Here is a 69,902-nt window from a genome sequence, read left to right on the forward strand (position 1 = left end):
GGCAAAACCTGGATTTTCCTGAGTTGCGGCAGGTGCTCTCGACTTACGACGGGGACCTCAGGGACCCGCTCTGGTGGCCTCAGGACTGGCCAGTCCCCATGCGAGTTGCTCGGGGCCTCTCGAGATTCCTCTCCTTGGATGCCAGGGCCTAAGACCTTGTGTGGAGTCGGGCCGGAACCTGAGATTCCTCTCCAGTGCTGACATGGATCTTGGGGTACTTCTGGAGTCTCCCAGGGAGTAAGTCCTCGTCTCGAATGGGGGCATGGTGCGTGTCACGCTTCCCATCGCGTGGATCAAGGGATCTGTGGCTTTCCTCGAGGCTTTCCCACAGGGTGTCCACGTGCCACCGTGAGTCGATCCTCGGCGTGAAAGTCGAGGCAGTGCAGGAAAACAGTTCCTCTGAATGGACTGAGACATCTGGGGACTCTGGAATGGTGGCACGACCCTGGAGTTCCTCTCGCCTTTCCTGTGAGGGAAAGGATCCCTCATCTCGAGCTACGAGGCGAAACGGGGCTCCTCTGGATGTGGGCGGGACCTCGTGCTTCCTCTGAGTGGAGACGGGTATGTCGGGAACTTCTTGAGTTGCAGCAAGGGTGTGAAGGACCTTTGGAAGTTCCAGAGGTTAGATGTGATTAGCCTCGAGAAGCCTCAGCGAAATGGGCCTCATCTCGCCTGGAGGGCAAAACCTCCTGGATTTTCTCGAGTTGCGGCAGGTGCTCTCGACTTACGACGGGGACCTCAGGGACCGCTCTGGTGGCCTCAGGAGTTGCTCGGGGGCCTCTCGGGATTCCTCTCCCTTCGATGCCGGGGCCTAAGACCTTGTGTGGAGTCGGGGCCGGAACCTGAGGATTCCTCTCCAGTGCTGACATGGATCTTGGGGTACTTCTGGAGTCTCCCAGGGAGTAAGTCCTCGTCTCGAATGGGGCATGCATGCGCTTTCCTCCAGAGCGGTAGCAGTGTCACGCTTCCCGTCGCGTGGATCAAGGGATCTGTGGCTTTCCTCGAGGCTTTCCCACGAGGCTTTCCCACAGGGCTGTCCCACGTGCCACCGTGGTGGAGTCGATCCTCGGCGTGAAAGTCGAGGCAGTGCAGGAAAACAGGTTCCTCTGGAATGGACTGAGACATCTGGGGACTCTTGGAATGGTGGCACGACCTGGAGTTCCTCTCGCCTTTCCTGTGGAGCGCCTCCTCTTGAGATGCGACGGGAATGCCAGAATTCTTTCCCGACCAAGCAGGAAAGGATCCCTCATCTCGAGCTACGAGGCGGAAACGGGGCTCCTCTGGATGTGGGCGGGACCTCGTGCTTCCTCGAGTGGAGACGAGTATGTCAGGAATCTTCTTGTGTTGCTGCAAGGGTGTGAAGGACTTTTGGAAGTTCCAGAGGTTAGGTGTGATTAGCCTCGATAAGCCTCAGCGAAATGGGCCTCATCTCGCCTGGAGGGAAAAAACTCCTGGATTTTCACGAGTTGCGGCAGGTGCTCTCGTCTTACGACGGGGACCTCAGGACCCGCTCTGGTGGCCTCAGGAAAGGTCGACCTTGTGTGGAGTCGGGGCCGGAACCTGAGGATTCCTCTCCAGTGCTGACATGGATCTTGGGGTACTTCTGAGTCTCCCAGGGAGTAAGTCCTCGTCTCGAATGGGGGCATGCACGTGCTTTCCTCCAGAGCGGTAGCAGTGTCACGCTTCCGCGTGGATCAAGGGATCTGTGGCTTTCCTCGAGGCTTTCCCACGAGGCTTTCCCACTGCAGGAAAACAGTTTCCTCTGGAATGGACTGAGACATCTGGGGACTCTTGGAATGGTGGCACGACCTGGAGTTCCTCTCGCCTTTCCTGTGGAGCGCCTCCTCTTGAGATGCGACGGGAATGCCCAGAATTCTTTCCCGACAAGCAGCGAAAGGATCCCTCATCTCGAGCTACGAGGCGAAACGGGGCTCCTCTGGATGTGGGCGGGACCTCGTGCTTCCTCTCGAGTGGAGACGGGTATGTCGGGAACTTCTTGAGTTGCAGCAAGGGTGTGAAGGACCTTTTGGAAGTTCCAGAGGTTAGGTGTGATTAGCCTGAGAAGCCTCAGCGGAAGGGCCTCATCTCGCCTGAAGGGCAAAACCTCCTGGATTTTCTCGAGTTGCGGCAGGTGCTCTCAACTTACGACGGGGACCTCAGGACCCGCTCTGGTGGCCTCAGGTTCCTCTCCCTTCGATGCCGGGGCCTAAGACCTTGTGTGGAAGCAGGTCCGGAACGTGAGGTTTCCTCTCCAGTGCTGACATGGATCTTGGGGTACTTCTGGAGTCTCCCAGGGAGTAAGTCCTCGTCTCGAATGGGGGCATGCACGTGCGCTTCCTCCAGAGCGGTAGCAGCAGTCTCAGGCTTCCCATCGCCTGGATCAAGGGATCTGTGGCTTTCCATCAAGGCTTTCCCTCAGGGCTGTCCCATGTGCCTCCGTGGCGGAAGTTGATCCTCGCCGTGAAAGTCGAGGCAGTGCAGGAAAGAGTTTCCTCTGGAATGGCCTGAGTCATCTGGGGACTCTGGGAATGGTGGCGACCCTGGAGTTCCTCTCGCCTTTCCTGTGAAGAGCGCCTCCTCTTGAGATGCGACGGAATGCCGGGAATTCTTTCGAGACCAAGCAGGAAAGGATCCCTCATCTCGAGCTAGGAGGCGGAAACGGGCTCCTCTGGATGTGGGCGGGACCCTCGTGCTTCCTCTGAGTGGAGACGGGTATGTCGGGAACTTCTTGAGTTGCAGCAAGGGTGTGAAGGACCTTTGGAAGTTCCAGAGGATAGGTGTGATTAGCCTCGAGAGCCGCAGGGAAATGGGCCTCATCTCGCCTGAAGGGCAAAACCTCCTGGATTTTCTCGAGATGGGGCAGGTGCTCTCGACTTTCAATGGGGACCTCAGGGCCCCGCTCTGGTGGCCTCAGGACTGGCCATTCCCCATTCTAGTTGCTCCGGGGCATCTCGGGATTCCTCTCCCTTCTATGCCGGGGCCTAAGACTTTGTGTGGAGTCGGGGCCGGAACTTGAGGATTCCTCTCCAGTGCTGACATGGATCTTGGGGTACTTCTGGAGTCTCCCCAGGGGAATAAGTCCTCGTCTCGAATGGGGCATGCACGTGCGCTTTCCTCCACAGCGGTAGCAGAAATGTCACGCTTCCCATCGCGTGGATCAAGGGATCTGTGGCTTTCCTGAGGCTTTCCGAGGCTTTCCCACGAGGCTTTCCACAGGGCTGTCCCACGTGCCAACGTGGTGGGTGTCGATCCTCGCGTGAAAGTCGAGGCACTGCAGGCAAAACAGGTTCTCTGGAATGGACTGAGACATCTGGGGACTCTGGGAATGGTGGCACGACCCTGGAGTTCCTCTCGCCTTTCCTTTGAGGCGTGAGGCTCAGAATTCTTTCCCGACAAGCAGCGAAAGGATCCCACATCTCGAGCTACGAGGCGGAAACGGGGCTCCTCTGGATGTGGGCAGGACCTCGTGCTTCCTCTCGAGTGGAGACGGGTATGTCGGGAACTTCTTGAGTTGCAGGAAGGGTGTGAAGGACCTTTTGGAAGTTCCAGATGTTAGGTGTGATTAGCCTCGAGAAGCCTCAGCGGAAATGAGGCTCATCTCGCCTGGAGGGCAAAACCTCCTGGAGTTTCTCGAGTTGCGTCAGGTGCTCTCGAGTTAAGACGGGGACTTCAGGAAACCGCTCTGGTGGCCTCAGGACTGGCCAGTCCCCATTCGAGTTGCTCGGGGGCCTCTTGGTATTCTTCTCCCTTCGATGCCGGGGCCTAAGACCTTGTGTGGAGTCGGGCCCGGAACATGAGGATTCCTCTCCAGTGCTGACATGGATCTTGGGGTACTTCTGGAGTCTCCCCTGGGCAGTAAGTCCTCTTCTAAAGAGGGGGCATGCGCATGCTCTTTCCTCCAGAGCGGTTGCAGCAATGTCACGCTTCCCGTTGTGTCGATCAAGGGATCTGCGGCTTTCCCTTTAGGCTTTCCCACGAGGCTTTCCCACAGGGCTGTCCCACGTGCCACCGTGGTGGGACTCAATCCTTGGCATGAAAGTCGAGGCAGTGCAGGGAAAACAGGATCCTCTGGAATGGACTGAGACATCTGGGGACTCTTTTAATGGTGGCACGAACCTGGAGTTCCTCTCGCTTATCCTGTGCAGAGTGCCTCCTCTTGAGATGCGACGGGAATGCCCAGAATTCTTTCCCGACAAAGCAGGGAAAGGATCCCTCAACTCGAGCTACGAGGAGAAGCGGCTCCTCTGGATGTGGGCGGGACCCTCGTGCTTCCTCTCAGTGGAGACGGTCGGGAACTTCTTGAGTTCCAGCAAGGGTGTGAAGGACCTTTTGGAAGTTCCAGAGGTTAGATGTGATTAGCCTCAGAAGCCTCAGTGAAATGGGCCTCATCTCGCTTGGATGGCAAAACCTCATAGATTTTCTCGATTTGCGGCAGGTCTTCTCGACTTATGACGGGGACCTCAGGGACCCGCTCTGGTGGCCTCAGGTAAGGCCAGTCCCCATGCGAGTTGCTCGGGGCCTCTCGGAATTCCTCTGCTTTCGATGCAGTGCCTAAGACCTTGTGTGGAGTCGGGCCGGAACCTGAGGATTCCTCTCCAGTGCTGACATGGATCTTGCGGTACTTCTGGAGTCTCCCAGGGAGTAAGTCCTCGTCTCGAAGGGGGCATGCACGTGCGCTTTCCTCCATAGCGGTAGCAGCAGTGTCACGCTTCCTGACGCGTGGATCAAGGGATCTGTGGCTTTCCATTGAGGCTTTCCACGAGGCTTTCCCACTGCTATCCCAAATGCCACCATGGTGGTGTCGATCCTTGGCGTGAAAGTCGAGGCAGTGCAGGAAAACTGTTTCCTCTGGAATGGACTGAGTCATCTGGGGACTCTTGGAATGGTGGCACGATGCTGGAGTTCCTCTCGCCTTTCCTGCGCGAGCTACGAGGCGGAAACGGGGCTCCTCTGGATGTGGGCGGGAACCTCGTGCTTCCACTCGAGTGGAGACGGGTATGTCGGGAACTTCTTGAGTTGCAGCAAGGGTGTGAAGGACTCTTTGCAAGTTCCAGAGGTTAGGTGTGATTAGAAACCTCAGAAATTGGCCTCATCTCGCCTGGAGGGCAAAACCTCCTGGATTTTCCTGAGTTGCGGCAGGTGCTCTCGACTTACGACGGGGACCTCAGGGATCCGCTCTGGTGCCCTCAGGACTGGCCAGTCCCCATGCGAGTTGCTCGCGGGCCTCTCGAGATTCCTCTCCCTTGGATGCCAGGGCCTAAGACCTTGTGTGGAGTCGGGCCCGAACCTGAGGATTCATCTCCAGTGCTGACATGGAACTTGGGGTACTTCTGGAGTCTCCCAGGGAGTAAGTCCTCGTCTCGAATGGGGGCATGGAAGTGCGCTTTCCTGCCTAGCTGTAGCAGTGTCACGCTTCCCATCGCGTGGATCAAGGGATCTGTGGCTTTCCCTCGAGGCTTTCCCACAGGGCTTTCCCACGTGCCACCGTTGTGGGAGTCGATCCTCGGCGTGAAAGTCGAGGCAGTGCAGGGAAAACATGTTCCTCTGGAATGGACTAAGGCATCTGGGGGACTCTTGGAATGGTGGCACGACCCTGGAGTTCCTCTCGCCTTTCCTGTGGAGCGCCTCCTCTTGAGATGCGACGGAACGCCAGGAATTCTTTCCTGACCAAGCAGGGAAAGGATCTCTCATCTCGAGCTACGAAGCGAAACGGGGCTCCTCTGGATGTGGGCGGGACCTCGTGCTTCCTCTGGAGTGGAGACGGTAAGTCGGGAACTTCTTGAGTTGCAGCAAGGGTGTGAAGGACCTTTGGAAGTTCCAGAGGTTAGATGTGATTAGCCTCGAGACGCCTCAGTAGAAATGGGCCTCATCTCGCCTGGAGGGGCAAACCTCCTGGATTTTCTCGAGTTGGGCAGGTGCTCTCGACTTACGGGGACCTCAGGGACCCGCTCTGGTGGCCTCAGGACTGGCCAGTCGCCATTCCAGTTGCTCGGGGGCCTCTCGGGATTCCTCTTCCGTCGATGCCGGGGCCTAAGTCCTTGTGTGGAGTCGGGCCGGAACCTGAGGATTCCTCTCCAGTGCTGACATGGATCTTGGGGTACTTCTGGAGTCTCCCCAGGGAGTAAGTCCTCTCGAATGGGGGCATGCATGCGCTTTCCTCCAGAGCGGTAGCGGCAGTGTCACGCTTCCCGTCGCGTGGATCAAGGGATCTGTGGCTTTCCTCGAGGCTTTCCCACGAGGCTTTCCCACAGGGCTGTCCCACGTGCCACCGTGGTGGCAGTCGATCCTCGGCGTGAAAGTCGAGGCAGTGCAGGAAAACAGGTTCCTCTGGAATGGACCGAGACATCTGCGGGACTCTGGGAATGGTGGCACAATCCTGGAGTTCCTCTCGCCTTTCCTGTGGAGAGCGCCTCTTCTTGAGATGCGACGGGAACTCGCAGAATTCTTTCCCGACCAAGGAACGAAAGGAACCCACAACTGGAGCTACGATGCGGACACGGGGCTCCTCTGGATGTGGGCGGGACCCTCGTGCTTCCTCTCGAGTGGAGACGGGTATGTCGGGGAACTTCTTGAGTTGCAGCAAGGGTGGGAAGGACCTTTTAGAATTTCCAGAGTTTAGGTGTGATTAGCCTTGAGAAGCCTCAGCGGAAATGGGCCTCATCTCGCCTGGAGGGCAAAACCTCCTGGATTTTCTCGAGTTGCGGCAGGTGCTCTCGACTTACGACGGGAACTCAGGGTCCCGCTCTGGTGGCCTCAGGAAGGCTAGTCCCTTGCGAGTTGATCGGGGGCCTCTCGGGATTCCACTCTTCGATGCCTGGTCCTAAGACCTTGTGTGGAGTCGGGGCCGGAACCTGAGGATTCCTCTCCAGTGCTGACATGGATCTTGGGGTACTTCTGGAGTCTCCCAGGGAGTAAGTCCTCGTCTCGAATGGGGGCATGCACGTGCCTTTTCCTCCCGAGCGGTAGCAGCAATGTCACGCTTCCCGTTGCGTGGTTCAAGGGATCTGTGGCTTTCCCTCGAGGCTTTCCCACGAGGCTTTCCCACAGGGCTGTCCCACGTGCCCCCGTGGTGGGAGTCGATCCTCGGCCTGAAAGTCGAGGCACTGCGGAAAACAGGTTCCTCTGGAATGGACTGACACATCTGGGGGACTCTTGGAATGGTGGCACGACGTTGGAGTTCCTCTCGCCTTTCCTGTGGAGAGCGGCTCCTCTTGAGAAGCGACGGGAATGCCAAGAATTCTTTCCCGACCAAGCCGCGAAAGGATCACTCATCTCCTACGAGGCGGAAACAGGGCTTCTCTGAATGTGGCCGGGACCCTCGGGCTTCCTCTAGATTGGAGACGGGTATGTCAGGGAACTTCTTGAGTTGCAGCAAGGGTGTGAAAGACCTTTTGGAAGTTCCAGAGATTAGATGTGATTAGCCTGGAGAAGCCTCAGCGGAAATGGGCCTCATCTCGCATGAAGGGCAAAACCTCATGGATTTTCTCGAGATGCGGCAGGTGCTCTCAACTTACGACGGGGACTTCTGGGACCCGCTCTGGTGGCCTCAGGAAAGTCCACTCCCCATGCGAGTTGCTCGGGGGCCTCTCCGGGTTCCTCTCCCTTTCGATGCCGGGGCCTAAGACCTTGTGTGGAAGCAGGTCCGGAACGTGAGGTTTCCTCTCCAGTGCTGACATGGATCTTGGGGTACTTCTGGAGTCTCCGCAGGGGAGTAAATCCTCGTCTCGAATGGGGGCATGCACGTGCGCTTCCCTCCAGAGCGGTAGCAGCAGTCTCAGGCTTCCCATCGCCTGGATCAAGGGATCTGTGGCTTTCCTCGAGGCTTTCCCTCAGGGCTGTCCCATGTGCCTCCGTGGCGGAAGTTGATCCTCGCCGTGAAAGTCGAGGCAGTGCAGGGAAAAGAGTTTCCTCTGGAATGGCCTGAGTCATCTGGGGGACTCTGGGAATGGTGGCGTGACCCTGGAGTTCCTCTCGCCTTTCCTGTGAAGAGCGCCTCCTCTTGAGATGCGACGGGAATGCCGGGAATTCTTTCGAGACCAAGCAGGAAAGGATCCCTCATCTCGAGCTAGGAGGCGGAAACGGGGCTCCTCTGGATGTGGGCGGGACCTCCTGCTTCCTTTAGAGTGGAGACGGGTATGTCGGGAACTTCTTGAGTTGCAGCATGGGTGTGAAGGACCTTTGGAAATTCCAGAGGATAGGTGTGATTAGCCTCGAGAGCCGCAGTGAAATGGGCCTCATCACGCCGGGGACCTCAGCGACCCGCTCTGGTGGCCTCAGGACTGGCCATTCCCCATTCGAGTTGCACTGGGGCCTCTCGGGATTCCTCTCCCTTGGATGCCGGGGCCTAAGACCTTGTGTGGAGTCGGGCCCGGAACATGAGGATTCCTCTCCAGTGCTTACATGGATCTTGGTCTAATTCTGGAGTCTCCCAAGGGGAGTAAGTCCTCGTCTCGAATGGGTGCATGCACGTGCGCTTTCCTCCAGAGCGGTAGCAGTAGTGTCACGCTTCCCGTCACGTGGATCAAGGGATCTGTGGCTTTCCTGGAGGCTTTCCCACAGGGCTGTCCCACGTGCCAACGTGGTGGGTGTCGATCCTCCGCGTGAAAGTCGAGGCACTGCAGGCAAAACAGGTTCTTCTGGAATGGACTGAGATATCTGGTGTTCTCTGGGAATGGTGGCACGACCCTGGAGTTCCTCTCGCCTTTCCTTTGGAGGGCGACGGGAACTCCCAGAATTCTTTCCCGACAAAGCAGCGAAAGGATCCCTCATCTCGAGCTACGAGGCGGAAACGGGGCTCCTCTGGATGTGGGCAGGACCCTCGTGCTTCCTCTCGAGTGGAGACGGGTATGTCCAGGAACTTCTTGAGCTGCAGCAAGGGTGTGAAGGACCTTTTGGAAGTTCCAGAGGTTAGGCGTGATTAGCCTCGAGAAGCGTCAGCGGAAATGAGGCTCATCTCGCCTGGAGGGCAAAACCTCCTGGAGTTTCTCGAGTTGCGTCAGGTGCTCTCGAGTTAAGACGGGGACTTCAGGAAACCGCTCTGGTGGCCTCAGGACTGGCCAGTCCACATTCGAGTTGCTCGGGGGCCTCTTGGTATTCTTCTCCCTTCGATGCCGGGGCCTAAGACCTTGTGTGGAGTCGGGCCCGGAACATGAGGATTCCTCTCCAGTGCTGACATGGATCTTGGGGTACTTCTGGAGTCTCCCCTGGGCAGTAAGTCCTCTTCTAAAGAGGGGGCATGCGCATGCTCTTTCCTCCAGAGCGGTTGCAGCAATGTCACGCTTCCCGTTGTGTCGATCAAGGGATCTGCGTCTTTCCCTTTAGGCTTTCCCACGAGGCTTTCCCACAGGGCTGTCCCACGTGCCACCGTGGTGGGACTCAATCCTTGGCGTGAAAGTCGAGGCAGTGCAGGGAAAACAGGTTCCTCTGGAATGGACTGAGACATCTGGGGACTCTTTTAATGGTGGCACGAACCTGGAGTTCCTCTCGCCTCCTCTTGAGATGCGACGGAATGCCCAGAATTCTTTCCCGACAAAGCAGGAAAGGATCCCTCAACTCGAGCTACGAGGAGGAAACGCGGCTCCGCTGGATGTGGACGGGACCCTCGTGCTTCTCTCAGTGGAGACGGTGTCGGGAACTTCTTGAGTTCCAGCAATGGTGTGAAGGACCTTTTGGAAGTTCCAGAGGCTAGATGTGATTATCCTCCAGAAGCCTCAGTGGAAATGGGCCTCATCTCGCTTGGATGGCAAAACCTCATAGATTTTCTCGATTTGCGGCAGGTCTTCTCGACTTATGACCGGGATCTCAGGGACCCGCTCTTGTGGCCTCAAGTAAGGCCAGTCCCCATGCGAGTAGATCGGTGGCCTCTCGGAATTCCTCTGCTTTCGATGCAGTGCCTAAGACCTTGTGTGGAGTCGGGGCCGGAACCTGAGGATTCCTCTCCAGTGCTGACATGGATCTTGCGGTACTTCTGGAGTCTCCCCAGGGAGTAAGTCCTCGTCTCAAAGGGGGCAAGCACGTGCGCTATCCTCCAGAGCGGTAGCAGCAGTGTCACGCTTCCCATCACCTGGATCAAGGGATCTGTGGCTTTCCATTGAGGCTTTCCCACGAGGCTTTCCCACACTGCTATCCCAAATGCCACCATGGTGGGTGTCGATCCTTGGCGTGAAAGTCGAGCCAGTGCAGGGAAAACTGTTTCCTCTGGAATGGACTGAGTCATCTGGGGTACTATTGGAATGGTGGCACGATGCTGGAGTTCCTCTCGCCTTTCCTATGGAGATCGCCTCCTCTTGAGATGCGACGGGAACGCCAGGAATTCTTTCGCGACAAAGCAGCGAAAGGATCCCTTATCTCGAGCTACGAGGCGGAAACGGGGCTCCTCTGGATGTGGGCGGGAACCTCGTGCTTCCACTCGAGTGGACACGGGTATGTCGGGAACTTCTTGAGTTGCAGCAAGGGTGTGAAGGACTCTTTGCAAGTTCCAGAGGTTAGGTGTGATGAGCTTCGAGAAACCTCAGAGGAAATTGGCCTCATCTCGCCTGGAGGGCAAAACCTCCTGGATTTTCCTGAGTTGCGGCAGGTGCTCTCGACTTACGACGGGGACCTCAGGGATCCGCTCTGGTGCCCTCAGGACTGGCCAGTCCCCATGCGAGTTGCTCGCGGGCCTCTCGAGATTCCTCTCCCTTGGATGCCAGGGCCTAAGACCTTGTGTGGAGTCGGGCCCGGAACCTGAGGATTCATCTCCAGTGCTGACATGGAACTTGGGGTACTTCTGGAGTCTCCCCAGGGGAGTAAGTCCTCGTCTCGAATGGGGGCATGGAAGTGCGCTTTCCTGCCTAGCTGTAGCAGCAGTGTCACGCTTCCCATCGCGTGGATCAAGGGATCTGTGGCTTTCCTCGAGGCTTTCCCACAGGGGTGTCCCACGTGCCACCGTGGAGAGAGTCGATCCTCGGCGTGAAAGTCGAGGCAGTGCAGGGAAATCATGTTCCTCCTGAATGGACTGAGACTTCTGGGGGACTCTGGAAAAGGTGGCACGACCCTGGAGTTCCTCTCGCCTTTCCTGTGGAGAGCGCCTCTTCTTGAGATGCGACGGCAACGCCAGGAATTCTTTCCTGACCAAGCAGGGAAAGGATCTCTCATCTCGAGCTACGAAGCCGAAACGGTGCTCCTCTGGATGTGGGCGGGACTCTCGTGCTTCCTCTGGAGTGGAGACGGTAAGTCGGGGAACTTCTTGAGTTGCAGCAAGGGTGTGAAGGAACCTTTGGAAGTTCCAGAGGTTAGATGTGATTAGCCTCGAGACGCCTCAGTAGAAATGGGCCTCATCTATCCTGGAGGGGAGAACCTCTTGGATTTTCTCCAGTAGGGGCAGGTGCTCTCGTCTTACGACGGTGACCTAAGGGACCCGCTCTGGTGGCCTCAGGACTGGCCAGTCGCCATTCCAGTTGCTCGGGGGCCTCTCGGGATTCCTCTTCCGTCGATGCCGGGGCCTAAGTCCTTGTGTGGAGTCGGAGCCGGAACCTGAGGATTCCTCTCCAGTGCTGACATGGATCTTGGGGTACTTCTGGAGTCTCCCCAGGGGAGTAAGTCCTCCTCTCGAATTTGGGCATGCATGTGCGCTTTCCTCCAGAGTGATAGCGGCAGTGTCACGCTTCCCGTCGCGTGGATCAAGGAATCTGTGGCTTTCCCTCGAGGCTTTCCCACGAGGCTTTCCCACAGGGCTGTCCCACGTGCCACCGTGGTGGCAGTCAATCCTCGGCGTGAAAGTCGAGGCAGTGCAGGAAAACAGGTTCCTCTGGAATGGACTGAGACATCTGGGGACTCTTGGAATGGTGGCACGACGCTGGAGTTCCTCTCGCCTTTCCTGTGGAGAGCGCCTCCTCTTGAGATGCGACGGAAACGCCGGGAATTCTTTCCCGACCAAGCAGCGAAAGGATCCCTCATCTCAAGCTACGAGGCGGACACGGGGCTCCTCTGGACGTGGACGGGACCCTCGTGCTTCATCTCGAGTGGAGACGGGTATGTCGGGGAACTTCTTGAGTTGCAGCAAGGGTGTGAAGGACCTTTTAGAAGTTCCAGAGTTTAGGTGTGATTAGCCTCGAGAAGCCTCAGAGGTAATGGGCCTCATCTCGCCTGGAGGGCAAAACCTCCAGGATTTTCTCGAGTTGCGGCAGGTGCTCTCGACTTACGACGGGGAACTCAGGGTCCCGCTCTGGTGGCCTCAGGAAAGGCTAGTCCCCTTGCGAGTTGATCGGGGGCCTCTCGGGATTCCACTCTCTTCGATGCCTGGTCCTAAGACCTTGTGTGGAGTCGGGGCCGGAACATGAGGATTCCTCTCCAGTGCTGACATGGATCTTGGGGTACTTCTGAAGTCTACCCAGGGGAGTAAGTCCTCGTCTCGAATGGGGGCATGCACGTGCCCTTTCCTTCAGAGCGGTAGCAGCAGTGTCACGCTTCCCGTCGCGGGAATCAAGGGATCTGTGGCTTTCCCTCCAGGCTTGCCCATGAGGTTTTCCCACAGGACTGTCCCACTTGCCACCGTGGTGGGAGTCGATCCTCGGCCTGAAAGTCGAGGCATTCCATGGAAAACAGTTTCCTCTGGAATGGACTGAGACATCTGGGGGACTCTTGGAATGGTGGCACGACGCTGGAGTTCCTCTCACCTTTCCTGTGGAGAGCGCCTCCTGTTGAGATGCGACGGGAATGCCCAGAATTCTTTCCCGACCAAGCAGCGAAAGAATCCCTCATCTCCATCTTCGAGGCGGAAACGGGGCTCCTCTGGATGTGGGCGGGACCCTCGTGCTTCCTCTATAGTGGAGACGGGTATAACAGGGAACTTCTTGAGTTGCAGCAAGGGTGTGAAAGACCTTTTGGAAGTTCCAGAGGTTAGGTGTGATTAGCCTGGAGAAGCCTCAGCGGAAAAGGGCCTCATCTCGCATGAAGGGCAAAACCTCATGGATTTTCTCGAGATGCGGCAGGTGCTCTCAACTTACGACGGGGACTTCTGGGACCCGCTCTGGTGGCCTCAGGAAAGTCCACTCCCCATGCGAGTTGCTCGGGGGCCTCTCCGGGTTCCTCTCCCTTTCGATGCCGGGGCCTAAGACCTTGTGTGGAAGCAGGTCCGGAACGTGAGGTTTCCTCTCCAGTGCTGACATGGATCTTGGGGTACTTCTGGAGTCTCCGCAGGGCAGTAAATCCTCGTCTCGAATGGGGGCATGCACGTGCGCTTCCCTCCAGAGCGGTAGCAGCAGTCTCAGGCTTCCCATCGCCTGGATCAAGGGATCTGTGGCTTTCACTCGAGGCTTTCCCACGAGGCTTTCCCACGAGGCTTTCCACGAGGCTTTCCCTCAGGGCTGTCCCATGTGCCTCCGTGGCGGAAGTTGATCCTCGCCGTGAAAGTCGAGGCAGTGCAGGAAAAGAGTTTCCTCTGGAATGGCCTGAGTCATCTGGGGGACTCTGGGAATGGTGGCGTGACCCTGGAGTTCCTCTCGCCTTTCCTGTGAAGAGCGCCTCCTCTTGAGATGCGACGGGAATGCCGGGAATTCTTTCGAGACCAAGCAGGGAAAGGATCCCTCATCTCGAGCTAGGAGGCGGAAACGGGGCTCCTCTGAATGTGGGCGGGACCCTCCTGCTTCCTTTAGAGTGGAGACGGGTATGTCGGGGAACTTCTTGAGTTGCAGCATGGGTGTGAAGGACCTTTTGGAAATTCCAGAGGATAGGTGTGATTAGCCTCGAGAGCCGCAGTGGAAATGGGCCTCATCACGCCTGAAGGGCAAAACCTCGTGGAATTTCTCGAGTGGCGGCAGGTGCTCTCAGCTTACCACGGGGACCTCAGCGACCCGCTCTGGTGGCCTCAGGACTGGCCATTCCCCATTCGAGTTGCACTGGGGCCTCTCGGGATTCCTCTCCCTTGGATGCCGGGGCCTAAGACCTTGTGTGGAGTCGGGCCCGGAACATGAGGATTCCTCTCCAGTGCTTACATGGATCTTGGTCTAATTCTGGAGTCTCCCAAGGGGAGTAAGTCCTCGTCTCGAATGGGTGCATGCACGTGCGCTTTCCTCCAGAGCGGTAGCAGTAGTGTCACGCTTCCCGTCACGTGGATCAAGGGATCTGTGGCTTTCCCTGGAGGCTTTCCCAGGAGGCTTTCCCACGAGGCTTTCGCACAGGGCTGTCCCACGTGCCAACGTGGTGGGTGTCGATCCTCCGCGTGAAAGTCGAGGCACTGCAGGCAAAACAGGTTCTTCTGGAATGGACTGAGATATCTGGTGTTCTCTGGGAATGGTGGCACGACCCTGGAGTTCCTCTCGCCTTTCCTTTGGAGGGCGACGGGAACTCCCAGAATTCTTTCCCGACAAAGCAGCGAAAGGATCCCTCATCTCGAGCTACGAGGCGGAAACGGGGCTCCTCTGGATGTGGGCAGGACCCTCGTGCTTCCTCTCGAGTGGAGACGGGTATGTCCAGGAACTTCTTGAGCTGCAGCAAGGGTGTGAAGGACCTTTTGGAAGTTCCAGAGGTTAGGCGTGATTAGCCTCGAGAAGCGTCAGCGGAAATGAGGCTCATCTCGCCTGGAGGGCAAAACCTCCTGGAGTTTCTCGAGTTGCGTCAGGTGCTCTCGAGTTAAGACGGGGACTTCAGGAAACCGCTCTGGTGGCCTCAGGACTGGCCAGTCCCCATTCGAGTTGCTCGGGGGCCTCTTGGTATTCTTCTCCCTTCGATGCCGGGGCCTAAGACCTTGTGTGGAGTCGGGCCCGGAACATGAGGATTCCTCTCCAGTGCTGACATGGATCTTGGGGTACTTCTGGAGTCTCCCCTGGGCAGTAAGTCCTCTTCTAAAGAGGGGGCATGCGCATGCTCTTTCCTCCAGAGCGGTTGCAGCAATGTCACGCTTCCCGTTGTGTCGATCAAGGGATCTGGGTCTTTCCCTTTAGGCTTTCCCACGAGGCTTTCCCACAGGGCTGTCCCACGTGCCACCGTGGTGGGACTCAATCCTTGGCGTGAAAGTCGAGGCAGTGCAGGAAAACAGGTTCCTCTGGAATGGACTGAGACATCTGGGGACTCTTTTAATGGTGGCACGAACCTGGAGTTCCTCTCGCTTATCCTGTGCAGAGTGCCTCCTCTTGAGATGCGACGGGAATGCCCAGAATTCTTTCCCGACAAAGCAGGAAAGGATCCCTCAACTCGAGCTACGAGGAGGAAACGCGGCTCCGCTGGATGTGGACGCGGCCATTGTGTTTTCTCTCAAGTGGAGACCTCAAGGTCGTGGAATTTCTTGAGTTCCAGCAAGGGTGTGAAGGACCTTTTGGAAGTTCCAGAGGCTAGATGTGATTATCCTCCAGAAGCCTCAGTGGAAATGGGCCTCATCTCGCCTGGAGGGCAAAACCTCCTGGATTTTCTCGAGTTGCGGCAGGTGCTCTCGACTTATGACGGGGACCTCAGGGACCCGCTCTGGTGGCCTCAAGTAAGGCCAGTCCCCATGCGAGTAGATCGGTGGCCTCTCGGAATTCCTCTGCTTTCGATGCAGTGCCTAAGACCTTGTGTGGAGTCGGGGCCGGAACCTGAGGATTCCTCTCCAGTGCTGACATGGATCTTGCGGTACTTCTGGAGTCTCCCCAGGGGAGTAAGTCCTCGTCTCAAAGGGGGCAAGCACGTGCGCTATCCTCCAGTGCGGTATCAGCAGTGTCACGCTTCCTGACGCGTGGATCAAGGGATCTGTGGCTTTCCATTGAGGCTTTCCCACGAGGCTTTCCCACACTGCTATCCCAAATGCCACCATGGTGGGTGTCGATCCTTGGCGTGAAAGTCGAGCCAGTGCAGGGAAAACTGTTTCCTCTGGAATGGACTGAGTCATCTGGGGTACTATTGGAATGGTGGCACGATGCTGGAGTTCCTCTCGCCTTTCCTATGGAGATCGCCTCCTCTTGAGATGCGACGGGAACGCCAGGAATTCTTTCGCGACAAAGCAGCGAAAGGATCCCTTATCTCGAGCTACGAGGCGGAAACGGGGCTCCTCTGGATGTGGGCGGGAACCTCGTGCTTCCACTCGAGTGGACACGGGTATGTCGGGCAACTTCTTGAGTTGCAGCAAGGGTGTGAAGGACTCTTTGCAAGTTCCAGAGGTTAGGTGTGATGAGCTTCGAGAAACCTCAGAGGAAATTGGCCTCATCTCGCCTGGAGGGCAAAACCTCCTGGATTTTCCTGAGTTGCGGCAGGTGCTCTCGACTTACGACGGGGACCTCAGGGATCCGCTCTGGTGCCCTCAGGACTGGCCAGTCCCCATGCGAGTTGCTCGCGGGCCTCTCGAGATTCCTCTCCCTTGGATGCCAGGGCCTAAGACCTTGTGTGGAGTCGGGCCCGGAACCTGAGGATTCATCTCCAGTGCTGACATGGAACTTGGGGTACTTCTGGAGTCTCCCCAGGGAGTAAGTCCTCGTCTCGAATGGGGGCATGGAAGTGCGCTTTCCTGCCTAGCTGTAGCAGCAGTGTCACGCTTCCCATCGCGTGGATCAAGGGATCTGTGGCTTTCCTCGAGGCTTTCCCACAGGGGTGTCCCACGTGCCACCGTGGAGAGAGTCGATCCTCGGCGTGAAAGTCGAGGCAGTGCAGGAAATCATGTTCCTCCTGAATGGACTGAGACTTCTGGGGGACTCTGGAAAAGGTGGCACGACCCTGGAGTTCCTCTCGCCTTTCCTGTGGAGAGCGCCTCTTCTTGAGATGCGACGGCAACGCCAGGAATTCTTTCCTGACCAAGCAGGGAAAGGATCTCTCATCTCGAGCTACGAAGCCGAAACGGTGCTCCTCTGGATGTGGGCGGGACTCTCGTGCTTCCTCTGGAGTGGAGACGGTAAGTCGGGTAACTTCTTGAGTTGCAGCAAGGGTGTGAAGGAACCTTTGGAAGTTCCAGAGGTTAGATGCGATTAGCCTCGAGACGCCTCAGTAGAAATGGGCCTCATCTATCCTGGAGGGGAGAACCTCTTGGATTTTCTCCAGTAGGGGCAGGTGCTCTCGTCTTACGACGGTGACCTAAGGGACCCGCTCTGGTGGCCTCAGGACTGGCCAGTCGCCATTCCAGTTGCTCGGGGGCCTCTCGGGATTCCTCTTCCGTCGATGCCGGGGCCTAAGTCCTTGTGTGGAGTCGGAGCCGGAACCTGAGGATTCCTCTCCAGTGCTGACATGGATCTTGGGGTACTTCTGGAGTCTCCCCAGGGGAGTAAGTCCTCCTCTCGAATTTGGGCATGCATGTGCGCTTTCCTCCAGAGTGATAGCGGCAGTGTCACGCTTCCCGTCGCGTGGATCAAGGAATCTGTGGCTTTCCCTCGAGGCTTTCCCACGAGGCTTTCCCACAGGGCTGTCCCACGTGCCACCGTGGTGGCAGTCAATCCTCGGCGTGAAAGTCGAGGCAGTGCAGGGAAAACAGGTTCCTCTGGAATGGACGGAGACATCTGGGGGACTCTTGGAATGGTGGCACGACGCTGGAGTTCCTCTCGCCTTTCCTGTGGAGAGCGCCTCCTCTTGAGATGCGACGGAAACGCCGGGAATTCTTTCCCGACCAAGCAGCGAAAGGATCCCTCATCTCCATCTACGAGGCGGAAACGGGGCTCCTCTGGACGTGGGCGGGACCCTCGTGCTTCATCTCGAGTGGAGACGGGTATGTCGGGGAACTTCTTGAGTTGCAGCAAGGGTGTGAAGGACCTTTTAGAAGTTCCAGAGGTTAGGTGTGATTAGCCTCGAGAAGCCTCAGAGGTAATGGGCCTCATCTCGCCTGGAGGGCAAAACCTCCAGGATTTTCTCGAGTTGCGGCAGGTGCTCTCGACTTACGACGGGGAACTCAGGGTCCCGCTCTGGTGGCCTCAGGAAAGGCTAGTCCCCTTGCGAGTTGATCGGGGGCCTCTCGGGATTCCACTCTCTTCGATGCCTGGTCCTAAGACCTTGTGTGGAGTCGGGGCCGGAACATGAGGATTCCTCTCCAGTGCTGACATGGATCTTGGGGTACTTCTGAAGTCTACCCAGGGGAGTAAGTCCTCGTCTCGAATGGGGGCATGCACGTGCCCTTTCCTTCAGAGCGGTAGCAGCAGTGTCACGCTTCCCGTCGCGGGAATCAAGGGATCTGTGGCTTTCCCTCCAGGCTTGCCCATGAGGTTTTCCCACAGGACTGTCCCACTTGCCACCGTGGTGGGAGTCGATCCTCGGCCTGAAAGTCGAGGCATTCCATGGAAAACAGTTTCCTCTGGAATGGACTGAGACATCTGGGGACTCTTGGAATGGTGGCACGACGCTGGAGTTCCTCTCACCTTTCCTGTGGAGAGCGCCTCCTGTTGAGATGCGACGGGAATGCCCAGAATTCTTTCCCGACCAAGCAGCGAAAGAATCCCTCATCTCCATCTTCGAGGCGGAAACGGGGCTCCTCTGGATGTGGGCGGGACCCTCGTGCTTCCTCTATAGTGGAGACGGGTATAACAGGGAACTTCTTGAGTTGCAGCAAGGGTGTGAAAGACCTTTTGGAAGTTCCAGAGGTTAGGTGTGATTAGCCTGGAGAAGCCTCAGCGGAAAAGGGCCTCATCTCGCATGAAGGGCAAAACCTCATGGATTTTCTCGAGATGCGGCAGGTGCTCTCAACTTACGACGGGGACTTCTGGGACCCGCTCTGGTGGCCTCAGGAAAGTCCACTCCCCATGCGAGTTGCTCGGGGGCCTCTCCGGGTTCCTCTCCCTTTCGATGCCGGGGCCTAAGACCTTGTGTGGAAGCAGGTCCGGAACGTGAGGTTTCCTCTCCAGTGCTGACATGGATCTTGGGGTACTTCTGGAGTCTCCGCAGGGGAGTAAATCCTCGTCTCGAATGGGGGCATGCACGTGCGCTTCCCTCCAGAGCGGTAGCAGCAGTCTCAGGCTTCCCATCGCCTGGATCAAGGGATCTGTGGCTTTCCCACGAGGCTTTCCCACGAGGCTTTCCACGAGGCTTTCCCTCAGGGCTGTCCCATGTGCCTCCGTGGCGGAAGTTGATCCTCGCCGTGAAAGTCGAGGCAGTGCAGGGAAAAGAGTTTCCTCTGGAATGGCCTGAGTCATCTGGGGGACTCTGGGAATGGTGGCGTGACCCTGGAGTTCCTCTCGCCTTTCCTGTGAAGAGCGCCTCCTCTTGAGATGCGACGGGAATGCCGGGAATTCTTTCGAGACCAAGCAGGGAAAGGATCCCTCATCTCGAGCTAGGAGGCGGAAACGGGGCTCCTCTGAATGTGGGCGGGACCCTCCTGCTTCCTTTAGAGTGGAGACGGGTATGTCGGGGAACTTCTTGAGTTGCAGCATGGGTGTGAAGGACCTTTTGGAAATTCCAGAGGATAGGTGTGATTAGCCTCGAGAGCCGCAGTGGAAATGGGCCTCATCACGCCTGAAGGGCAAAACCTCGTGGATTTTCTCGAGTGGCGGCAGGTGCTCTCAGCTTACCACGGGGACCTCAGCGACCCGCTCTGGTGGCCTCAGGACTGGCCATTCCCCATTCGAGTTGCACTGGGGCCTCTCGGGATTCCTCTCCCTTGGATGCCGGGGCCTAAGACCTTGTGTGGAGTCGGGCCCGGAACATGAGGATTCCTCTCCAGTGCTTACATGGATCTTGGTCTAATTCTGGAGTCTCCCAAGGGGAGTAAGTCCTCGTCTCGAATGGGTGCATGCACGTGCGCTTTCCTCCAGAGCGGTAGCAGTAGTGTCACGCTTCCCGTCACGTGGATCAAGGGATCTGTGGCTTTCCCTGGAGGCTTTCCCACGAGGCTTTCCCACAGGGCTGTCCCACGTGCCAACGTGGTGGGTGTCGATCCTCCGCGTGAAAGTCGAGGCACTGCAGGCAAAACACGTTCTTCTGGAATGGACTGAGATATCTGGTGTTCTCTGGGAATGGTGGCACGACCCTGGAGTTCCTCTCGCCTTTCCTTTGGAGGGCGACGGGAACTCCCAGAATTCTTTCCCGACAAAGCAGCGAAAGGATCCCTCATCTCGAGCTACGAGGCGGAAACGGGGCTCCTCTGGATGTGGGCAGGACCCTCGTGCTTCCTCTCGAGTGGAGACGGGTATGTCCAGGAACTTCTTGAGTTGCAGCAAGGGTGTGAAGGACCTTTTGGAAGTTCCAGAGGTTAGGTGTGATTAGCCTCGAGAAGCGTCAGCGGAAATGAGGCTCATCTCGCCTGGAGGGCAAAACCTCCTGGAGTTTCTCGAGTTGCGTCAGGTGCTCTCGAGCTAAGACGGGGACTTCAGGAAACCGCTCTGGTGGCCTCAGGAAAGTCCACTCCCCATGCGAGTTGCTCGGGGGCCTCTCGGGATTCCTCTACCTTCGATGCCGGGGCCTAGGACCTTGTGTGGAGTCGGGGCCGGAACATGAGGATTCCTCTCCAGTGCTGACATGGATCTTGGGGTACTTCTGGAGTCTCCCCAGGGAGTAAGTCCTCGTCTCGAATGGGGGCATGCACGTGCGCTTCCTCCAGAGCGGTAGCAGCAGTGTCACGCTTCCCGTCGCCTGGATCAAGGGATCTGTGGCTTTCCTCAGGCTTTCCCACGAGGCTTTCCCACAGGGCTGTCCCACGTGCCACCGTGGTGGGAGTTGATCCTCGCGTGAAAGTCGAGGCAGTGCAGGAAAACAGGTTCCTCTGGAATGGACTGAGACATCTGGGGACTCTGGGAATGGTGGCACGACCCTGGAGTTCCTCTCGCCTTTCCTGTGCAGAGCGCCTCCTCTTGAGATGCGACGGGAATGCCGGGAATTCTTTCGAGACCAAGCAGGGAAAGGATCCCTCAACTCGAGCTACGAGGAGGAAACGCGGCTCCGCTGGATGTGGACGCGGCCATTGTGTTTTCTCTCAAGTGGAGACCTCAAGGTCGTGGAATTTCTTGAGTTCCAGCAATGGTGTGAAGGACCTTTTGGAAGTTCCAGAGGCTAGGTGTGATTATCCTCCAGAAGCCTCAGTGGAAATGGGCCTCATCTCGCTTGGATGGCAAAACCTCATAGATTTTCTCGATTTGCGGCAGGTCTTCTCGACTTATGACCGGGATCTCAGGGACCCGCTCTTGTGGCCTCAAGTAAGGCCAGTCCCCATGCGAGTAGATCGGTGGCCTCTCGGAATTCCTCTGCTTTCGATGCAGTGCCTAAGACCTTGTGTGGAGTCGGGGCCGGAACCTGAGGATTCCTCTCCAGTGCTGACATGGATCTTGCGGTACTTCTGGAGTCTCCCCAGGGGAGTAAGTCCTCGTCTCAAAGGGGGCAAGCACGTGCGCTATCCTCCAGTGCGGTATCAGCAGTGTCACGCTTCCTGACGCGTGGATCAAGGGATCTGTGGCTTTCCATTGAGGCTTTCCCACGAGGCTTTCCCACACTGCTATCCCAAATGCCACCATGGTGGGTGTCGATCCTTGGCGTGAAAGTCGAGCCAGTGCAGGGAAAACTGTTTCCTCTGGAATGGACTGAGTCATCTGGGGTACTATTGGAATGGTGGCACGACCTGGAGTTCCTCTCGCCTTTCCTATGGAGATCGCCTCCTCTTGAGATGCGACGGGAACGCCAGGAATTCTTTCGCGACAAAGCAGCGAAAGGATCCCTTATCTCGAGCTACGAGGCGGAAACGGGGCTCCTCTGGATGTGGGCGGGAACCTCGTGCTTCCACTCGAGTGGACACGGGTATGTCGGGCAACTTCTTGAGTTGCAGCAAGGGTGTGAAGGACTCTTTGCAAGTTCCAGAGGTTAGGTGTGATGAGCTTCGAGAAACCTCAGAGGAAATTGGCCTCATCTCGCCTGGAGGGCAAAACCTCCTGGATTTTCCTGAGTTGCGGCAGGTGCTCTCGACTTACGACGGGGACCTCAGGGATCCGCTCTGGTGCCCTCAGGACTGGCCAGTCCCCATGCGAGTTGCTCGCGGGCCTCTCGAGATTCCTCTCCCTTGGATGCCAGGGCCTAAGACCTTGTGTGGAGTCGGGCCCGGAACCTGAGGATTCATCTCCAGTGCTGACATGGAACTTGGGGTACTTCTGGAGTCTCCCCAGGGGAGTAAGTCCTCGTCTCGAATGGGGGCATGCAGTTGCGCTTTCCTCCAGAGCTGTAGCAGCAGTGTCACGCTTCCCATCGCGTGGATCAAGGGATCTGTGGCTTTCCTCGAGGCTTTCCCACAGGGGTGTCCCACGTGCCACCGTGGAGAGAGTCGATCCTCGGCGTGAAAGTCGAGGCAGTGCAGGGAAATCATGTTCCTCCTGAATGGACTGAGACTTCTGGGGGACTCTGGAAAAGGTGGCACGACCCTGGAGTTCCTCTCGCCTTTCCTGTGGAGAGCGCCTCTTCTTGAGATGCGACGGCAACGCCAGGAATTCTTTCCTGACCAAGCAGGGAAAGGATCTCTCATCTCGAGCTACGAAGCCGAAACGGTGCTCCTCTGGATGTGGGCGGGACTCTCGTGCTTCCTCTGGAGTGGAGACGGTAAGTCGGGGAACTTCTTGAGTTGCAGCAAGGGTGTGAAGGAACCTTTGGAAGTTCCAGAGGTTAGATGCGATTAGCCTCGAGAAGCCTCAGCGGAAATGGGCCTCATCTCGCCTGGAGGGGAGAACCTCTTGGATTTTCTCCAGTAGGGGCAGGTGCTCTCGTCTTATGACGGTGACCTAAGGGACCCGCTCTGGTGGCCTCAGGACTGGCCAGTCGCCATTCCAGTTGCTCGGGGGCCTCTCGGGATTCCCCTCTCTTCGATGCCTGGTCCTAAGACCTTGTGTGGAGTCGGGGCCGGAACATGAGGATTCCTCTCCAGTGCTGACATGGATCTTGGGGTACTTCTGAAGTCTACCCAGGGGAGTAAGTCCTCGTCTCGAATGGGGGCATGCACGTGCCCTTTCCTTCAGAGCGGTAGCAGCAGTGTCACGCTTCCCGTCGCGGGAATCAAGGGATCTGTGGCTTTCCCTCCAGGCTTTCCCAGGAGGCTTTCCCACAGGGCTGTCCCACTTGCCACCGTGGTGGGAGTCGATCCTCGGCCTGAAAGTCGAGGCAGTGCATGGAAAACAGGTTCCTCTGGAATGGACTGAGACATCTGGGGACTCTTGGAATGGTGGCACGACGCTGGAGTTCCTCTCGCCTTTCCTGTGGAGAGCGCCTCCTGTTGAGATGCGACGGGAATGCCCAGAATTCTTTCCCGACCAAGCAGCGAAAGAATCCCTCATCTCCATCTTCGAGGCGGAAACGGGGCTCCTCTGGATGTGGGCGGGACCCTCGTGCTTCCTCTATAGTGGAGACGGGTATGTCAGGGAACTTCTTGAGTTGCAGCAAGGGTGTGAAAGACCTTTTGGAAGTTCCAGAGGTTAGGTGTGATTAGCCTGGAGAAGCCTCAGCGGAAATGGGCCTCATCTCGCATGAAGGGCAAAACCTCATGGATTTTCTCGAGATGCGGCAGGTGCTCTCAACTTACGACGGGGACTTCTGGGACCCGCTCTGGTGGCCTCAGGAAAGTCCACTCCCCATGCGAGTTGCTCGGGGGCCTCTCCGGGTTCCTCTCCCTTTCGATGCCGGGGCCTAAGACCTTGTGTGGAAGCAGGTCCGGAACGTGAGGTTTCCTCTCCAGTGCTGACATGGATCTTGGGGTACTTCTGGAGTCTCCGCAGGGGAGTAAATCCTCGTCTCGAATGGGGGCATGCACGTGCGCTTCCCTCCAGAGCGGTAGCAGCAGTCTCAGGCTTCCCATCGCCTGGATCAAGGGATCTGTGGCTTTCACTCGAGGCTTTCCCACGAGGCTTTCCCACGAGGCTTTCCCTCAGGGCTGTCCCATGTGCCTCCGTGGCGGAAGTTGATCCTCGCCGTGAAAGTCGAGGCAGTGCAGGGAAAAGAGTTTCCTCTGGAATGGCCTGAGTCATCTGGGGGACTCTGGGAATGGTGGCGTGACCCTGGAGTTCCTCTCGCCTTTCCTGTGAAGAGCGCCTCCTCTTGAGATGCGACGGGAATGCCGGGAATTCTTTCGAGACCAAGCAGGGAAAGGATCCCTCATCTCGAGCTAGGAGGCGGAAACGGGGCTCCTCTGAATGTGGGCGGGACCCTCCTGCTTCCTTTAGAGTGGAGACGGGTATGTCGGGGAACTTCTTGAGTTGCAGCATGGGTGTGAAGGACCTTTTGGAAATTCCAGAGGATAGGTGTGATTAGCCTCGAGAGCCGCAGTGGAAATGGGCCTCATCACGCCTGAAGGGCAAAACCTCGTGGATTTTCTCGAGTGGCGGCAGGTGCTCTCAGCTTACCACGGGGACCTCAGCGACCCGCTCTGGTGGCCTCAGGACTGGCCAGTCCCCATGCGAGTTGCTCTGGGGCTCTCGGGATTCCTCTCCCTTGGATGCCGGGGCCTAAGACCTTGTGTGGAGTCGGGGCCGGAACCTGAGGATTCCTCTCCAGTGCTGACATGGATCTTGGGGTATTCTGGAGTCTCCCAAGGGGAGTAAGTCCTCGTCTCGAATGGGTGCATGCACGTGCGCTTTCCTCCAGAGCGGTAGCAGTAGTGTCACGCTTCCCGTCACGTGGATCAAGGGATCTGTGGCTTTCCCTGGAGGCTTTCCCAGGAGGCTTTCCCACGAGGCTTTCGCACAGGGCTGTCCCACGTGCCAACGTGGTGGGTGTCGATCCTCCGCGTGAAAGTCGAGGCACTGCAGGCAAAACAGGTTCTTCTGGAATGGACTGAGATATCTGGTGTTCTCTGGGAATGGTGGCACGACCCTGGAGTTCCTCTCGCCTTTCCTTTGGAGGGCGACGGGAACTCCCAGAATTCTTTCCCGACAAAGCAGCGAAAGGATCCCTCATCTCGAGCTACGAGGCGGAAACGGGGCTCCTCTGGATGTGGGCAGGACCCTCGTGCTTCCTCTCGAGTGGAGACGGGTATGTCCAGGAACTTCTTGAGCTGCAGCAAGGGTGTGAAGGACCTTTTGGAAGTTCCAGAGGTTAGGTGTGATTAGCCTCGAGAAGCGTCAGGTGCTCTCGAGCTAAGACGGGGACTTCAGGAAACCGCTCTGGTGGCCTCAGGAAAGTCCACTCCCCATGCGAGTTGCTCGGGGGCCTCTCCGGGTTCCTCTCCCTTTCGATGCCGGGGCCTAAGACCTTGTGTGGAAGCAGGTCCGGAACGTGAGGTTTCCTCTCCAGTGCTGACATGGATCTTGGGGTACTTCTGGAGTCTCCCGCAGGGAGTAAATCCTCGTCTCGAATGGGGGCATGCACGTGCGCTTCCTCCAGAGCGGTAGCAGCAGTCTCAGGCTTCCCATCGCCTGGATCAAGGGATCTGTGGCTTTCACTCGAGGCTTTCCCACGAGGCTTTCCCACGTGCCACCGTGGTGGAGTTGATCCTCGGCGTGAAAGTCGAGGCAGTGCAGGGAAAAGAGTTTCCTCTGGAATGGCCTGAGTCATCTGGGGGACTCTGGGAATGGTGGCGTGACCCTGGAGTTCCTCTCGCCTTTCCTGTGAAGAGCGCCTCCTCTTGAGATGCGACGGGAATGCCGGGAATTCTTTCGAGACCAAGCAGGGAAAGGATCCCTCATCTCGAGCTAGGAGGCGGAAACGGGGCTCCTCTGGATGTGGGCGGGACCCTCCTGCTTCCTTTAGAGTGGAGAAGGGTATGTCGGGAACTTCTTGAGTTGCAGCAAGGGTGTGAAGGACCTTTTGGAAGTTCCAGATGTTAGGTGTGATTAGCCTCGAGAAGCCGCAGTGGAAATGGGCCTCATCTCGCCTGGAGGGCAAAACCTCCAGGATTTTCTCGAGTTGCGGCAGGTGGACTCGACTTACGACGGGGACCTCAGGGACCCGCTCTGGTGGCCTCAGGACTGGCCAGTCCCCAATCGAGTTGCTCGGGGGCCTCTCGGATTCCTCTCCCTTGGATGCCGGGGCCTAAGACCTTGTGTGGAGTCGGGCCCGGAACATGAGGATTCCTCTCCAGTGCTGACATGGATCTTGGGGTACTTCTGGAGCCTCCCCAGGGGAGTAAGTCCTCGTCTCGAATGGGGGCATTAACGTGCGCTTTCGTCCAGAGCGGTAGCAGTAGTGTCACGCTTCCCGTCACGTGGATCAAGGGATCTGTGGCTTTCCTCGAGGCTTTCCCACGAGGCTTTCCCACGAGGCTTTCGCACAGGGCTGTCCCACGTGCCACCGTGGTGGGTGTCGATCCTCGGCGTGAAAGTCGAGGCAGTGCAGGAAAACAGGTTCTCTGGAATGGACTGAGACATCTGGGGACTCTGGAATGGTGGCACGACCCTGGAGTTCCTCTCGCCTTTCCTTTGGAGGCGACGGGAACTCAGAATTCTTTCCCGACAAAGCAGCGAAATGTCCCTCATCTCGAGCTACGAGGCGGAAACGGGGCTCCTCTGGATGTGGGCGGGACCTCGTGCTTCCTCTAGAGTGGAGACGGGTATGTCAGGCAACTTCTTGAGTTGCAGCAAGGGTGTGAAGGACGTTTTGGAAGTTCCAGAGGTTAGGTGTGATTAGCCTCGAGAAGCGTCAGCGGAAATGAGCCTCATCTCGCCTGGAGGGCAAAACCTCCTGGACTTTCTCGAGTTGCGGCCGGTGCTCTAGCCTTACGACGGGGACTACGGGAACCCGCTCTGGTGGCCTCAGGAAAGGCCAGTCCCCATGCGAGTTGCTCGGGGGCCTCTCGGGATTCCTCTCCCTTCGATGCCGGGGCCTAAGACCTTGTGTGGAGTCGGGCCGGAACCTGAGGATTCCTCTCCAGTGCTGACATGGATCTTGGGGTACTTCTGGAGTCTCCCCAGGGGAGTAAGTCCTCGTCTCGAATGGGGGCATGCACGTGCGCTTTCCTCCAGAGCGGTAGCAGCAGTGTCACGCTTCCCATCGCCTGGATCAAGGGATCTGTGGCTTTCCTCGAGGCTTTCCCACAGGGCTGTCCCACGTGCCACCGTGGTGGAGTCGATCCTCGGCGTGAAAGTCGAGGCAGTGCAGGGAAAACAGGTTCCTCTGGAATGGACTGAGACATCTGGGGGACTCTCGGAATGGTGGCACGACCCTGGAGTTCCTCTCGCCTTTCCTGTGGAGAGCGCCTCCTCTTGAGATGCGACGGGAATGCCGGGAATTCTTTCCCGACCAAGCAGGAAAGGATCCCTCATCTCGAGCTCTGAGGCGGAAACGGGGCTCCTCTGGATGTGGGCGGGACCCTCGTGCTTCCTTTAGAGTGGAGACGGGTATGTCGGGGAACTTCTTGAGTTGCAGCAAGGGTGTGAAGGACCTTTTGGAAGTTCCAGAGGTTAGGTGTGATTAGCCTCGAGAAGCCTAAGAGGAAATGGGCCTCATCTCGCCTGGAGGGCAAAACCTCGTGGATTTTCTCGAGTTGCGGCAGGTGCTCTCGACTTACTACGGGGACCTCAGGGACCCGCTCTGGTGGCCTCAGGAAAGGCCAGTCCCCATTCGAGTTGAACAGGGGCCTCTCGGGATTCCTCTACCTTCTATGCCGGGGCCTAAGACCTTGTGTGGAGTCGGGGCCGGAACCTGAGCATTCCTCTCCAGTGCTGACATGGATCTTGGGGTACGTCTGGAGTCTCCACAGGAGAGGAAGTCCTCGTCTCAAATTGGGGCATGCACGTGCGCTTTCCTCCAGAGCGGTAGCAGCAGTGTCACCCTTCCCGTCATGTCGATCAAGGGATCTGTGGCTTTCCCTCGAGGCTTTCCTGCAGGAAAACAGGTTCTCTGGAATGGACTGAGACATCTGGGGACTCTTGGAATGGTGGCACGACCCTGGAGTTCCTCTCGCCTTTCCTTTGGAGGGCGACGGGAACTCCAGAATTCTTTCCCGACAAAGCAGCGAAAGGATCCCTCATCTCGAGCTACGAGGCGGAAACGGGGCTCCTCTGGATGTGGGCGGGACCTCGTGCTTCCTCTCGAGTGGAGACGGGTATGTCCAGGAACTTCTTGAGTTGCAGCAAGGGTGTGAAGGACCTTTTGGAAGTTCCAGAGGTTAGGTGTGATTAGCCTCGAGAAGCGTCAGCGGAAATGAGGCTCATCTCGCCTGGAGGGCAAAACCTCCTGGAGTTTCTCGAGTTGCGTCAGGTGCTCTCGAGCTAAGACGGGGACTTCAGGAAACCGCTCTGGTGGCCTCAGGAAAGTCCACTCCCCATGCGAGTTGCTCGGGGGCCTCTCCGGGTTCCTCTCCCTTTCGATGCCGGGGCCTAAGACCTTGTGTGGAAGCAGGTCCGGAACGTGAGGTTTCCTCTCCAGTGCTGACATGGATCTTGGGGTACTTCTGGAGTCTCCGCAGGGGAGTAAATCCTCGTCTCGAATGGGGGCATGCACGTGCGCTTCCCTCCAGAGCGGTAGCAGCAGTCTCAGGCTTCCCATCGCCTGGATCAAGGGATCTGTGGCTTTCACTCGAGGCTTTCCCACGAGGCTTTCCCACGAGGCTGTCCCATGTGCCTCCGTGGCGGAAGTTGATCCTCGCCGTGAAAGTCGAGGCAGTGCAGGGAAAACAGTTTCCTCTGGAATGGCCTGAGTCATCTGGGGGACTCTGGGAATGGTGGCGCGACCCTGGAGTTCCTCTCGCCTTTCCTGTGAAGAGCGCCTCCTGTTGAGATGCGACGGGAATGCCGGGAATTCTTTCGAGACCAAGCAGGGAAAGGATCCCTCATCTCGAGCTAGGAGGCGGAAACGGGGCTCCTCTGAATGTGGGCGGGACCCTCCTGCTTCCTTTAGAGTGGAGACGGGTATGTCGGGAACTTCTTGAGTTGCAGCATGGGTGTGAAGGACCTTTTGGAAGTTCCAGAGCTTAGATGTGATTAGCCTTGAGAAGTCACAGTGGAAATGGGCCTCATCTCGCCTGGAGGGCAAAACCTCGTGGATTTTCTCGAGTTGCGGCAGGTGCTCTCGACTTACTACGGGGACCTCAGGGACCCGCTCTGGTGGCCTCAGGACTGGCCATTCCCCATTCGAGTTGCACTGGGGCCTCTCGGGATTCCTCTCCCTTGGATGCCGGGGCCTAAGACCTTGTGTGGAGTCGGGCCCGGAACATGAGGATTCCTCTCCAGTGCTTACATGGATCTTGGTCTAATTCTGGAGTCTCCCAAGGGGAGTAAGTCCTCGTCTCGAATGGGTGCATGCACGTGCGCTTTCCTCCAGAGCGGTAGCAGTAGTGTCACGCTTCCCGTCACGTGGATCAAGGGATCTGTGGCTTTCCCTGGAGGCTTTCCCACGAGGCTTTCCCACGAGGCTTTCGCACAGGGCTGTCCCACGTGCCAACGTGGTGGGTGTCGATCCTCCGCGTGAAAGTCGAGGCACTGCAGGCAAAACACGTTCTTCTGGAATGGACTGAGATATCTGGTGTTCTCTGGGAATGGTGGCACGACCCTGGAGTTCCTCTCGCCTTTCCTTTGGAGGGCGACGGGAACTCCCAGAATTCTTTCCCGACAAAGCAGCGAAAGGATCCCTCATCTCGAGCTACGAGGCGGAAACGGGGCTCCTCTGGATGTGGGCAGGACCCTCGTGCTTCCTCTCGAGTGGAGACGGGTATGTCCAGGAACTTCTTGAGTTGCAGCAAGGGTGTGAAGGACCTTTTGGAAGTTCCAGAGTTTAGGTGTGATTAGCCTCGAGAAGCGTCAGCGGAAATGAGGCTCATCTCGCCTGGAGGGCAAAACCTCCTGGAGTTTCTCGAGTTGCGTCAGGTGCTCTCGAGCTAAGACGGGGACTTCAGGAAACCGCTCTGGTGGCCTCAGGAAAGTCCACTCCCCATGCGAGTTGCTCGGGGGCCTCTCCGGGTTCCTCTCCCTTTCGATGCCGGGGCCTAAGACCTTGTGTGGAAGCAGGTCCGGAACGTGAGGTTTCCTCTCCAGTGCTGACATGGATCTTGGGGTACTTCTGGAGTCTCCGCAGGGGAGTAAATCCTCGTCTCGAATGGGGGCATGCACGTGCGCTTCCCTCCAGAGCGGTAGCAGCAGTCTCAGGCTTCCCATCGCCTGGATCAAGGGATCTGTGGCTTTCACTCGAGGCTTTCCCACGAGGCTTTCCCACGAGGCTTTCCACGAGGCTTTCCCTCAGGGCTGTCCCATGTGCCTCCGTGGCGAGTCGATCCTCGCCGTGAAAGTCGAGGCAGTGCAGGGAAAAGAGTTTCCTCTGGAATGGCCTGAGTCATCTGGGGGACTCTGGGAATGGTGGCGTGACCCTGGAGTTCCTCTCGCCTTTCCTGTGAAGAGCGCCTCCTCTTGAGATGCGACGGGAATGCCGGGAATTCTTTCGAGACCAAGCAGGGAAAGGATCCCTCATCTCGAGCTAGGAGGCGGAAACGGGGCTCCTCTGAATGTGGGCGGGACCCTCCTGCTTCCTTTAGAGTGGAGACGGGTATGTCGGGAACTTCTTGAGTTGCAGCATGGGTGTGAAGGACCTTTTGGAAATTCCAGAGGATAGGTGTGATTAGCCTCGAGAGCCGCAGTGGAAATGGGCCTCATCTCGCCTGAAGGGCAAAACCTCGTGGATTTTCTCGAGTGGCGGCAGGTGCTCTCAACTTACGACGGGGACCTCAGCGACCCGCTCTGGTGGCCTCAGGACTGGCCATTCCCCATTCGAGTTGCACTGGGGCCTCTCGGGATTCCTCTCCCTTGGATGCCGGGGCCTAAGACCTTGTGTGGAGTCGGGCCCGGAACATGAGGATTCCTCTCCAGTGCTTACATGGATCTTGGTCTAATTCTGGAGTCTCCCAAGGGGAGTAAGTCCTCGTCTCGAATGGGTGCATGCACGTGCGCTTTCCTCCAGAGCGGTAGCAGTAGTGTCACGCTTCCCGTCACGTGGATCAAGGGATCTGTGGCTTTCCCTGGAGGCTTTCCCAGGAGGCTTTCCCACGAGGCTTTCGCACAGGGCTGTCCCACGTGCCAACGTGGTGGGTGTCGATCCTCCGCGTGAAAGTCGAGGCACTGCAGGCAAAACAGGTTCTTCTGGAATGGACTGAGATATCTGGTGTTCTCTGGGAATGGTGGCACGACCCTGGAGTTCCTCTCGCCTTTCCTTTGGAGGGCGACGGGAACTCCCAGAATTCTTCCCGACAAAGCAGCGAAAGGATCCCTCATCTCGAGCTACGAGGCGGAAACGGGGCTCCTCTGGATGTGGGCAGGACCTCGTGCTTCCTCTCGAGTGGAGACGGGTATGTCAGGAACTTCTTGAGTTGCAGCAAGGGTGTGAAGGACCTTTTGGAAGTTCCAGAGGTTAGGTGTGATTAGCCTCGAGAAGCGTCAGCGGAAATGAGGCTCATCTCGCCTGGAGGGCAAAACCTCCTGGAGTTTCTCGAGTTGCGTCAGGTGCTCTCGACTAGACGGGGACCTCAGGGACCCGCTCTGGTGGCCTCAGGAAAGTCCAGTCCCCATGCGAGTTGCTCGGGGGCCTCTCGGGGTTCCTCTCCCTTCGTTGCCGGGGCCTAAGACCTTGTGTGGAAGCAGGTCCGGAACGTGAGGTTTCCTCTCCAGTGCTGACATGGATCTTGGGGTACTTCTGGAGTCTCCGCAGGGAGTAAGTCCTCGTCTCGAATGGGGGCATGCACGTGCGCTTTCCTCCAGAGCGGTAGCAGCAGTGTCAGGCTTCCCATCGCCTGGATCAAGGGATCTGTGGCTTTCCTCGAGGCTTTCCCACGAGGCTTTCCCACGAGGCTTTCCACGAGGCTTTCCCACAGGGCTGTCCCATGTGCCACCGTGGTGGAGTCGATCCTCGCCGTGAAAGTCGAGGCAGTGCAGGAAAAGAGTTTCCTCTGGAATGGCCTGACACATCTGGGGGACTCTTGGAATAGTGGCACGACCCTGGAGTTCCTCTCGCCTTTCCTGTGAAGAGCGCCTCCTCTTGAGATGCGACGGGAATGCCGGGAGTTCTTTCGAGACCAAGCAGGGAAAGGATCCCTCATCTCGAGCTAGGAGGCGGAAACGGGGCTCCTCTGAATGTGGGCGGGACCCTCCTGCTTCCTTTAGAGTGGAGACGGGTATGTCGGGAACTTCTTGAGTTGCAGCATGGGTGTGAAGGACCTTTTGGAAATTCCAGAGGATAGGTGTGATTAGCCTCGAGAGCCGCAGTGGAAATGGGCCTCATCACGCCTGAAGGGCAAAACCTCGTGGATTTTCTCGAGTGGCGGCAGGTGCTCTCAGCTTACCACGGGGACCTCAGCGACCCGCTCTGGTGGCCTCAGGACTGGCCATTCCCCATTCGAGTTGCACTGGGGCCTCTCGGGATTCCTCTCCCTTTGATGCCGGGGCCTAAGACCTTGTGTGGAGTCGGGCCCGGAACATGAGGATTCCTCTCCAGTGCTTACATGGATCTTGGGGTACTTCTGGAGCCTCCCAAGGGGAGTAAGTCCTCGTCTCGAATGGGTGCATGCACGTGCGCTTTCCTCCAGAGCGGTAGCAGTAGTGTCACGCTTCCCGTCACGTGGATCAAGGGATCTGTGGCTTTCCCAGGAGGCTTTCCCACGAGGCTTTCGCACAGGGCTGTCCCACGTGCCAACGTGGTGGGTGTCGATCCTCCGCGTGAAAGTCGAGGCACTGCAGGCAAAACAGGTTCTTCTGGAATGGACTGAGATATCTGGTGTTCTCTGGGAATGGTGGCACGACCCTGGAGTTCCTCTCGCCTTTCCTTTGGAGGGCGACGGGAACTCCCAGAATTCTTTCCCGACAAAGCAGCGAAAGGATCCCTCATCTCGAGCTACGAGGCGGAAACGGGGCTCCTCTGGATGTGGGCAGGACCCTCGTGCTTCCTCTCGAGTGGAGACGGGTATGTCCAGGAACTTCTTGAGTTGCAGCAAGGGTGTGAAGGACCTTTTGGAAGTTCCAGAGGTTAGGTGTGATTAGCCTCGAGAAGCGTCAGCGGAAATGAGGCTCATCTGGCCTGGAGGGCAAAACCTCCTGGAGTTTCTCGAGTTGCGTCAGGTGCTCTCGAGTTAAGACGGGGACTTCTGGGACCCGCTCTGGTGGCCTGGCAGGTTCTTCTGGAATGGACTGAGATATCTGGTGTTCTCTGGGAATGGTGGCACGACCCTGGAGTTCCTCTCACCTTTCCTGTGGAGAGCGCCTCCTCTTGAGATGCTCCGGGAACGCCCAGAATTTCTTCCCGTCCATGCAGAGAAAGGATCTCTCATCTCGAGCTACGAGGCGGAAACGTGGCTCCTCTGGATGTGGGCGGGACCCCCGTACTTCCTCCTGAGTGGAGACGGGTATGTCGGGGAACTTCTTGAGTTGCTTCCAGGGTGTGAAGAACCTTTTGGAAGTACCAGAGTTAAGTTTAGGTGTGATTAGCCTCGAGAAGCCTCAGGAAATGGGCCTCATCTCGCCTGGAGCCTAAAACCTCCTGGATTTTCTCGAGTTGCGGCAGGTGCTTTCGAATTATGATGGGGACCTCAGGGACGTGCTCTGGCGGTCGCAGGAAAGGCCCGTCCCCATGCGAGGTGCTTGGGGGCCTCTCGGGATTCCTCCCCCGTTCGATGCCGGGGCTTAAGACCTTGTGTGGAGTCGGGCCCGGAACCTGAGTATTCCTCTCCAGTGCTGACATGGATTTTGGGGTACTTGTGGAGTCTCCCCAGGGGAGTAAGTCCTCATCTCGAATGGGGGCATGGAAGTGCGCTTTCCTGCCGAGCTGTACCAGCAGTGTCTCCCTTCCCGTGGCGTGGATCAAGGGATCTGTGGCTTTCCCTCGAAGCTTTCCCACGAAGCTTTCCCACGAGGCTTTCCCTCAGGGCTGTCCCACGTGCCACGGTGGTGGGAGTCGATCCTCGGCGTGAAAATCGAGGCAGTGCAGGGAAAACAGTTTCCTTTGCAATGGACTGAGACATCTGGGGGACCCCGGGAATGGTGGTACGACCCTGGATTTCCTCTCGAATTTTCTGTGGAGAGTGCCTCCTCTTGAGATCCGACGGAAACGCCCAGAATTCTATCCCGACTAAGCAAGGAAAGGATAACTCAACTCGAGCTACGAGGCGGAAACGGGGCTCCTCTGGATGTGGCCAGGACCCTCGTGCTTACCCTAGAGTGGAGACGGGGATGTCGGGAACTTCTTGAGTTGCAGCAAGGGTGTGAAGGACCTTTGGGAAGTTCCAGATGTTAGATGTGATTAGCCTTGAGAAGCCTCAGTGGAAATGGGCAACATCTCGCCTGGAGGGCAAAACCTCCTGGATTTTCTCGAGTTGCAGCAGGTGCTTTCGACTTATGACGGGGACCTCAGGGACCTGCTCTGGTGGCCTCAGGAAAGGCTAGTCCCCTTGCGAGTTGATCGGGGGCCTCTCGGGATTCCACTCTCTTCGATGCCTGGTCCTAAGACCTTGTGTGGAGTCGGGGCCGGAACATGAGGATTCCTCTCCAGTGCTGACATGGATCTTGGGGTACTTCTGAAGTCTACCCAGGGGAGTAAGTCCTCGTCTCGAATGGGGACATGCAAGTGCGCTTTCCTCCAGAGCGGTAGCAGCAGTGTCAGGCTTCCCATCGCCTGGATCAAGGGATCTGTGGCTTTCACTCGAGGCTTTCCCACGAGGCTTTCCCACGAGGCTTTCCCTCAGGGCTGTCCCATGTGCCTCCGTGGCGGAAGTTGATCCTCGCCGTGAAAGTCGAGGCAGTTCAGGGAAAAGAGTTTCCTCTGGAATGGACTGAGACATCTGGGGGACTCTTGGAATGGTGGCAAGACCCTGGAGTTCCTCTCGCCTTTCCTGTGGAGAGCGCCTCCTCTTGAGATGCTCCGGGAACGCCCAGAATTTCTTCCCGTCCATGCAGAGAAAGGATCTCTCATCTCGAGCTACGAGGCGGAAACGTGGCTCCTCTGGATGTGGGGGGGACCCCCGTACTTCCTCCAGAGTGGAGACGGTTATGTCGGGGAACTTCTTGAGTTGCTTCAAGGGTGTGAAGGACCTTTGGAAGTTCCAGAGTTTAGGTGTGATTAGCCTCGAGAAGCCTCAGGAAATGGGCCTCATCTCGCCTGGAGCCTAAAACCTCCTGGATTTTCTCGAGTTGCGGCAGGTGCTTTCGAATTATGATGGGGACGTCAGGGACCCGCTCTGGTGGCCGCAGGAAAGGCCCGTCCCCATGCGAGGTGCTTGGGGGCCTCTCGGGATTCCTCTCCCGTTCGATGCCGGGGCCTAACACCTTGTGTGGAGTCGGAGCCGGGACCTGAGGATTCCTCTACAGTGCTGACATGGATCTTGGGGTACTTCTGGAGTATCCCCAGGGGAGTGAGTCCTCGTCTCCAGGGGGGCTTGCATGTTCGCTGTCCTCCAGAGCGGTAGCAGCAGTGTCACGCTTCCCGTCCTGTCGATCATGGGATCTGTGGCTTTCCTCGAGGATTTCCCACGAGCCTTTCCCACGAGGCTTTCCCACGAGGCTTTCCCTCAGGGCTGTCCCACTTACCACCGTGGTGGGAGTCGATCCTTGGCGTGAAATTCAAGGCAGTGCAGGGAAAACAGGTTCCTCTGGAATGGACTGAGACATCTGGGGGTCTCTGGGAATGGTGGCACGACCCTGGAGTTCCTCTCGCCTTTCCTGTAGAGAGCACCTCCTCTTGAGATGCGACGGGAACGCAGGGAATTCTTTCCCGACAAAGCAGCGAATGGATCCCTCATCTCGAGCTCCGAGGCGCAAACGGGGCTCCTCTGGATGTGGGCGGGACCCTCGTGCTTCCTCTTGACTGGAGACGGGTATGTCGGGGAACTTCTTGAGTTGCAGCAAGGGTGTGAAGGACCTTTTGGAAGTTCCAGAGGTTAGGTTTGATTAACCTCGAGAAGCCTCAGCGGAAATGGGCCTCATCTTGCCTGGAGGGCAACACCTGCTGTTTTTTCTCTAGTTGCTGCAGGTGCTCTCGACTTATGAAGGGGACCTCAGCGACACTCTCTGGTGGCCTCAGGAAAGGCCAGTCCCCATGCGAGTTGCTCAGGGGCCTCTCGGGATTCTTCTCGCTTGGATTCCGGGGCCTAAGACCTTGTGTGGAGTCGGGGCCGGAATCTGAGGATTCCTCTCCAGTGCTGACATGGATCTTGGGGTACTTCTGGAGACTCCCCAGGGGAGTCAGTCCTCGTCTCCAATGGGGGCATGCACGTGCCCTTTCCTCCCGAGATGTAGCAATAGTGTCACGTTTCCTGGCGCGTCGATCATGGCATCTGTGTCTTTCCCTCGAGGATTTCCAACGAGGCTTTCCTACAGGGCTGTCCCACGTGCCACCATGGTGGGAGTCGATCCTCGGCGTGCAATTCGTGGCAGTGCCGGTTATACAGGTTCCTCTGGAATGGACTGAAACATCTGGGGGACTCTGGGACTGGTGGCACGACCCTGGAGTTCCTCTCGCCATCCCTGTGGAGAGCGCCTCCTCTTGAGATGCGACGGGAACGCCCATAATTCTTTCCCGACTTAGCAGCGAAAGGATCCCTCATCTCGAGCTACGAGGCGGAAATGGGGCTCCTCTGGATGTGGGCCGGACCTTCGTGCCTCTTCTCGAGTGGAGACGGGTATGTCGGGTAACTTCTTGAGTTACAGCAAGGGTGTGAAGTACCCTTTGGAAGTTCCAGAGGTTAGATGTCATTATCAGCGAGACGCCTCAGCGGAAAAGGGCGTCATCTAGCCTGGAGGGGAGAACCTCCTGGATTTTTTCGACTTTCGGCAGGTCCTCTCCTCTTATGACGGTGACCTATGGGACCTGCTCTGGTGGCCTCAGGACTGGCCAGTCCCCATTCCAGTTGCTCGGGGGCCTCTCGGGATTCCTCTCCCATCGATGCCAGAGCCTAAGACCTTGTGTGGAGTCGGGGCCGGAACCTGAGGATTCCTCTCTAGTGCTGACATGGAACTTGGGGTACTTCTGGAGTCTCCCCAGGGGAGTCAGTACTCGTCTCGAGAGGGGGCATGCACGTGCGCTTTCCTCTCGAGCTGTAGCAGCAGTGTCACGCTTCCGGTCGCAAGGATCATGGGATCTGTGGCTTTCCTCGAGGATTTCCCACGAGGCTTTCCCACGAGGCATTTCCACAGGGCTGTCTACGTGCCACCGTGGTGTGAGTCGATCCTCCGCGTGAAAGTCGAGGCAGTGCAGGGAAAACAGGTTCCTCTGAAATGGACTGAGACATCTGGGGGCTCTGGGAATGGTGGCACGACCCTAGAGTTCCTCTCGCATTTCCTGTGGAGAGCGCCTCCTCCTGAGATGCTACGGGAACGCCGGGAAATCTTTTCCGACCAAGCAGGGAAAGGATCCCACATCTTGAGCTACGAAGCGGAATCGGGGCTCCTCTGGATGTGGGGCGGACACTCGTGCTTCCTCTAGAGTGGAGACGAGTATGTCAGGAAACTTTTTGAGTTGCAGCAAGGCTGTGAAGGACCTTTAAGAAGTTCCAGAGGTTAGGTGTGATTAGCCTCGAGAAGCCTCAGGGGAAATGGGCCTCATCTTGCCTGGAGGGCAAAACCTCCTGGATTTTCTCGAGTGGTGGCAGGTGCTCTCAACTTACCACGGGGACCTCAGGGACCCGCTCTGGTGGCCTCAGGAAAGGCCAGTCCCCATGCGAGTTGCTCGTGGGCCTCTCGGGATTTCTCTCCCTTCGATGCCGGGGCCTAAGTCCTTGTATGCATTCGGGTCCAGAACCTGAGGATTCCTCTCCAGTGCTGACATGGATCTTGGGGTACTTCTGGAGTCTCCCCAGGGGAGGCAGTCTTCGACTGGAGAGGGGGAATGCCCGTTTGCTTTCCTCCCGAGTTGTCGCAGCAGTGTCACGCTTCCCAGCCCATCGATCATGGGATCTGTGGCTTTCCCACGAGGCTTTCCCATAGGGCTGTCCCAAGTGCAACCATTGTGTGAGTCGATCCTCGGCCTCAAAGTCGAGGCACTGTAGGGAAAAAAGGTTCCTCTTGATTCGACTGAGATATCTGGGGGACTCTGGGAATGGTGGCACGATCCTGGAGTTCCTCTCGCCTTTCCTGTAGAGAGCACCTCCTCTTGAGATGCGACGGGAACGCAGGGAATTCTTTCCCGACAAAGCAGCGAAAGGATCCCTCATCTCGAGCTCCGAGGCGGAAACGGGGCTCCTCTGGATGTGGGTGGGACCCTAGTGCTTCCTCGAGAGTGGAGACGGGTATGTCGGGGAACTTCTTAAGTTGCGGCGAAGGTGTGAAGGACCTTTTGGAAGTTCTAGAGGTTAGGTGTGATTATCCTCGAGAAGCCTCAGCGGAAATGGGCCTCATCTCGCCTGGAGGAGGAAACCTGCAGGATTTTCTCGAGTTGCGGCAGGTGCTCTCGACTTACGACAGGGACCCCAGGGACCCACTCTGGTGACCTCAGAACTGGCCAGTCCCCATTCGAGTTGCTCGGGGTCCTCTCGGGATTACTCTCCCATCGATGCCAGGGCCTAAGACTTTTTGTGGAGTCGGGGCGGGAACCTGAGGATTCCTCTCCAATGCTAACATGGATCTTGGGGTACTTCTTGAGTCTCCATATGGGAGTTTGTCCTCGACTCGAGAGGCCGCATGCACGTGCGCTTTCCTCCAGAGCTGTAGCAGCAGTGTCACGCTTCCCGTCGCGTGGGTCAAGGGATCTGTGGCTTTCCCTAGAGTCTTTCCCACGAAGCTTTCTCACGAGGCTTTCCTACAGGGCTGTCCCACATGCCACCGTGGTGTGAGTATATCCTCGGCGTGAAACTCTAGGCACTGCAGGGAAAACAGGTTCCTCTGGAATGGACTGAGACATCTGGGGGACTCTGGGAATGGTGGCACAACCCTGGGGTTCCTCTCGCCTTTTCTGTGGAGAGCACCTCCTCTTGAGTTGCGACGGGAACGCCGGGAATTCTTTCCCGACCAAGCAGGGAAAGGATCCCTCATCTCGAGCTACGAGGCAGAAACGGGGCTCCTCTGGATGTGGGTGGGACCCTCGTGCTTCCTCTCGAGTGGAGACGGGTATGTCGGGGAACTTCTTGAGTTGCCGCAAGGGTGTGAAGGACCTTTTGGAAGTTCCAGAGGTTAGGTGTGATTAGCCTGGAGAAGCCTCAGCGGAAATGGGCCTCATCTCGCATGAAGGGCAAAACCTGCTGGATTTTCTCGAGATGCGGTAGGTGCTCTCAACTTACGACGGGACTTCAGGGACGCGCTCTGGTGGCCTCAGGAAAGGCCAGTCCCCATTTGAGTTGCTCAGGGGCCTCTCGGGATTCCTCTCCCTTCGATGCCGGGGGCTAAGACGTTGTGTGGAGTCGGGGCCAGAACCTGAGGATTCCTCCCCAGTGCTGACATGGAACTTGGGTAACTTCTGGAGTCTCCCAGTGGAGTCAGTCCTCCTTTCGAATTGGGGCATGCACGGGCGCTTTCTTCCAGAGCGGTAGCAGCAATGTCACACTTCCCGTCGCGTGGATCAAGGGATCTGTGGCTTTCCCTTGAGGCTTTCCCACGAGGCTTTCACACAGGGCTGTCCCACGTGCCACCGTGATGGGAGTCGATCTTCAGCGTGAATGTTGAGGCAGGGCAGGGAAAACAGGTTTCTCTGGAATGGACTGAGACATCTGGGGGACTCTTGGAAGGGTGGCATGACCCTGGAGTTCCTCTCGCCTTTCCTGTGGAGAGTGCCTGCACTTGAGATACGACGGGAACGCCGGGAATTCTTTCCCGACCAAGCAAGGAAAGGATCCCTCATCTCTAGCTACGAGGCAGAAACGGGGCTCCTCTGGATGTGGGCGGAACTTCGTGCTTTCTTTCGACTGGAGACGGGTATGTCGGGGAACTTCTTGAGTTGCAGTAGGGGTGTCAAGGACCCTTTGGAAGTTCCAGAGTTTTGGTGTGATTAGCCTGGAGACGCCTCAGCCAAAATGGGCCACATCTCTCCTGGAGGGGGGAACCTCCTGGTTTTTCTCGAGTTTCGGCAGGTGCTCTCGACTTACGATGGGGACCTCATGGACCCGCTCTGTTGGCCTTAGGAAAGGTCAGTCCCCATACGAGTTGCTCGGTGGCCTCTCAGGATTCCTCGCCCGTCGATGCCGGCGCCTAAGCCCTTGTGTGGAGTCGGACCAGAACCTGAGGATTCCTCTCCCGTGCTGACATGGATCTTGGCGTACTTCTGGAGTCTCCCAAGGGGCGTCAGTCCTCGTCTCGAGTGGGATCATGCACGTGTGCTTTCCTCCCGAGCAGTAGCAGCAGTGTCACGCTTCCCGTCGCGTGGATCAAGGTATCTGTGTCTTTCCCTCGAGGTGTTTCCATGGGGCTTTCTCACAGGGCTATTCCACGTCCCACGATGCAGTGCTGGGAAAGCAGGAACCTCCTTCCCCACATAGGGGATACACTGTCCCCTTGGGCGTGTATCTCCAGGGCACTCGCGCTTGGGGGTTACCCACGGATGTTGGCCTCAGGCTCCACATGAGAAAAGCCCCTAATGGCATTAGCTGCCGGTCCAGACGCTGGCCCCTCAGGTCTCTGGCCGGAGCCTTGGGCTCCAGGCAACTCAAAGCCCTCGGGGCTGGCGCTCTGGGACTGCTGTAGGGAAAGGACGCCAGGAGCCCACGGAGGAGTTGGGGAGGCGCAGGGGGCATATGGAGGCGAGGACAGTGTGGGATCTAGGTGGAGGCGCTGGAGAGAGCGTCCGTTGTCCCGGAATGCCTCGGAGGAGCCAGCGGGGGACAGTCCAGGCCCAGGGACCTGTGGTATGTGAAAAGGCGGGAAACCCCAGAACAAGGCAGGCTGGGAAAGGGGGCGTGGGCGGCCAATTCAAAGGGACCTAGGGGGCGTTTCCTGGGCGGTGAGCTCCCTTGGCACTGCTGAGGGCCCCTGATTGATCCACCCGGGGTTGATCCCACCATCCGCTGCAAGGGAGGGCCACAAACCAAAGCCCCCGAACTGCCCACCCACCCCGACGGGGATCTTGGCGGTCCGGGGCACAGCTGTGCCCGGGAAAAGCCCACTCGCTCCACGGGACTCCGTCCAGGGTCTCTGCTTGGAAAGAGGCCAGGGGCGGCCCCCTCCATCTACACACCCAAACCCTATTGACGTCAATGGGGGCGGAAACGCCTCCCGCTCTCCAGAGTCCTGGGCTGCTGGGTCCCCGCCCACTCGGCCAGCAATCTGCAGCGCTCCCGTTTGCCTCTCCCACCATGGCTTCGTCCGGCTCCTCCAGCACCTCAAGCGGTACGTTTGCCCTCGGTCCCTGGGGTCGGATCACGTCTCAGGGGATTTGCGGGTGGCCTGGGCAAGGGCTCTCGGCCCACGTGTCGACCCCCCCTCCCGCCCGAGAACGGCGGGGACCCATCGGCCGGGCCCGGGGTTCCCAGGCGTCAGGTGTGCCCAAAGTTGGAGGGCGTGGCATCGTTCGTTCATCTTGCTCCTTTGGCACACACATGGCTTCTCCGTTCTCTTTTCTGGGAAGACAGTGTTGTTTCAGGGGGCGCGCTGCGGGGGTCGGGGGCCGGTGGGAGCGGGTGCTGTGCTGGGATGAGGCCCTTTATCCTTACACCTTCCTGTGGGAACGGGAGTCGGGGAGCTCTGTGGCCTTGCCGCCTTCAGTGGCTTCCTCTGCACAGGGACCTAGTGCCTTCTGCCTTCTGTCAGGCGTTACGGGGTTTGGGCTTCTCTTTGGCGGCCTTGGCCTTGGCCCTGGCCTGGGCCTTGGCCTTACCCTTGGCGTTGCCCTTGCCCTTGCCCTTGGCCTTGGGCTTGGCCTTCCCTAGGCCTTGTCCTTGGCCTTACCTTGTCCTTGCCCTTAAACTTAAACTTGACCTTGAACTTGACCTTGACCTTGAACTTGACCAACAAGGGGAGACCAGATTTGCTCAGAGCACCGGAGGTCCAGAGGCAGGGCCGTGTATCTCCCCTTCCCTTTGTGATCATTGCAAAGACATTCCTAGCTGATAGCAGGAGTGCCCATGAAGAAGCAAGCAGTGGGAGTGTGTTTGACACGACTGTGTGCCTCAACTCCACAAGGGGCCTTTCCTCTCGAAGTAGGCCCCTTGTCCCCTTGGGGAGGGTGTCATGCCTCTTTTCTCCACACTGCCAAAGGGTGGAGCAAAGCTTGCTCTGTCAGAGGTACAGAAACAGCAACTGAATGGATTTTCAAGCTCTTGCTAGGCTGCACCCTTTCAGGGCCCACTTTACTGAAACAAGTGCTCTGTGGCCCCCGGTTGGGTATGCAGGTTCACAAACAGGGTGAGATCCTGTCCAAGCCAACAATTTTCCTGAAAGACCTAGGCTCACTAAAGCTCTCCTCCAGAGCAAAGGGGATAGAGGAGATGTATGGAGGAGTCTTTGCCTTTCCCTGTGAGTGTGGGGCTACTCCCTACGGCCCCAAGCTCAGGGATAACTGCCTCTAAGAAAGGAATGGCAAGAAGCGCTAATCTTGGAGGTTGGGACAGGGAGTTCGCAGCATGTGGGGAAAGAAAGACTTCTTCGGGGAAGAAGAGGCCACCACCGGGGGTGTGTTTGCAAGCCTCTATTTGGAAGGAACAGGTTTGCTTATACAACTCAAGACCTCCAGATCTGCTCAGAGGACTGAAGTTCCAGAGACAGGGCCATGTATCTCCCCTTCCCTTTGAGATCCTTGCCAAGACATTCCTAGCAGATTGTCGGAGTGCCCATGAAAAAGCAAGCAGCGGGAGTGTGCTTGACATCACTGGCTGCCTACCTGGGCTCAGCTCCTCAAGGGGCCTTTCTCTCCTGGTAGGCCCTATGTCCCCTTTGGGAGAGGGTTGTGCCCTCTTCCCTCCACACTGCCAAAGGGTGGAGGTGGAGCAAACTCGTTCTCTCCGAGGTAAAAGAAAGACAAATTGGATGGATTTTTAAGCTCTTGCTATGCTGCACCCCTCCAGGACCCACTCGAGCAAAACAGGTGCCCTGTGGCCCCTAGGTCGGGTATGCAGGTTCACACACCGGGTGTGATCCCGTCAAAGCCAAGAATTTTCCTGACAGACCTAGGCTCACTAGAGCTCTCCTCCAGAGGAAAGGGGACAGAAAAGATGTGTGTGTGGAGGTGGCTCTGATATGCCTTGCACTTCAGAGAAAATGGGTTAAAATGATTTTTTTTTCTTCAAAACTGCACAGCCAGTTCTTTCAGCATATGCAATTGAAAACATCTAATCATTAGGTCAGTTTTCATTCCAATCCCAAAGAAAGGCAATGACAAAGAATATTCAAGCTGCTGCACAATTGCACTCATCTCACACACTAGTAAAGTAATGCTCAAAAATTTCCAAGTTCACATGAACTGTGAACTTCCAGATGTTCAAGAGGGATTTAAAAAATGCAGAGAAACCAGAGATCAAATTGCCAACATCCACTGGATCATTGAAAAAGCAAGATAGTTCCAGAAAAAAAAAAAAACACATCTATTTCTGCTTTATTGACAATGCCAAAGTCTTTGACTGTGTGGATCACAAGAAACTGCGAAAAATTCTGAAAGAGATGGGAATACCAGACCACCTGACCTGTCTCTTGAGAAACCTGTATGCAGGTCAGGAAGAAACAGTTCGAACTGGACATGGAACAACAGACTGGTTCTAAATAGGAAAAGGAACATGTCAAGGCTGTATATTGTCACCCTGCTTATTTAACTTATATGCAGAGTACAGCATGAGAAACACTGGGCTGGAGGAAGCACACGCTGGAATCAAGGTTGCTGGGAGAAATATCAATAATCTCAGATATTCAGATGACACCACCCTTATGGCAGAAAGTGAAGAAGAGCTAAAGAGTCTCCTGATGAAAGTGAAAGAGGAGAGTGAAAAGTTAGCTTAAAGCTCAGCATTCAGAAAACTACAATCATTGCATCCAGTCTCATCACTTCATGGCAAATAGATGGGAAAACATTGGAAACAGCAGCAGACTATTTTGGGGGGCTTGGAAATCACTGCAGGTGATGGCTGCCTCCATGAACTTAAAACATATTTATGACTTGGAAGAAAAGTGATGACCAAACTAGACAGCATATTAAAAAGCCAAGACGTTGCTTTGCCAACAAAGATCCATCTAGTCAAGGCTATGGTTTTTCCATATGTCATGGATGGATATGAAAGATGTACTATAAAGAAAGTGACAGCTGAAAATTTGATGCTTTTGAACAGTGGTGTTGGAGAAGATGCTTGTAGGTCGCTTAGACTACAAGGAGACGCAACCACTCCATCCTAAAGGAAATCAGGTCTGAATATCCATTGGAAGGACTAATACTGAACCTGAAACTCCAATACTTTGGCCACTTGATGTGAAGAGCTGACTCACTTGGAAGTTGCTTTGATTTGCCTATGAGTGTGGGAGCCCTCCCTGGGCAAAGGGCCTCAGGGGTCATTGCCACTGAATCATGACATCCAAGCAAGCGCATTCCAGCTGTGTGACATGCTGAATCAGGAGACTGGGAAAACTGTCTTCCTTAGAGGAAGGAAAGTCATCCACAGAGAGTGTGTTTTCAGGCCTCTCTTTGCAGCAAGTGTTTTGCTTCTCAGACATCAGAGCTGCAGGCTTGCTCTGAGGGCCTCAGTTCCAGAGTCAGGGCTGTGTGTCTCACTGCACTTTCCAAGCATTGCAGACACATTGCTAGGTTGGAGCAGTGCTTCCCATGAGAAAGAAGCCTCGGGAGTGTGTCTGAGCAAGCTGAGTGCCATGCTAGGGTCACCTAGTCGAGGGCACCTTGCACATCCAATGGGCCCCAGGCGAGTAGCTATGGACCGGCCCCTCGGTTGAGATATCCCAAAGCAGGGAACAAAGCTAGCTCTGTCAGAAGGAGGAAATCAACAATGGGATGGATTTTCAAGCAGTTGCTAAGTCACACCACGTGAGGGCTCCGCGGGAAAGAAATGCGAATTTTGGCCTCTAGGCCCAGTATCCAGATGTGTGCACAGGATATTTTCCGCACAGGATATTTTCCCCACAGGATCCAAGAATGTTCCAGACAGACCTAAGCTCACTAGCTCTCTCCTGCAGAGGAAATGAAATATTGTTGCTGAACCACGAAAAGATGCTGGGATTCTTGGCTTATGGAGGAGAAGAATTCAATCCAGGGCCCAAGACGAGGCTTGATTGCTCAGAGCTTTTGTGCAATAGAGTTTTATTCAATTAGAAAGGAAATAGAGAAAGCTTCTGACGGAGACATCACAAGGGGCAGAAAGCGTACCCCCTTGCTAGTGTTAGTAATGGAGTTATATACTCTCCAATAAGTTATTACAACGAACAAAAGAATGTCTGGAGGTTGTAAAGACTCACTAGACCTACTCCCATAATTTACATTTTAAGATAACAGGATTAGCCAGAAGGTTTTTCCAGAGACCGTCCTCAAGAAGGATGCATGATTGTTATATAATCCTAAGGAATATAGAGGGAAAAAAAGTGTGCCCTTTCTTCCTCCTTGAGAATTCTAGACCCCTCTCTCCTTGGGGACCCTTGAACTTCTTACAAACCTGCCTTGGCAATGACTCTCTCCGAAACATGATTGAACAGCCGTTTGGAGCTTCCTTTGACTTTCCCTGGGAGGGAGGGAGCCCTCCCTGAGCACAGGGCCTCAGGGGCCATGGCCAATGAAAACTAATCTCCCAGTAAGTGCTTTTCAGCCCTGTATGACTCTCAGCCCACAGGAGGCTGAGAAAACTCTCTTCCTTGGAGGAAGGAAAGGCAGCCCAAGAGTGTGTTTTCAGGCCTGTATCTTGCAGCAAGTGTTTGGCTTGTTAGACATAAGACCTGCAGGCCTGCTCCAACAGACTCAATTCCAGAATCAGGGCCTTGTGTCTCCCTGCAGTTTCCTGGCCTCGCAAACACATTCCTAGGTGAGAGCAGTCCTGCCCATGGGGAAGCAGGCTGCGGGAGTGTGTCTGAGGGGGCCAGGTGCCATGCTAAGTCACCTGGTCGAGGCACCTTGCACCTCCAATGGACCCCAGGCAAGGAGTTGCAGGCCACCACCTTGCTTCTGAAATCCCAAAGTGGGGAGCAAAGCTCGCTCTGTCAGAGGGAAGAAAACAGCAACAGGATGGATTTTCAAGCAGTTGCTAGGCTGTACTGCGTTAGGGCTCCAAGGAAGAAAAATGCAAATGTTAGCCCCTACGACTGGTATCCAGGTGGGCTCCCAGGATGATTTCCCCGCAGGATCCAAGAACGTTCCAGACAGACCTGGGCTCACTAGCTCCCTCCTGCAGAGGAAACATGATAGAACAGCTGTTTGGAGGTTGCTTTGACTTCCCCTGGGAGGGTAGGATCCCTCCCTGGGTGCAGGGCCTCAGGGGCCATTGCCGCTGAGAAATGCCCTCTAAGCCAGACCTTTCCAGCCTTGTATGACTCAGCACGGAGGAGACTGGAAAAGCTATCTTCCTTGGAGGAAGAAAAGGCAGCCCCAGAGAGTGTGTTTTCACACCTGTATCTTGCAGCAAGTGTTTGGCGTCTCAGACGTCAGACCTCCAGGCCTGCTCCAATGGCCTCAGTTCCAGAGTCAGGGCCGTGTGTCTCCCTGCATTTTCTGAGCCTTGGGAACACATTCCTAGGTCAGAACAGTCCTGCCCATGGGGAAGGAGGCTGCGGGAGTGTGTCTGAGGGGGTCGGGTGCCATGCTGGGGTCCAATAGACCTGGAACCTCCAATAGACCCCAGGACAACAGCGGTGGGGCTGCCCCTGGCATCCGAAATGCCAAAGTGAGAAGCAAAGCCAGCTCTATCAGAAGGAAGAAAAGAACAATTGGATGCATGTTCAGGCTGTTGCTGGGCCGCACCACTTCAGGGTCCCCCCCAAGAGGAACGGGCGCCCTGTGGCCCCTAGGTCCGATATGCAGGTTAACACACAGGGTGTGTCCCCATAGGAGCCAAGAATTTTCCTGACAGACCTAGGCTCACTAGAGCTCTCCTACAGGGCAAAAGGGATAGAACAGACTGTGGATGTGACTATGCCTTTCCCAGCGAGCATGGGGCCCTCCCTACGGCCCCGGGCTCCAGGGAAAATTGTCCCTGAAAAATGACCTCCAAGAAGCGCTTTTCCAGCAGGCTGGGATGCAGAGTTCACAGGATGCGGGGAAAGTGATCGTCCTTCAAAGAAGAAGAGGCAGCCACCCAGTGTGTGTTTGCAAGCCTGTATTTGGAAGAAAGTGGTTAGCTTCTTCAAGGGGAGACCTCCAGGTCTGCTCAGAGGACCGAAATTCCAGAGGCAGCACCGCGGTATTGCTCATGAAGAAGCAGGATGCAGCAATGTGTCAGACATGACTGGGTGCCTTCCTGGGTTCAGCTCCATGAGGGGCCTTTCCACTCAAAGTAGGTCCCATGCCTCCTTGGGGAGGAAGTGGGGCCCGCTTGCCTCCAAATTGCCAAAGGCTGGAACAAAGCTAGTTCTATCAGAGGTAAGAAAAGAGCAATTGGATGGATGTGGAAGCTGTTGCTGGGCCGCACTGCTTCAGGCCCCCCACCCCTCCGCCCCCGAGAGAAACAGGCGCCCTGTGGCCCCTCGGTCCTGTATGCAGTTTCACACATAGAATGTGTCCCCATAGGAGCCAAGATCTTTCCTGACAGACCTAGGCTCACTAGAGCTCTCCTACAGAGCAAAGGGGATGGGACAGATGTGTGGCTGTGGCTCTGCCTTTCCCTGGGAGTGTGGAGCCGCTCCCTATGGCCCCGGGCTCCAGGGGAAATTGCCCCTGAATAATGACCTCTAAGAAGCGCTTTTCCAACTGGCTGAGACGTGGAGTTCTCAGGATGCAGGGAAAGCGAGTGTCCCTTCAGGGAAGCAAAGGCAGTCACCTGTTATCATTACTTACTAGAATAGTAGGTACCTTCTCCGGTTGGGCAGAGGCCTTCCCTACCTGATCTGAAAAAGAAAATGAAGTAGCTCGCTGATTTGAGAAATAATTCCCAGACTTGGGTTTCCAACCAGTATAGAATCCGACAATGGCCCTGTCTTTGTAGCCGCGTTAATTAACAGGTATGTGAAGCTCTAAATATCAGTGGAAATTACATACAGCATATAGGCCCCAGTGTTCTGGAATGGTGGAAAGAAACAACCAAACTCTTGAAGAGACACTTTCAAAATGGATCATAGAGACTGACTGTACATGGATGGGCTTGCTTCTGGCAGACTTACTCATATTACGGGTAACCACACGTTCCCATAGTTGTTGTCCTTATGAAATTTTCTATGGGAGACCCCCTCCCACAGTGAGCAGGTATTAGCAGATTTGCCACAAGTAAGGGGGTGGGATTTCACAGCAGCTGGAACAATTAGGTAAGGTAATAAATCAGGTAACTAAGTTTGTATAAAAAAGAATATCATTCCCCCTTGAGGAACAGATTCATGAAATTGTGCTCAGTGATCAGGTGTGGCTCAATGACTGGAAACACAATTCCTTGGCCTGACATCGGAAAGGTCCTTATACTGTTGTTTTAGACACAATTCTGATAGAGATGGGAATACCAGACCACCTAACCTGCCACTTGAGAAATCTGTATGAAGGTCAGGAAGCAACAGTTAGAGCAGGACATGGAACAACATACTGGTTCCAAAAAGGAAAAGGAGTATGTCAAGGCTGTATATTGACAAGCTGTTTATTTAACTTATATGCAGAATACATCATGAAAAATGCTGGGATGGAAGATACATGAGCTGGAATCAAGATTGCTGGTAGAAATATCAATAAATTTAGATATGCAGATGATATCACCATTATGGCAGAATGTGAAGAGGAACAGGTATGTCAGGGAACTTCTTGAGTTGCAGCAAGGGTGTGAAGGACCCTTTCGAAGTTCCAGAGGTTAGGTGTGGTAAGACTTGAGATGCCTCAGCAGAAATGGGCCTCATGTCGCCTGGAATGGAGAGGCTCCTGGATATTCCCCAGTTTCAGCAGGGGCTCTCGAGTTACAACGGGGACTTCAGGACCCTCTCTGGCGGCCTCAGGAAAGGCCAGTCATCATGCGTGTTGCTAGGGGGCCTCTCGGGATTCCTCTCCCGTCGATGCCGGGGCCTAAGACCTTGTGTGGAGTCGGGGCAGGAAGCTGAGGACTCCTCTCCAGTGCTGACATGGATCTTGGGGTACTTGCGGAGTCTCCAAAGGGGAGTCAGTCCTCGTCTCCAGTGGGGGCATGCACGTGCGACTTCCTTCCGCGCTGTAGCAGCAGTGTACCGCTTCCCGACGCATGGATCAAGGGACCTGTGGCTTTCCCTCGAGGCTTTCCCACAAGGGTTTCCCACAGGGCTGTCCGACGTGACACTGTGGTGTAGTCGATCCTCGACGTGAAAGTCGAGGCAGTGCAGGGAAAACAGGTTCCTCGGGAATGGACTGAGACATCTGGGGGACTCTTGGAATGGTGGCATGACCCTGGAGTTACCCTCGCCTTTCCTATGGAGAGCGCCTCGTCTTGGGATGCGACGGGAACGCCGGAAATTCTTTCCCGACGAATCAGGGAAAGGATCCCTCATCTGGAGCTACGAGGCGGAAATGGGGCTACTCTGGATGTGGGCGGGACCCTCGTGCTTCCTCTTGAGTGGAGACGGGTATGTCGGGGATCTGCTTGAGTTGCAGCAAGGGTGTGAAGGACCGTTTCCAACTTCAGGGGTTAGGTGTGATGAGCCTCAAAACGCCTCAGCAGAAATGGGCCTCATCTCGCCTGGAGAGGAGAACATCCTGGATTTTCCCGAGTTGTAGCAGGTGCTCTCGAGTTACGACGGGGAACTCAGGGACCTGCTCTGGTGGCCTCAAGTAAGGTTAGTCCCCCTGCGAGTTGATAGGGGGCCTCTCGGGATTCCTCTCCAGTCGATGCTGGGGCCTAAGAACTTGTGTGGATTTGGGGCCAGAACCTGAGGATTCCTCTCCAGTGCTGACATGGATCTTGGGGAACTTCTGGAGAATCCACAGGGGAGTCAGTCCTCGTCTCGAGTGGGGACATGCACGTGCGCTTTCCTCCCGAGCTGTAGCAGCGGTGTCAGGCTTCCCGTAGCGTGGATCAAGGGATCTGTGGCTTTCCCTTGAGGCTTTCTCTCGAGGCTTTCCCACGAGGCTTTCCCACAGAGCTGTCCCACGTGCCACCGTGGTCAGAGTCGATCATCGACGTGAAATTCGAGGCAGTGCAGGGAAAACAGGTTCCTCTGGATTGGAGTGAGACATCTGGGGGACTCTTGGCATGGTGGCACGACCCTGGAGTTCCTCTCGCCTTTCCTGTGGAGAGCGCATCCTCTTGAGATTCGGAGGGAATGCCGGGAATATTTTCCCGAACCTGCAGGGAAAGCTTCCCTTATCTCGAGCTATGAGGCATAAACGGGGGTCCTCTGAATGTGGGATGGACCCTCGTGCTTGCTCTCGAGGGGAGACGGGTGTGTCGGGGAACTTCTAGAGTTGCAGCAAGGGTGTGAAGGACCCTTTGGAATTTCCAGAGGTTAGATGTGATTAGCCTCGAGAAGTCTCAGTGGAAATGGGCCTCATCTCGCCTGGAGGGGAGAACCTCCTGGATTTTCTCTAGTTGGGGCAGGTGCTCTCGACTTACGATGGGGACCTCAGGGACCCGCTCTGGTGGCCTCAGGAATGGCCACTCCCCATGCGATTGGCTAGGTGCCCTCTCGGGATTCCTCTCCCTTCTATGCCGGGGCCTAAGACCTTGTGTGGAGTCAGGGCCGGAACCTGAGGATTCCTCTCCGGTGCTGACATGGATCCTGGGGTACTTCTGGAGTCTCCCCAGGGGAGTCAGTCCTCGGCTCGAGTGGGGGCATGCACGAGCGCTTTCCTCCCGAGCTGTAGCAGCAGTGTCACGCTTCCTTTCACGTGGATCTAGGCATCTGTGGCTTTCCCTCGAGGCTTTCCCTCGAGGCTTTCCCACAAGGCTGTCCCACATGCCACTGTGGTGTGAGCCATCCTCGGCGTGAAAGTCGAGGCAGTGCAGGGAAAACAGGTTCCTCTGGAATGGACTGAGACATCTGGGGACTCTTCTAATGTGGCTCGTCCCTGGATTTCCTCTCGCCTTTCCTGTTGAGAGCGCCTCCTCTTGAGATGCGACGGGAGCGCCGGGAATTCTTTCCCGATGAAGCAAGGAAAGGATCCATCATCTCGAGCTACGAGGTGGAAACGGGGCTCCTCTGGATGCGGGCGGAACCCTCGCGCTTTCTCGAGAGTGGAGATGGGTATATAGGGGGACTTCCTGAGTTGCAGCATGGGTGTGAAGGATCCTTTGGAAATTCCAGAGGTTAGGTGTGATTAGCCTCGAGACGCCTCAGTGGAAATGGGCCTTATCTCGTCTGGATGGGAGAACCCCCTGGGTTTACTCGAGTTGTGGCAGGTGCTCTCGATTGACGACGGGGACCTGAGGGACCCGCTCTGGTGGCCTCAGGAAAGGCCAGTCCCCCGGCGAGTTGCTAGGGGGCCTCTCGGGCTTCCTCTCTCGTCGATGCTGGGGCCTAAGTCCTTTTGTGGAGTTGCAACCGGAACCTGAGGATTCCTCTCCAGTGCTGACATGGATCCTGGGGTACTTCTGGAGTCTCCCCAGGGGAGTCAGTCCTCTTCTCGAGTGGGGGCAATCTCGTGCGCTTTCCTCCGGAGCTGTAGCAGCAGTGTCACGCTTCCTGTCGCGTGGATCAAGGGATCTCTGGCTTTTCTTAGAGGCTTTCCCAAGAGGCTTTCCCACAGGGCTGTCCCACCTCCCACCGTGGTGTGAGTCGATCCTCTGTGTGAAAATCAAGGCAGTGCAGGGAAAACAGGTTCCTCTGGAATGAACGGAGACATCTGGGGGTTCTTAGAATGATGGCACGACCGTGGAGTTCGTCTCGCCTTTCCTGTTGAGACCGCCTCCTCTTGAGATGCGACAGGAATGCCGGGAATTCTTTCCCGAAGATGCACGGAAAGGATCCCTCATCTCGAGCTACGAGAAATGGGTCTCCTCTGCATGTGGGCGGGATCCTCGTGCTTCTTCTCGAGTGGAGACGGGTATGTCGGGGAACTTCTTAAGTTGCAGCAAGGGTGTGACGTACCCTTTCAAAGATCCAGAGGTTAGGTGTGATTAGCCTCGAGACGCCTCAGCAGAAATGGGCCTCATCTCGCCTGGAGGGGAAAACCTCCTGGATTTTCGCGAATTGCAGCAGGTGCTCTCGAGTTACGATGGGTCCTCAGGGACCCGCTCTGATGGCCGAAGGAAAGTCCAGTCCCCATGTGCGTGTCTACGGTGCCTCTTTGGAGTACTCTCCAGTCGATGCCAGGGCCTAAAACCTTGTGTGGATTTGGTGCCAGAACCTGAGGATTCCTCTCCAGTGCTGACATGGATCTTGGAGTATTTCAGGAGGCTCCACAGGGGAGTCAGTCCTTGTCTCGAGTGTGGACATGTACGTCCGCTCTTGTCCCGAGCTGTAGCATCGGTGTCAAGCTTCCCTTCGCGTGGATCAAGGGATCTGTTGCTTTCTCTCTAGGTTTTCCCACGAGGCTTTCTCAGAGGGCTGTCCCACTTGCCACCGTGGTGTGAATCGATCCTCGGCGTGAATGCCGAGGAAGTGCAGGGAAAACAGCTTCCTCTGGGATAGACTGAGACATCTGAGGGACTTTTGGAATTGTGGCACGACCCTAGAGTTCTTCTCGCCTTTCTTGTTGAGAGCACCTCCTCTTGAGATGCGACTGGAATACCAGGAATTTTTTGCTGATGAAGCAGGGAAAGGATTCCTCTTCTAGAGCTACGACGTGGAATCCTGGCTCCTCTGGATGTGGGCGGGACCCTCGTGCTTCCTCTCGAGTGGAGACGGGGTGTCGGGAATTTCTTTAGTGGCAGCAAGGGTGTGAATGACCCTTTCGAAGTTCAAGAGGGAAGGTTTGATTTGCCTCTAGACGATTCAGCCGAAAAGGGCTTCATCATGCCCAGAGGGGGAAACCTCTTGGATTTTCTCATGTTGTGGCAGTTCCTTCTCGGGTTACGTCGGTGTTCACAGGGACCCGCTCTTGTGGCCTCAGGAATGACCAGTCTCCATGTGATTTGCGAGGACCTCTCGAGTTTCCTCTTCAGTCGGTGCCCAGGCCTAAGTCCTCATTTGAATTAAAGGCCAGAACCTGAGGATACCTCTCCAGTGCTGACATGAATCTTGGGGTACTTCTGGAATCTCCACAGGGGAGTCAGTCCTCGTCTCGAGTGGGGACATGCACGTCCACTTTCCTCTAAAGCTGTAGCATCAGGGTCTATCTTCCCTTCGCATTGATACAGGGATCTGTTACTTTCCCTCGAGGCTCTCCCTCCAGCATTTCCCACAGGACTATCACACGTGCCATCTCCAGGCGAGATGAGGCCCATTTTCCGCTGAGGCGTCTAGAGGCTAATCACACCTTCCCTCTTGAACTTCCAATGGGTGTTTCACACCTTTGCTGCAACTCAAGGTGTTCCCCGACACACCTGTCTCCACTCGAGAGGAACACCGATGTTCCCGCCAACATTAAGAGGAGCCATGTCCTCGTCTCGAGTGGGGGTATGCACGTGCAGTTTCCTTCCGAGCTGTAGCAGCAGTGTCATGTTTCCGATAGTGTTGAAACATTGATCTGTGGTTTCCCTCGAGGCTTACCCACGGATTTTCCCACCGGGATGTAAGACGTGCCACCGTGGTGTGAGTCGATACTCGGCAAGAAAGTGAGTCAGTGCAGGGTAATCAGGTTCTTCTGTAGTGGCCTGATACATCTGGGGTAGTTTAGGAATGATGGCACACCACTTGAGTTCCTCTCGACTTTCCTGTTGAGAGCGTCTCCTCTTGAGATGCGACGGGAACGCTGGGAAACCTTTCCTGAAGCAGCAGGGAAAGGAACCCTCATCTGGAGCTAAGAGGCTGAAACAGGGCTCCTTTAGATGTTGGCGAGACCCTCACTGTTCTTCTCAAGTGGAGACAGGTATGTTGGAAAACTTCTTGAGTTGCAGCAAGGGTGTGAAGGACCCATTCGAAGTTCAAGAGGGAAAGTATGATTTGCCTGGAGACGCCTCAGCAGAAAAAGGCCTCATCTCGCCTGGAGGGGAGAACCTCTGGATTTTCTCGAGTTGCAGCAGGTCCCTCTCGAGTTATGACGGCGACATCAGGGAGCCACAGTTGTGGCCTCAGGAAAGGCCTGTCTCCATGCGATTTGAGAAGGGCCTGGAGGGATATCTCTCCAGTCGGTGCCGGGGACTAAGACCAAGTGTGGATTTGAGGCCGCAACCTGAGTATTCATCCTCAGTGCTGACATGGATCTTGGGGTACTCCTGGAGCCTCCATAGGGGAGTCAGTCCTCATCTCTTGTCGGGACATGCACTTTTCCATGCATCCCGAGCTGTGCAGCAGTGTCAGGCTTCCCGTCGCATGTGTAGGGATCTGTGACTTTCCCACTAGGCTTTCCCACGAGACTTTCCCACAGTGCTTTCACACGTGCCACCGTGGTGTTAGGCGATACTCGGCATGAAAGTAGAGGCAGTGAAGGGAAATCAGGTTCTGCTGGAGTGGACTGAGACATTTGGTGAACTTTTGGAATGGTGGCTCGACCTCTTGACTTCCTCTCGTGTTTCCTGTTGAGAGCGCCTTCTCTTGAGATGCGACGGGAATGCCGGAATCCTTTCAGAACAAAACAGGGAAATGAACCCTCATTTCGAGCTAAGAGCGGAAACGGCGCTCCTCTTGATGTTGGCGCGACCCTCAGTGTTCATCTCGAGTGGAGACAGGTCGGTCTGGGAACTTCTTGAGTTGCAGTAAGGTTGTGAATAACACTTTCGAAGTTCAAGAGGGGAGGTGTGATTTACCTCAAGAAGCCTCAGCAGAAAAGGGCCTCATCTCTCCTGGAGGGGAGAATATCCTAGATATTCTCGAGTTGCCGGAGGTCCCTCTCACCTTGCGACGGGGACCTCAGGAACTGGATCTTGCGACCTAAGGAAAGGCTAGTCTCCATGAGAGTTGCGAGGGGACTCTCAGGATTCCTCTCTAGTCAGTGCTGGGGCCTAAGACCTCGTGTGGAGTGGAGGCCGGAACCTGAGGATTCCTCTCCAGTGCTAACATGGAACTTTGGGTACTTCTGGAGTCTCCACAGAGGAGTCAGGCCTCATCTCGTGTGGGGACATGCACATCTCCTTTCAACCCAAACTGTAGCAGCAGTATCAGGCTTCCTGTCACGTAAATACAGTGATCTGTCTTTCCCTCGAGACTTTCCCACGAGGCTTTCCCACAGGGCTGTCACACGTGCCACCGCGGTGTGAGTCAATTCTCGGCGTGAAAATCGAGGCAGTGCCACGAAATCAGGTTCCTCTGGAGTGGACTGAGACATCTGGGGGACTTTTGGAATGGTGGCAAGAACCCTTGAGTTCCTCTTGACTTTCCTTTTGAGAACGCCTCCTCTTGAGATGCGATGGGAACGCCGGGAATTCTTTCCCGACGAAGAAGGGAATGGAACCCTCATCTCGAGCTACGAGGAGGAAACGGGGCTCCACTTGATGTTGGCAGGACCTCGGTGTTCCTCTCGAGTGGAGACGGGTATGTCGGGGAACTTCTTGAGTTGCATCAAGGGTGTGAAGGACCCTTTCGAAGTTCAAGAGGGAAGGTGTGATTTCCCTCGAGAAGCAGCAGTGGAAAAGGGCCTCATCTGGCCTGCGGGGGAGAATCTCATGATCTTTTCGAGTTGCAACAGGTCCCTCTCGAGTTAGGACGGAGACCTCAGGGACCCACTCATGTGACCTCTGGAAAGGCCAATCTCCATGCGAGTTTCGAGGGGCCTCTAGGGATTCTTCTACAGTCGTTCCCAGGTACTAAGTCCTCGTCTGGAGCTGAGGCCGGAACCTGCGTTTTCCTCTCCAATGATGACATGGATCTTTGGGTTGATCTGGGTCTCTGCAGAGGAGTCAGGCCTCATTTCGAGCAGAGACATGCCCGTCTGCTTTCCTCCCTAACGGTAGCAGCAATGTCAGGCTTCCTGTCGATTTGACACAGGGATCTGTGACTTTCCCTCTAGGTACCACAGGGCTGTAACACGTGCCACCATTGTACGTGTCAATACTAGGAGTGACGGTCGAGGCAGTGCAAGGAAATCAGGTTCATCTGGAGTGGACTGGGACATTTGGGGTTCTTTTGGAATGTTGGCACTACAACTGGAGTTCTCGACTTTCATATTGAGAGCGCCTCCTCCTGAGATGTGACGGGAAGGCTGGGAATCCTTTCCCAAACAAGCAGGGAAAGGAACCCTCATCTCGGACTGAGGAGGAGACAACAGGGCTCCTCCTGACTTGTGGCGGGACCCTCGGTGTTCCTCTCAAGTGGAGACGGGTATGTCGGGGAACTTCTTAAGTTGCAGCAAGGTTGCTAAGGACCCTTTCGAGGATCAAGAGGGAAGGTCTGATTTCCTCCAGACGCTGCAGCGGGAAAGGGCCTCATCTCGCCTGGAGGGGAGAATCTCCTGGTTGTTCTCGAGTTGCAGCAGGTTCCTGTTGATTTCCAACAGGGAATTCAGGGTTCCGCTCGTGTGCCATCAGGAAAAGCCAGTCTCCATGCAAGTTGCTAGGGGCCTCTTGGCATTCTTGTCCAGTCGGTGCGGGGTCCTAAATCCTTGTCTGGAGCCGAGACCGGGACCTGAGGTTTCCTCTCCAGTGGTGATATGTATTTTGGGGTTCCTCTGGAGTCTCCAGAAGGGAGTCAGGCCTCGTCTTGAGTGGAGACATGCACGTCCGATTTCCTCCCGAACGGTATCTTCAGTGTCAGGCTTCCCATCCGGTTGACACAGGGATCTGTGACTTTCCCTCTAGGTAGCACAGGGCTGTAACATGTGCCATTGTGGTACGTGTCAATACTAGGGGTGACAGCCGAGACAGTGCAGGGAAATCAGGTTCATCTGGATTGGACTGGGACTTTTGGGGGTCTTTGGGAATGGTGGCCCAACTCCTGGATTTCTTCTCGACTTTCCTGTTGAGAGCGCCTCCTCTTGAAAATCGACCAGAACACCAGAAATCCTTTCGAGACGGAGCAGGGAAGTAACCCTCATAGAGCTGATGAGGGGACAACGGGGCTCTTTTTGAGTTGTGGTATTGCCCCCGGTGTTCCTCTCGAATGGAGATGGGTATGTCTCGGAACATCTTGAGTTGCATCAAGGGTGTGAAGGACCCTTTCGAGGTCCAAAATGGAATGTGTAATTTCCTTCGAAGCACAGTAGGGGAAAAAGGCCTCATCTCGCCTGGAGGGGTGTATCTCCTGTTTTTTCTCGAGTTGTGGCAGGTCCCTCTCGAATTACGACGGGGACCTCAGGTACTGCTCGTTTGGCCTCAGAAAGACCAGTCTCCATGCGAGTTGCGAGGGGCCTCTCAGTATTCCTCTCCAGTCGGTGCCGGGTCATAAATCCTCGTCTAGAGCTGAGGCCGGAACATGAGGTTTCTTCTCCAGTGCTGACACGGATCTTGGGTTCCCTCTGGAGTCTCCACAGGGGAGTCAGTCCTCATCTCCAGTGGAGACATGCATGTTTGCTTTCCTCCTGAGCTGTAGCAGCAGTGTCAGGCTTCACGGAGAGTTGGCACAGGGATCTGTTTCTTTCCCTTGAGGTGCCATAGGGCTCTAACAGGTGCCATCATGGTGTGAGTCGATACTCGGGCTGACAGTCAAGGCAGTGCAGGGAAATCAGGTTCACCTGTTGTGGTCTGAGACATTTGGTGGTCTTTTGGTATGGTGGCATGATTCCTGGATTTCCTCTCAGATTCCTGTTGAGAGTGCCTGCTCCTAAGATGTGACAGGGACGCCGGGAAACCTTTCCAGAAGAAACAGGGAAAGGAACTCTCATTTCGAGCTGAGGAGGGGACACCTGGTTCCTCTTGAGTGGTGGTGGGACCCTCGGTGTATCTCTCCAGTGGAGATGGGTATGTCGGGGAACTTCTTGAGTTGTAGCAAGGGTGAGAAGAACCCTTTCTGGTCCAAAAGGGAAGCTGTGATTTCCCTCGAGATGCCACATCGGAAAAGGGCCTCATCTCGCCTGAAGGGGAAAACCTCCTGGTTTTTCGCGATTTGCGGTAGGTCTCTCTCGAGTTACGACGGGGACATCAGGGACCCGCTCGTGTGATATCAGGAAAGGCCAGTCTCCATGTGCGTTGCAAGGGGCCTCTCGGGATTCCTCTCCAGTCAGTGCCGGGTCCTAAGTCCTTGTGTGGAGCTGAGCCCGGAACCTGTGGTTCTTTTCCTGTGCTGACATGGATCTTGGCGTTCCACTGGAGTTTCCACAGGGGAGTCAGGCCTCATGTCGATAAGAGACATACACGTCCGCTTGCCTCCTGAGCTATGGCAGCAGTGTCAGGCTTCCCAGTGCATTGACAGATGGATATGTCGCTTTCCATCGATGTGCCACAGGGCAGTCACATGTTCCAGTGTGGTGTGAGTTGATACTCGGGTTGACAGTCCAGGCGGTACAGGGTAATCAGGTTCATCTAGAGTGGGCTGAGACATTTGGGTGTCTTTTGGAATGGTGGCACGATCCCGGGAGTTCCTCACGACTTTCCTGTGGAGAATGCTTCCTCCTGAGATGCGACCAGAACGCCGTGAATCTTATCCAGTCGAAGCAGAGAAAGGAACCCTCTTCTCGGCTGAGGACGGGGCAACGGGACACCTCTTGACTTGTGGCGAGACCATTGGTGTTCGTCTCGAGTGGAAACGGATATATTGGGAAACTTCTTGAGTTGCAGCAAGGGTGTGAAGGACCCTTTCGAAGTCCAAGGTTGAAGGTTTGATTTCCCTCGAGCCGATGCAGGGGAAAAGGGACTGATCTCCCCTGGAGGGGAGAATCTCCTGAATTTTCTCGAGTTGCTGCAGGTCCCTCTCGAATTGCAATGGGTACCTAAGGGACCTCTCATGTGGCCTCAGGAAAGGCCAAGCTCCATGTGAGTTGCGAGTGACCTCTCGGGATTCTTCTCCAATCTGTGCCGGGTCCTAAATCCTTGTCAGTAGCTAAGGCTGGAACCTGAGGTTTCCTCTCCACTGCTGACATGGATTTTGGTGTTCCCCTGGAGTACACAATGGGAGTCATGCCTCGTCTCGAGTGGAGACATGCAAGTCCGCTTTCCTCCCGTGAGGTAGCAGCAGTGTCAGGCTTCCTGGAGAGTTGACTCAGGGATATTTTCTTTTTTTTCCCCTCGTGATGCCACTGGGCTGTCACATGTGCTACCTTGGTGTGAATCGATACTCGGGGTGACAGTAGAGGGGGTGCAGGGAAATCAGGTCCATCTGAGTGGACTGAGATATTTGGGTGTCTTTTGGAATGGTGGCAGCACCCTGGAGTTCCTCTCGAATATCCTGTTGAGAGTGCCTCCTCCTGAGATGCGACAGGAACGCTGGGAATCCTTTCCCGTCGAAGCAGGGAAAGGAACCCTCATCTCAAGCTGAGTAGGGGACAACGGGGCTCCTCTTGAGTTGTGGTGGGACTCTCGGTGTTCTTCTCGAGTGTAGACTAGTATGTCGGGGCACTTTTTCAGCTGCAGCAAGGGTGTGAAGAAACCTTTTGAGGTCCAAGACCGAAGGTGTGATTTCCAGTGAGAGGTTCCAGCGGAAAATGTCCTTATCTTGCCGGGAGGTCAGAATCTCCTGGTTTTTCTGGAGTTGTGGCAGGTCCCTCTCGAGTTATGAAGGGGACCGCAGGGACCCACTCATGTGGCTTCAGGAAATGTCGGTCTCCATGCGTGTTGCAATGGGCCTCTGGGGATTCGTCTCCAGTCGGTGCTGGGTCCTAAGTCCTCGTCTGAAGCTGAGGCTAGAATCTGAGATTTCCTCTTCAGTGCTGACATGGATCTTGGGGTTTCTCTGGAGTCTCCACAGGGGAGTCAGGCCTCGTCTTGAGTGGAGACATGCATGTCCGCTTTCCTGCGAGCTGTAGCAGCAGTGTCAGACTTCCCGGCGAGTTGACACAGGGATCTGTGGCTTTCCTCGAGGTGCCACAGGGCTGTCACATGTGCGAATGTGTTGTGAGTCGTTACTCAGGGTGACAGTTGGGGCAGTGCAGGGAAATCAGGTTCATCTGGAGTGGACTGAGACATTTGGGGGTATTTTGGAATGGTCACACGACCCCTTGAATTCCTATCGTCTTTCCTGCTGTGAGCGCCTCCTCCTGAGATGAAACGTGAAAGCCAGGAATCCTTTCCCGAAAAAGCAGGGAAAAAAACCCTCATCTCTAGGTAACGAGCAGACAACGGGGATCTTCTTGACTTGTGGCATGACCCTCCGTGTTCCTCTCTAGAGGAGACGGGTATGCCGGGGAACATATCGAGTTGCAGTAAGGGTTTGAAGGAACCTTTAGAGGTCCAAGAGCAAAGTTGTGATTTCCCTCGAGACTCCACAGCGGAAAAGGACGTCATCTCGCCTGGAGGGGAGAATCTCCTTGTTTTTCTATAGTTGGGGCAGGTCCCTATCGAATTACGACAGGGACCATAGGGACCCGCTCGTGTGATATCAGGAAAGGCCAGTCTCCTTGCGAGTTGCGAGGGGCCTCTCGGGATTCCTCTCCAGTCGGTGCCGGGTTAAGTCCTCCTCTGAAGCTGAGGCCGGAACCTGAGGTTTCTTCTCCAGTGCTGACATGGGTCTTGGGCTTCCTCTGGAGTCTCCACAGGGGAGTCAGGCCTTGTCTCGAGTGGGGACATGCACGTCTGCTTTCCTCCCGAGCTGTAGCAGCAGTGTCAGGATTCCCAAAGAGTTGATACAGGGATCTGTCGCTTTCCCTCTAGGTGCCATAGGCTGTAACAGGGTCCACCGTGGTGAGAGTCGATACTCAGGCTGAGAGTCGAGGCGGTGCAGGGAATCAGTTTCACCTGGAGTGGACTGAGAATTTTGGGGGTCTTTTGGAATGGTGGCACAGCCACTGGGTTTCAGCTCGTCTTTCCTGTTGAGAGTGCATGCTCCTGAGATGCCACGGGAACACAGGGAAACATTTCCGGAAGAAGCAGGGAAAGGAACCCTCATTTCGAGCTGAGAAGGGGAAAACTGTGCTCCTCTTGAGTGGTGGCAGGACCCTCGGTGTATCTTTCGAGTGGAGACGGGTATTTCGGGGAACTTCTTGAGTTGTAGCAAGGGTGAGAAGGAATCTTTCTGGTCCAAATGGGAAGGTGTGATTTCCCTCTAGACGCCACTGCAGGAAAGGGCCTCAGCTCGCATTGAGGGGAGAATCTCCTGGTTTTTCTCGAGTTGCCACAGGGTTCATCTTGAGTTATGATGGGGACCTCAGGGACCTGCTCGTGGGGCCTAAGGGAGGTCTGGTCTCCACGTCAGTTGCAAGAGGCCCCTCGAGGTTCCTCTCCAGTTGGGCCGGGGCCGAGGTCCTCATCTCGAGTTGAGGCCGAAATATCAGGGTTCCTCTCCTGGGGCGACATGGAATTCGGGGTTCCTCTACGACGTCCACAGGGGAGTTAGGCCTCGTCTCTTGTGGAGCCGTTCAAGTCCGCTCGTCTCTCCAATCCGAAAAGCAATGTCAGGTGTCCTGTCGGGTTGACCATAGTGATCGCTGGCTTTCTCTAGAGAGGCCACAGGGCTGTCACAACTGCTATCCTGTTTTGAGTTGGTCCTCGGGGTGACCATCGAGTCAGTGCAGGGGAATCAGGTGTTCCTGGAGTGCACTGGGACACCGGGCATCTTTTGAAATTGTGGCATGACCCCTCCAGTTCCTCTCGAGCGTCAAGCGGAGACCGCCTCCTCTTGACTTGCGACTGGAATGCCGGGATTCCTTCCCCGACGAAGCAGGGAATCTGACCATCCTCTTGAGATGAGGACGGAGAAACGGGGCTCTTCTTGAGTTTCTGCGAGACCCTCGGTGTTCCTCTCGAGTGCAGACGGGGATGTCGGGAACTTCTTGAGTTGCATCAATGGTGTCAAGAACCCTTTCGGGGCTCAAGAGGGAAGGTGGGATTTCTCTTGAGATGCTGCAGCGGAAAAAGGCCTCAACTCGCTTGGAGGGGAGAATCTCCTGGTATTTCTCGAGTTGCGGTGGGGTTCCTCTCGAGGTACGATGGGGAACTCAGGGACCTGGTTGTGGAGCCTCAGGGAGGTCCCATCTTCACGTGGCTCCAAACGGGCCACTCTAGATTCCTCTGGGGTTGCTGCCGCGGCACAGGTCCTCATCTCGAGTTGAGGCCAGAACATCAGTGTTCCTCTCAAGGGCCAATATGGATCTTGGGAATCCTCTGGAGAGTCCACAGGGGAGTAAGGTCCACATCTTGTGTGGAGCCATGCATGTCTGCTCTCCTTTCAAGCCGGAAAAGCAGTGTCAGACTTCCTGTCGGGTTGAAAATAGGGATGAGTGGCCTTCTCCTGAGGCGCCACAGGGCTGTCACACCTGCCATTGTGTTTAGAGTCAGTCCTCGGGGTGACTGTCCAGTCAGTGCAGGGGCGTCAGGTGTGTCTGGAGTACACTGGACATCGGGGAACTTTTGAAATGTGGGCACGACCCCTGAGTTCCTCTCAAGCTTCAAGTGGAGATCACCCTCTCTTGAGGTGCTACGGGACCCAGCGATTCCTCCCTGGACGAAGAAGGGAAACAGCACCTCCTCTCAGGATGAAGAGGGAGAACCAGGGCTCTTCTTGAGTTGTGTGGGGACCCTCTGTGTTCCTCTCGAGTGCAGTCGTGAAGGTCACGGAACTTCTTGAGTTGCCTCAAGGGTGTCAAGGACCCTTTGGGGGCTCAGGAAGGAAGGTGGCACTTCTCTCGAATGCCACAGCTGAAAAGGGCCTCAGCTCGTGTTGAGGGGAGAATCTCCTGTTTTTTCTCGAGTTGTGGCGGGGTTGCTCTTGAGTTATGATGGGGACCTCAGGGACCTGCTTGTGGGGCCTCAGGGAAGTGCTGTCTCCAGGCGAATCACGAGGTGCCCCGCCAGATTTCACTGCAGTCGCTGTCGGGGCCGAGATCCTCATCTTTTATTGAGGCCGGAAACTCAAGGTTCCTCTCCAGGGCTGACATGGATCTCGGGGTTCCTCTGGGGCATCCACAGGGGAGTCAGGCCTCATCTCCTGTTGACCCACGCAAGTCTGCTCTCCTCTCGAACCGGAAAAGCATTGTCATGTTTCCCGTCGGGTTGAACATAGGTATCGCTGGCTATTTCTCCGGGCACCACAGGGCTGTCACAGGTGTGACATCGCATTTTGAGTTGGTCCTTGGGGTGACGGTCGAGTCAGTGCAGGGGAGTCAGGTGTGTCTGGAGTGCACTGGGACATCGGGGGTCTTTTGCAATGGTTGCACGACCCCAGGATTTCCTCTCGAGCGTCAAGTGGAGACTGCCTCCTCTTGATGTGCGTTGGAAACGCCGGGATTCCCTCCCCGACACAGCTGGGGAATGGACCCTCCTTTCGGGATGAGAAAGGAGAAACAGGGCTATCCTTGAGTTGTGCAGGACCCTTGGAGTTCCCCCTCATTGGCAGTCGGGGATGTCGGGGATGTCGGGGAACTTCTTCAGTTGCCTTAAGGGTGTCAAGGACCCTTTTGGGTCTCAGGACGGAATGTGCCATTTCTCTCGAGATGCTGCAGTCGGAAAGGGCCTCAGGTCGAGTTGAGGGGAGAATCTCCTGGTTTTTCTCAAGTTGCAGCAGGGTTCCTCTAGAGTTACAACGGTGACATCAGGGACCCTCTCGTGGGGCCTCAGGGCAGTCCAGTGTTCACTCCAGTAGGGAAGGGCCCCTCGGGATTCCTCGGAAGTCGCTGCCTGGGCTGAGGTCATCATCTGGAGTTGAGGCCGGAAGCTCAGGTTACCTCTGCTGGGCCGACATGGATCAGGGGTTTCCTCTGGGGTGGCCACAGGGGAGTCAGGCCTCGTCTCATGTGGAGCCATGTAAACCGCGCTTTTCTCTAGCCTGAAATGCAGTGTCAGGCTTCCTGTCGAGATGAACATACAGATCGTTGGTGTTCTCCCGAGGCGCCACAGGGCTAAACACCTGCCATCATGTTTTGAATTGGTCCTCGGAGTTACCGTCGAGTCAGTTCAGGGGAGTCAGGGGTGTCTGGAGTGCACTGGGAATTTGGGAGTCTTTTTAAATGGTGGCACGATCCCTGGAGTTCCCCGCAAATATCAAGTGGAGACGACCTCCTCTTGAGGTGTGATGGAAACGCCGGGATTTCCTCCCCGACGAAGCAGGGGAAAAGACCCTCCTCTTAGTATGAGGAGGGAGAACCAGGGCTCTTCTTGAGTTGTGGCAGGACACTCGTTCTTCCTCTCGAGTTCAGACGGGGATGTTGGGGAACTTATTGAGTTGCCTGAAGGGTGATAAGGACCCTTTCGGGGCTCAGGAGGGAAGGTGGGATTTCACTTGAGACGCTGCAGAAGAAAACGGCCTCAGCTCGTGTTGAGGGGAGAATCTCCTGGTTTTTCTTGAGTTGCAGCGGGTTTTCTCTCGAGTTACGATGGGGACTTCAGGGACCAGCTCATGGAGCCTATGGGAGGTCCAGTCTCCAAGTCAGTTGGGATGGGCCCCTCCGGTTTCCTCTTCAGTCACTTCCGGGGCTGAGGTCCTCATCTCCAGTTGAGGCCAGAATATCAGGGTTCCTCTCCAGGGCCGATAGGGAATTCGGGGTTCCTTTAGGGCATCCACAGGGGAGTCAGACCTCATCTCGTGTGGAGCCATGCAAGTCCGCTCGCCTCTGGAACCCGAAAATCAGTGTCAGGCTTCCTGTCGTGTTGACTGTAGGGATCAGTGGCTTTCTCTCCAGGTGCCACAAGGCTGTCACAGCTGCCATCGTGTTTTGAGTTGGTCCTCGGGGTGACCGTCGAGTCAGTGCAGGGGATTCAGGTGTGTCTCGAGTGCACTGGGACATCGGGGATCTTTTGAAATGGTGGTACGATCCCGGAGTTACTCTCGAGTGACAAGTGGTGACTGCCTCCTCTTGATTTGCAACGGAAAAGTAGGGATTCTCTCCCCGACGAAGCTCGGAAATGGACCATCCTCTTGAGATGAGGAGGGAGAACCAGAACTCTTCATGAGTTGTGGTGGGACCCTCGGTGTGCCCCTCGATGGCATTTGGAGATGTCAGGAAACTTCTTGAGTTGCCTCAAGGGCGTCAAGGACCCTTTCCTGTCTCAGGACTGAATGTGTGATTTCTCTGGAGACACCACAAGGGGAAAGGGCCTCAGCTCACGTTCAGGGGAGAATATCCTGGTTTTTCTCGAGTTGCAGCGTGGTTCCTCTAGAATAACGACGTTGACCTCAGGGACCCACTAGTGGGGCCTCAGGGAGGTCCAGTCTCCATGCAATTCGGGAGGAGCCCCTGGGGATTCCTCTGAAGTAGGTGCCGGGGCCGAGGTCATCATCTGGAGTTGAGGCTGGAACCTCAGGTTTCCTCTCCAGGGCCTACATGGATCTCGGGGTTCCTCTGGGGCATCCACAGAGGAGTCAGGCCTCGTCTCGTGTGGAGCCATGCAAGTCCACTCTGCTATCGAGCTGGAAAAGCAGTGTCACGCTTCCTGTTGAGATGACCATAGAGATTGGTGGCTTTGTCTCTAGGCGCCAGAGGGCTGTCACAGCTGCCATCGTGTTTTGAGTCAGTCCTCGGGGTGACCGTCGAGTCAGTGCAGGAGAGTCAGGTGTGCCTGGAGTGCACTGGCACATCGGGGTCTTTTGAAATGGTGGCAAGAACCCTGGAGTTTCTCTCAAGCATCAAGTGGAGACCGCCTCGTCTTGAAGGGGAGATGGGAATGCCGGCATTCCTTACCCAACGAAGCTGGGAAACGGACCCTCCACTCAGGTTTAGGAGGGAGAACCGGGACTCTTCTTGAGTTGTGCGGGACCCTCGGTGTTACCCTCGATGGTAGAAGGGGCTGTACGGGAACTTCTTGAGTTGCCTGAAGGGTGTCAAGGACCCTTTCGATTCTCAGGACTGAATATGCGATTTCTCTTGAGACGCCACAGTGGGAAAGGGCCTCAGCTCGCGTTGAGGGGAGAATCTCCTTGTTTTTCTCTAGTTGTGACGGGGTTCCTCTTGAGTTCCGATGGGGACCTCAGGGACCCGCTCGTGGGGCCTCAGGGAGGTCCAGTCTTCACGCGAGTCTGGAAGGGTCCCTCGGGTTTACTTGGCAGTCGCTGTCGCTGCCGAGGTCCTCTTCTGGAGTTGAGGCCAGAACCTCAGGTTTCCTCTCCAGGGAAGACATGGATCTCAGGATTCCTCTGGGGCGTCCACAGTGGAATCAGGGCCTCGTCTCGTGTGGAGCCATGCAAGTTCGGTCTTCCCTCGACCCTGAAAATCAGTATCAGGCTTCCTGTCAGGTTGACAATAGTGATCAGTGGCTTTCTTTTCGGGGCCGCAGGGCTGTCACACCTGTCATCGTGTTTTGATTTGGTCCTTGGGGTGATCGTCGAGTCAGTGCAGGGCAGTCAGGTGTGTCTGGAGTGCACTGAGACATCAGGAGTATTTTTCAATGGTGGCACGACACCGGGAGTTTCTCTCCTGTGTCAATGGGAGATCGCCTCTACTTGAGGTATGACAGGTACACCTGGATTCCCTCCCTGATGAAGCAGTGAAACGGACCATCCTCTCGGGATGAGGAGGGCGAACCAGGGCTCTTCTTGAATTGTGAGGGGACCTTCGGTGTTCCTCTCGAGTGCTGACGGGGATGTCGGGGAACTTCTTGAGTTGCCTCAAGGGTGTCAAGGACACTCTCGGGGTTCAGGTGGGAAGGTGGGATTCCTCTCAAGACACCACAGCGGAAAAGGTTATCAGCTCGCGCGGCAGCTTGATTCTCCTGGGTTTTCTCGAGTTGCAGCGGGGTTGCTTTCGAGTTTGGATGGGGACCTCAGGGATCTACTTGTGGGGCCTCAGGGAGGTCCAGTCTCCAAGGGAGTCGTGAGGGGCCCCTCGGAATTCCTCTGCAGTCACTGCCTGGGCCGAGGTCCTCATCTGCAGTTGAAACCAGAATGTTAGGGTTCCTCTCCTGGGGCGACATGGACCTCAGGGATACTCTGGGGCATCCACAGGGGAGTAAGGGTCGCATCTCGTGTGGAGCCATGCAAGTCCGCTCTCTTTCGAGCTAGAAAAGCAGTGTCAGGCTTCCTGTCTGGTTGACCATAGGGATCGTTGGTTTCTCTTGAGAGGCCACAGGGCTGTCACATTTGCCATCCTGTTTTCAGTTGGTCCTCGGGGTGACCGTCGAGTCAGTGCAGGGGAGTCAGTTGTACCTGGAGTGCACTGGGACATCAGGCATCTTTTGGAATTGTGGCACGACCCCTGTAGTTCCTCTCGAGCGTTAAGGGGAGACCGCCTCCTCTTGACTTGCAACAGGAATGTCGGGATTCCTTTCCCGGCAAAGCAGGAAAATGGACCCTCCCCTCGGGATGAGGAGGGAGAAACGGGGCTTTTCTTGAGTTGTTGTGGGACCCTCGGTGTTCCTCTGGAGGGCAGACGGGGATGTCAGGAACTTCCTGAGTTGTCTCAATGGTGTCAAGAAAACTTTCGGGGGTCAAGTGGGAAGGTGGGATTTCTCTCAAGAGGCCTCAGTGGAAAACAGCCTCAACTCGTGTGGAGAGGAGAATCTCCTGGTATTTCTTGAGTTGCGGCGGGGTTCCTCTGGAGCTACGATGGGGAACTCGGAGACCCGGTTGTGGGGCCTCAGGGAGGTCCAGTCTCCATGCGACTCAAAATGGGCCACTTGGGATTCGTCTGCAGTCGCTGCCGGGGCAGAGGTCCTCATCTCGAGTTGAGGCTGGAACCTCAGTGTTCCTCTCAAGGGCCGACATGGACCTTGGGAATCCTCTGGGGAGTCCACAGGGGAGTACGGTCCACGTCTCGTGTGGAGCCAAGCATGTCCGCTCTCCTCTCGAGCCGGAAAAGCAGTGTCAGACTTCCTGTCAGGTTGACCATAGGGATGGGTGGCCTTCTCCCGAGGCGCCACAGGGCTGTCACACCTGCCATCGTGTTTAGAGTCGGTCCTCACGGTGACTGTCGAGTCAGTGCAGGGAATTCAGGTGTGTCTGGAGTTCACTGGAAATCGGGGATCTTTTGAAATGTGGGCACGACCCCTGGAGTTCCTCTCGAGGTTCAAGTGGAGACTGCCCTCTCTTGAGGTGCGACGGGACGCTGGGACTCCTCCCTGGAAGAATGAGGGAAATAGACCCTCCTCTCAGGATGAAGAGGGAGAACCGGGACTCTTCTTGAGTTGTGTCGGAACCATCGGTGTTCTTCTCGAGTGCAGTCGGGAAGGTTGTGGAACTTCTTGAGTTGCCTCAAGGGTGTCAAGGACCCTTTGAGGGTTCAGGATGGAAGGTGGCACTTCTCTTGAAACGCCGCAGGCAGTGGAAAATGGCCTCGGCTCGCGCTGAGGGATAATTTCTTGTTTTTTTCTCGAGTTGTAGTGGGGTTCCTCTTGAGTTACGACAGGGACCTCAGGGACCTGCTCGTGGAGCCTCAGGGAGGTGCTGTCTCCAGGCGAGTCACAAGGTGCCCCGCCGGATTCCACTGCAGTCGCTGCCAGGGCCGAGGTCCCCATCTTGAGTTGAGGCTGAAAACTCAAGTTTCCTCTCCAAGGCTGACATGGATCTCAGGGTTCCTCTGGGGCGTCCACAGGGGAGTCAGACGTCATCTCGTGTTGAACCATGCAAGTCTGCTCTTCTCTCAAACCGGAAAAGCATTGTCATGTTTCCCGTCGGGTTGAACATAGGTATCGCTGGCTATTTCTCCAGGCACCACAGGGCTGTCACACCTGCCTTCGTGTTTTGAGTCGGTCCTTGGGGTGACGGTCGAGTCAGTGCAGGGGAGTCAGGTGTGTCTGGAGTGCACTGGGACATCGGGGGTCGTTTGCAATGGTGGCAAGACCCCTGGATTTCCTCTCGAGCGTCAAGTGGAGACTGCCTCCTCTTGATGTGTGTCAGAAATGCTTGGATTTCCTCCCCAACAAAGCTGGGGAATGGACCCTCTTCTCGGCATGAGAAGGGAGAACCGGGGCTATCCTTGCGTTGTGCGGGACCCTCGGTGTTCCCCTTGATGGCAGACTGGGATGTCAGGGAACTTCTGAGCTGCCTCGAGGGTGTCAAGGACCCTTTCCTGGCTCAGGGCAGAATGTTCCATTTCTCTCGAGATGTTTCAGCGGGAAAGGGCCTCAGCTCGCATTGAGGGGAGAATCTCCTGGTTTTTGCAGAGAGTTGTGTCGGGGTTCCTCTAGTGTTATGAAGGGGATCTCAGGGACCCGCTCTTGTGGCCTCAGGGCGGTCCAGTCTTCATGCGAGTAGGGAAGGGCCCCTCAGGATGACTGGGAAGTCGCTGCCGGGGCCGAAGTCATCATCTGGAGCTGAGGCCAGAACCTCAGGTTACTTCTGCAGGGCTGAGATGGATCTGGGGTTTCCTCTTGGGCGGCCACAGAGGAGTCAGGCCTCGTCTCATGTGGAGCCATGCAAATCCGCGCTTTTCTCTAGCCTGAAATGCAGTGTCGGGCTTCCTGTCGAGATGACCATAGAGATTGGTGGAGTTCTCCCGAGGCGCCACAGGGCTAAACACCTGCCATTGTGTTTTGAATCAGTCCTCGGAGTGACTGTCGAGCCAGTGCAGTGGAGTCAGGGGTGTCTGGAATGCACTGGGAAATTGGGGGTCTTTTTAAATGATGGCAAGACTCCTGGAGTTCCCTGCGAGCGTCAAGTGGAGACTGCTTCCTCTTGAGGTGTGACGGGAATGCATGGATTTCCTCCCTCCTTTTGGGATGAGGAGGGAGAACCGGGGCTTTTTTTGAGTTGTGGTGGACCCTCGCTGTTCCTCTCGAGTGCAAACGGGGATGTCGGGGAACTTTTGAGTTGCTTGAAGGGTGATAAGGACCTTTCGGGGCTCAGGAGGGAAGATGGGATTTCTCTTGAGACGCCACAGTGGAAATGGGCCTCAGCTCACATTGAGGGGAGAATCTCCTGGTTTTTTTCGAGTTACCATGGGGTTTCACTAGAGTTAACAAGGAGACCTCAGGGACCAGCTCGTGGGGCCTAAGGGAGGTCCAGTCTCCACGTCAGTTGCGAGGGGCTCCTCGGGTTTCCTCTGCAGTCGCTGCCGCGGCTGAGGTCCTCATCTCTAGTTGAGGCCGGAATAAAGGTTCCTCTCCAGGGCCGACATGGAATTTGGGGTTCCTTTAGGGCATCCAAAGGGGAGTCAGGCCTCATCTCGTGTGGAGCCATGCAAGTCCACTAGCCTCTGGAACCCGA

The sequence above is a fragment of the Ovis aries genome, chromosome 20, assembly GCF_016772045.2.
Source record: "Ovis aries strain OAR_USU_Benz2616 breed Rambouillet chromosome 20, ARS-UI_Ramb_v3.0, whole genome shotgun sequence".
Lineage (NCBI taxonomy): Eukaryota > Metazoa > Chordata > Mammalia > Artiodactyla > Bovidae > Ovis > Ovis aries.